The sequence below is a fragment of the Pipistrellus kuhlii genome, unplaced genomic scaffold, assembly GCF_014108245.1.
Source record: "Pipistrellus kuhlii isolate mPipKuh1 unplaced genomic scaffold, mPipKuh1.p scaffold_m20_p_1, whole genome shotgun sequence".
Taxonomy (NCBI): domain Eukaryota; kingdom Metazoa; phylum Chordata; class Mammalia; order Chiroptera; family Vespertilionidae; genus Pipistrellus; species Pipistrellus kuhlii.
The window spans coordinates 44,867,879-44,928,826 of record NW_023425404.1 but is presented as its reverse complement, the minus strand read 5'-3'; the positions used below and the strand labels follow the sequence as shown (position 1 = coordinate 44,928,826).

The 60,948-nt window shown below is 46.2% G+C and overlaps 1 protein-coding gene across 3 annotated transcripts; it reads right to left on the bottom strand.

The window, feature by feature from the left end:
• Positions 1 to 2,789: 2,789 nt before the first annotated feature.
• On the bottom strand, positions 2,790 to 44,130 carry TNFAIP8L3 (TNF alpha induced protein 8 like 3). Of its 3 annotated transcripts, XM_036442122.2 has the most exons (4): positions 43,957 to 44,130; positions 39,873 to 40,009; position 39,570; positions 2,790 to 4,512 (listed from the first exon to the last, which is right to left on the bottom strand). In XM_036442122.2, the coding sequence occupies exons 1-4, from the start codon at positions 44,006 to 44,008 to the stop codon at positions 3,950 to 3,952; spliced, it is 753 nt and encodes a 250-aa protein (XP_036298015.1). In that variant the 5' UTR covers positions 44,009 to 44,130; the 3' UTR covers positions 2,790 to 3,949. The 3 variants fall into 3 exon arrangements, with proteins under 3 accessions (XP_036298015.1, XP_036297990.1, XP_036298001.1); XM_036442097.2 differs by lacking the exon at position 39,570 and having other exon boundaries at positions 43,957 to 44,086; XM_036442108.2 differs by lacking the exons at position 39,570; positions 39,873 to 40,009; positions 43,957 to 44,130 and adding an exon at positions 5,295 to 5,319.
• Positions 44,131 to 60,948: the final 16,818 nt, after the last annotated feature.

The window sequence follows — 60,948 nt, the reverse complement described above, 5'->3', positions numbered from 1 at the left end:
TTGGAGAGCCGCACAGATGGAGAAGTCTTTTCATTTTCATTTGTTACTGAGCAGAGACCTGGAGTTGCTGAGGGTGTCAAGACTCACAGATGCAAACACGGAGGAAGAGTGACACAGACGTATGGCAGGCACAGCCGGCAGGGAATGTGTTCCTGCGGGGTTGATTCACGGAGGGCACCTAGTCAGGGTGGGGTGGGGACTTCGGCATGCATCCCTCGTGTCCTCCCTTGGGGACAGAGCCGCGTGCTCAGGGATGCTCAGAGACTCGGTGATGTTTTCAGATGACAGACAAGCTACTCTGCCGGCCCTCTCACCCTCCTGAAAGAATGAGTCCTTTCTCTGCCTCAGAATTACTCAGCCAGGCAATCCTGGTTTGTGTGGGGCTTAGTCAACTGAGTGATTTTGTACTGTTAATTGTTTTGAAATCAGTTTTATTTCAGCTGCCACTTACATGTAGACACGCTAACCTTGCTTTCGTGGGTTCTCATTATTGAAAAATTTGCACAGGATTCTGAGCAAAATGCACATCCACAGAGTCCTGTTTTTGAAAGCCTCTGCTAGCCTGTCACATTCCCCCCCACCCCAGCCAAAACAGCTTTTCAAGTGATATAGTTAAAACTCTGGGAATAAACCAATAATTAGATCCTTTCTTTGGTCACTGCATTATTATGTAAAGTATTTGAAATTTGTAACCATTTCATTTGGCTGAGGAAACTTGACAGTCACTTGAATTTATATGCCAATGGCATGTTGAAATGTATACATAAGATTGGGGTAGAGCAGTGGTCGGCAAACTCATTAGTCAACAGAGCGGCAGACCGAGGTTCGCGAGCTGCATGTGGCTGGCAGCAGCGGTTTGCCCACCGCTGGGTTAGTGGAATGGCGGGTCTCCTGCACCTGGCTAGCCCAGCTCCCTCGGACGCTGTTGATAAGCTTGAGATACACCCAGCTGGCCTGCAGTAGAGAGAGCTGCCTGGTGCTGCAGTGGGGGGGCCTGAGGCCCTAGATGTCTTGGTCTACACTCTGCTGTTGCCCCTGCTGAGACCTGCTGCTGGAAGTACTGCTCCTTCTCTGAGCAGAGCAAGGAGGACCCAGTTCCCGCAGAGACTCATGGGCTGTCAGAACCTGCTCGTCCCTCCTTTGCCGCCACTGCTGTGTGCCATGGCTGTGGAGCAGGGAGTACCTGCAATCAATCCTCTTTGGCTGGGGATCCTGTCTTCTGTCCTGCTGTCTCAGATGGACAGATGACAGCTCCATCCATTCTTTTTTGGGTCTCAGTCCTCTGGATAGGTCCACCTGCTTAGTGAAAAAAGAACCAGCCCTTAAACTAGCATGCAGCCCTTAATCGGATGAGTACACCAAGGCAGGCACTGAGGGCTCTGCCTGTGAAAATTCGTGTGGCTACTGCTGGGCTGCTTGCTGCCGACTGGGTGGGTGAGAAGTCTGCCTGTTAATTCCCACCAGCTTTGCCCCAATGACCAGCGACTCCAGCCAGATGTGCACAAAGTATCATTGTTAGTCCTTTTGTCTACGAGGAGGCACTAGGCCATGCCGGTCAAATATGGAGAACAGGGGCTGACTTAACTATTCCCTATTCCTCCCTGGACATCCTTCCGATGAAATAATTTTGAGTGCTGGTAGCTGAAGAGCTGAATGGTTTGCACTGATATTGATTGACATGGGAGCCAGTGGAAGCTAAAAGGACACTGTAGGTTTGTTTCACATGTTCCCACAAACCATCTTGATGTTCCTGCTAGAGAGAGACCATGGAGTAGGATGTACCATGGGGCTGAGCTAATGTGTTCTATAAGAGAAGCATAGTGGGACAGGAGATGATGTGGGAAGAGCACATCTTTTTTGTAAAAGAAAAAAAAACACCCAAAAACATTTTTATTGATTTTTAGAGAGACAGAAAGAGGAAGAGAGAAACATTGATTGGCTGCCTCTTGCAGGCCTTCTACTGGGGATTGAGCCCAACTCTGGGCATGTATCCTGACTGGGAATTGAACCAGCGACCTTTTGGTGCACAGGGTGACACTCAACCAACTGAGCCACACCAGCCAGGGCAAGAGTACGTCTCTTAATGTGGTGTCCTTTAGACAACAGTATAAGACAATACAGTGTCCTGATGTTTATTAAGACTCTGATGAGCTGGGACTGGTTTGGCTCAACGGATAGAGCGTCGGCTTGGGGACTAAAGGATCCCGGGTTCGATTCCGGTCAAGGGCATGTACCTTGGTTGCAGGCATATCCCCAGTGGGGGGTGTGCAAGAGGCAGCTGATCGATGACTCTCTCTCATTGATGTTTCTAGCTCTCTATCTCTCTCCCTTCCTCTCTGTACAAAAATCAATAAAATATATTAAAAAAAAAAAAAAAAAAGACTCTGATGAAAAGATGTCCGAAGCCAGTGTGAAAGCGAGGCTGTGAGACATTGCGAAGAGGCAGTCACCATGTCTGTGAGTTGGCTCCCCCTGGACCAGGGACACATACCCCACCTGGTTTCCCCTGGACTACTTCCCCACAGGGTCTATGTGCAGAGGCCTTACTCCTCATTTTCTTCCTTTAAATCCCATTAACCTTAACTCTGTATCTAACTCCAAGGGATTTTACTTTTTATCCTCACCTGAGAATGTTTCTTGATTTTAGACAGAGAGGAAGAGTAAAAGAGAGAGAAACATCGATGTGAAAGAGAAACATTGATCAGTTGCCTCCAGTACAGCCCCAACCGGGGATCCAACCTGCAACCTTTTGGTGCATGGGACGGCGTTCCAACCGACTGAGCAAGCCGGCCAGCGCAGGGATTTTATTTTTGAATCACAATTCCAAAACCTCTTGTTGGAAGGGTAGTTTCAATTTATTAACAAACTAGAGAAAACAGCACACAAGGACTATGAGAGGCCAAGAAAGATGGGTGGGGGTTCACTTTGCCTGACTCTCCTGTGCAGCCGAATAAACCCTCCTGGGCCTCACGGACTGTGCCCCTTTGAGGAGGAAAGGGGGTCCTGCAGGGAGCACAGTTCTCCACTTCTGTGTGACTGTGACGGGTGGGACTCTACCTGCCCACTGGAGGATCACAGACCCGCACATCTAAGATCCAGAAAACAGAGTTCTTTTCCCAATTTGCAATTATACTTTTTCACACCTTTAGATTCATTTTCAATTTGTTTGAAATAGCACATCTAGAGACGGATTGCAAACCCAGCCCACCAGAGACTATTGTTCTGTTCTTTGCTGCTTCATAGTCTAGATCCAAGTGGCTCCCTCTCACACTCTGAAGAGAAAAGAAGACCCTACATTAGCGTCTTCAAAGTTGTGAACATACATTGTTTCATTTGATCCTCACAGCAGTCCAGGCAGGCAGGATCCAGAGGATGGAGTTGTACTGGTAGAGCTGGGAACCAAACCATGTCCTCTGCCTTCCGGGCCAGGGCTCCTTCCACTCCACAGGTGAACTGAGCTCTCCTTGATGAGCAGGGCAGCCTTTCTGCTTAGCATAGAACAGTGGTCGGCAAACTGCAGCTCCAGCTGCATGCGGCCCTTTGGCCCCTTGAGGGTGGCTCTTCCACAGAATACCACGTGCGGGCGCGCACGTACAGTGCGATTGAAACTTTGTGGCCCATGCGCCGAAGTTGGTTTTCGGCTCTCAAGAGAAATTTCAATCGTTGTACTGCTGATATTTGGCTCTGTTGACTAATGAGTTTGCCGACCACTGGCATAGAAGACATGTCCTTTGGGCTCGCAAACAAAGGTGATTTAGAGTACAGACCTCGTCAGCAAGCTCAGGGGACAAACACACCTGAGCTCAATTCGGCATCCACATCAGAGGGATGAAAAGGACAGAACATGGGCGTCTTCGATGAGGGTTTCTTCCCATTTTCTTGACTCTCACCCAGACCACACTGGGGGCTGTACCCAGAATGCAGCAAAGTCCAGGAGGAGGGAAGATATTCAGAGGACTTTCTCGTCTAGCAATTTATTGATTCCTTCACACATTCTCTTGAGGCTGGGTCTACAGTTTCCATCTGGACTATAAAGGGTGGAGAGGAACTCCACATCAGCAAAGTGGTTGAAGACGTGGTTGATGCGCCCGTGGGTCCTGGGGGTCAGGTGTCGCTGCACCAGTTCGTGCACCAGGTCCTTGCACTCATGCAGGAGCTTGGAGAGCACGTTCCTGTCGAAGGTGTAGTCCACCTCATAGAAGCTGACGATGGTCATGGCCGTCTGGTTCAGCTTCTTCCTGAACTTCTCGACGATAGCCACCTCCTCCTGGTTGAACTGGTTGTTCCGGTAGAGGATCCCGATTTTGATGGCCACCTTGATCAAGTCTTTCATGATCTTGTGGGCTTCCTTCTTGTTGTGGGTGTGCTCCTTGGTGACTTTGTAGAGCTCATCAAAGATCTCACTGCTGGTGTCATCGATCAGCATGTTGGCCACGGTCTTGCTGGCTATTTTGCTCAGAATCTTCTTCTGGGCTTGAAGGGCAAAACTCTTTGAACTAAAAACATCGGGACCTACGATAAGAAAAGAAATGAAAGTTAGGGAAATATGAGAACCATTTATTATTTTCCTACAAGTGAAGCACACTAATTTGAACTTACGTTCTTAAAGCAAAAATTCATGCTTTTAGAGTCCACAATCCCTAACTAAACCTCATCCATGCCTGGGAGCCACATTGTCTGGTTCACATGACAAGCTTGTTTACTCTTTGAACCTTCTCAATTGTGCTCTTTCTCTGGAATGGGGGTGTGTGTGTGTGTGTGTCTCCTCGTGTTTAGACCAAATCCCACCTTTTTACACCCACTTCACGCATACAGCCTCCCAGACTCTGTTAGATCACAGAGGACTCCCTGTTGTGGTTGTTGCACTGGAAACCATTCAGTTTTGCAAATTATACAAGAGGAAATTATAGCTTAATGACAAGAATGTAGTTTTTTTTTAATCCTCACCCGAGGATATGTTTTTACTGATTTTAGAGAAAGAGGAAGGGAGAGAGAGAAACATCAATGTGAGAGAAAATCATCCATTGGTTGCCTCCCATAAGTGCCCCACCTGAGATTCGAACCTGAAACCTAGATATATGCTCCGACCGGGAATCAAACCCAAAACCTTTTGGTGGGGACGATGGTCCAACTGTGCCACCTGGGCAGGGCAGGAATGTAGTATTTTTTTGGCTGAATCTCAGAATTTATACTTCATAGAGTCTACGATGAATTTTTCCAGTTTGATATCTTAGAAATCAAGATGCATTTACAGTCACTGTTGCAGGTGGCGGTTGGGCCGTGGTTGTCATTACTTGTATGCATATCACCTTACACAACAGGAGCCAGAAATTTGGGAGAAAAGCCAAGAGTCCTTTTGTAAGAAATATTGCCTCGCCAATGCACAGAGAGCCGCACTGTGTGGGAAGTGAGACATCGACAACACCAAGTCAAAGGTACTTTAGCCGGTACTACTCTGACGGTGAAGAAGCTCAGAAAAACAAAGCCCACTTAGTTTCCACTTTGTGAATGAGAGAAATACATGTTAAAAATAATGCATCTAAGTAGGTCTAAAAAGGCATGAATAAAAATTTTAACTAAAAAAGCAATCACAATTTAATTGGCAGCACCTTTATCTTTCTTAAGAACAGCATCTTGCAATTCATGGTGCCTTAGATCTGATGAAATCCCCTGTGAAGCCACCAATTAGCTGGAGCTGACATTTGGAAGGAAGCCCCCTGGCCAGCCGTACTCATCATCACTATCTTCCCAAGGAGACTCAAGTTGCCAGAAGACAGAGACAAGAGTTTCTAGTTGCCATAGCACCTACACCCATGTGCCCGTGGGTCCTGGGGGTCAGTTCTGGTTACAGCGATGAGATGGTGTCTGTTAAGTACCAGAGAAATATTGCAGAAGAATAAGAAAGTAGTAAAATACGGTGTGAACTTATACTGGGAACACAAACCCCAACCATTTTCCTTTGAGAACCGAGGGCCCTCTAGGTCCCTACAGCTTTTGCCCAGTGCTCTGTGGCCACCCTGAAGTGACAGATGTGATAAGCAGTGGACAGCCAGCTTCTGCAGTCCTTGTCTGGCCCATCCTCATCTCATACTCCACCCCCTCTGCCCAGCCCGGACTCATTTCCTCAGTGATTAATCCCTGGACACTCAGGTCTTGCAGACACAGACTCAATAAACACTCAGACCCAATGTGGACATAGGCCCCGGTGCTTCCTCCACGACCAGCCGGGCCTCACTCCCTCAGCCCAGGGTCCTCCCAGGAAAGTGAATGCAGCTCGCAAGCTCTTCACGCTGCGGGTCTCAGGGGACTTCACCCAGAACGGAAGCGGTGGGTGCCACGGCCTCTCACAGCCCCAGGAGGCTCTCTCCATGAAGTTTGAGACACGGAAATTGCAAGCAACTTCACAGCCAAGTAGCCCTGACGTGGCCAAGATGTCCCTTCAGCCTTGGGAACTCTTCCGTCCCATGAGAAAGCTGACTTCCTGATTTGAGCCCTTTCAGAGTTTGAGACAAATAATAATTCCTGCCCTGTCTGATGATCCACCACAGTCACCAGACCTTTGTGTGAATAACCTTTGTTCCAAAAACATCAAATCGGTCCTCCTAAGACAAATATTTACAAGCATGTAGGCTGTGCAAAAGATGGTGCTGTGCTCGGAAGTCAATTCCACAGGAGAAGTTCGAAGACTTTGTTACTGAAATAAGTATATGCCTCCTCAGGTGATTATTCTGACAGGAACAATGAAGTGATATGAGGATAAATCCGTTCTGGAATATAAAAAAACAATCCTTTTTCTATAAGAACAGTTCCTAAAAACTGCCTGAGAATGAAGTGCTCTTAGAGGCTCTCAAAAATGTGGCAAATGTGCATTTACACAGAAGCACGAATCAACTGAATGTGTGTTCACCAGAGTGTAAGCTCTGTGGGAGCAGGGACTGGTGTCTAAGCGCTCCTGTCTGTCCGTCCGTCCAGAGCCCAGCGTCTTGGTGGCATGCGGCAGCCAGTGGCTGGACGAGGGGAGCGCTGGCTCTGTGCCAGGCACTGCCCGGTGTTAACCCTGTGAGCTGGGGGAAGCTGGCATTTCTACCAGGGCCTCCCTGCCAGCCTGATTCCCAGCCCCCTCTGCTCACCAGCAGCCTTCCCAGCCTTGTTCTCCAGAGCACTGCCCTGCACACGTTTTGCTCAGCCATTCCCATAAGAATTTGAAAAACTACGAACCTCCTTGCATTATTATTATTATTTTTAAAAATATATTTTATTGATTTTTTACAGAGAGGAAGGGAGAGAGATAGAGAGCTAGAAATGTCGATGAGAAACATCAACCAGCTGCCTCTTGGACACCCCCTACCGGGGAGGTGCCCGCAACCAAGGTACATACCCCTGACCGGAATCGAACCTGGGACCTTTCAGTCCGCAGACCGACGCTCTACCACTGAGCCAAACCGGTTTCGGCTGCATTATTATTTTAACTTGACAGCAAGTATTTTCACCTTATGGTTAAATAGTTATATTTCTAATAGATATAACTTGTATATTGTTAATATTGTCATCTAAAAATTAGCCTTTTATTTTATTTTTTAAAATGTTTTTATTGATTTCAGAGAGGAAGGGAAAGGGAGAGATAGAAACATTAATGACGAGAGAGAATCATTGAAAACCCCCCCCCCCCCAATCCCCAATGGAGATGGAGCCCGCAACCGGGCATGTGTCCTGACTGGGATAAACCTTGACCTCCTGATTCAGAGGTCGAAGCTCAACCAATGAGCCGCACCAGTCGGGCTAAAAATTAACCTCTGAAATAATTCCTTTAAATGTGTCGTTGTAACAAACATATCACAGTGATAAAACGCCTATTACTGTCCATTTAAAAATGCTGGTGAGTGCCATTTGAGGACCAACGTCCCTTTTATCCCTCAGTTTCTCTGCAATCATTGAGCATTTACTGTTTGTTCAACCCTGCATGACGTTGAAGCCCCAAATACTTAATTGGGTTCCACTCTGAATATGGTCCCGCAGGAGGGTGAGATACAGACAAATTAAGCAAAATAGAGAAACATGCGAAATAGCCCAAAGTGGCACGAGTGACAACAGCTCTGAGGGCTGTGAAGGGGGACTTCCATGTGGGTAGCTGAGGGTGGCTACACAGGAGGTGGTTTCTAAAGGCACAGAAACAGGCCAGCAATTTCCCCCAAATTACAAAGGCCCTCATCGGTTTGCAGCATCTCTCTCGCATAAACGTGTTTTTCACCTACAAAGGGGTCTTGAGTACAAGTTCCTTGGTGAGGGCCCAGGAGGATCCCAGGTATAGCGTCTCAGAAGCCCTAACGATCAGTAGTCACCATCCAAACCACAAGGAAAGCTTTAAGAAGAAAACCACAGACAGCAACTAGTAAGCAGATTCCCGCCGAAACCGGTTTGGCTCAGTGGATAGAGCGTCAGCCTGCGGACTGAGGGGTCCCAGGTTCAATTCCGGTCAAGGGCATGTACCATGATTGCAGGCACATCCCCAGTAGGGAGTGTGCAGGAGGCAGCTGATGGATGACTCTCTCTCATCGATGTTTCTAACTCTCTATCCCTCTCCTTCCTCTCTGTAAAAAAATCAATAAATAAAAAAATAAAAAAAAAAAAAGAAGCAGATCCCCACACTCTGCCCCAGACCACCAGGGTTAGCATCCTTAGGAGCAGGGCCAGTAACCCAGGCTCCCTGGGTGATTCTGACGCGATGCAGGGCCCGCCCATCATGACACGCCCCAGCGAAGATCCTTCGGAGCACGTCTTATTAGATCTTCCTGGAAGGAAGGTTCTGTGGTCATGTCAGTGACTGTAGATGACTCTATATTGTGACTGGCTTTTGGCGATTCGTCACACCAGGTAGCTTATGAAAGGCCTTGAGAAGTGCTGCAGTAAAGATGTCTGTGTAGTTTTATTTAGCCTACCACTTCTCTAACTTTCTGGGCCTTAGAAAATTATATATCCCGACAACAATATCCCGCGGCGTACATTATGGGAAATGTGGGGAAAGAACTGACAGAAATAACCTCAAGATAGCACTCTGGTCAACATTTACGACTCCCGGGGACCTGAGGGGAGGGGTGGGGAGGCGCTGCTGCTTCCAGCGTATAGGCCTGAGCCCATGATTTGAGGAGGGTGTGTGCCCTGGGGGAGAGCGGGGAGGGACAGTCCTGCTCAAAATACTTCTTGCACATGGAAATCTTAGGCTTGTTTCCTACCATCCACCCTTGTGTCTCAGCTTTCTGCAGGGGGACCCTGCTGGTGACCCGCCCTCAGGAGAAACACTGCAGGCCAATGTGGAGGAAAAGGGACCACATGCTGACCTGACCAGCTCAGGGAAGGCCTGGATGGCGGCCCTGCAAACTCAGAGACCTAGTAAGGTGACCAGACGTCCCAATTTTTGCCGAAACCGGTTTGGCTCAGTGGTAGAGCGTCGGTCTGAGGACTGAAAGGTCCTAGGTTCGATTCCGGTCAGGGCATATACGTTGGTTGCGGGCACATCCCCATTAGGGGGTGTGCAAGAGGCAGCTGGTCGGTGTTTCTCTCTCATCGATGTTTCTAGCTCTCTATCTCTCTCCCTTCCTCTCTGAAAAAAAAAAGAAAAAAAAAATCAATAAAAATATATTAAAAAAATTTAAAAAAGTCCCAATTTTTTTGGGGGGAAAATCGGGACTTTTTAAAAACGCTGTGGGACGCGGGACAAATTGTTAAAAGTCGGGACTGTCCCGCCAAAAGCTGGATGTCTGGTCACCTTAAGTCCTAAAGTCACCGCAAAGGATGGCCTGAAATGAAAACCGTTTTAATTAAAAAGCAGTTTATGGTGGGTAGTCAGGTCCTAGGCCGGAATCTTCCCTGGCAAAGGTTGATCTTTACCTTAACGGAGCCCATTGTCTTTTTGCATCTGCGGTGACACATCACTGAAATGTCAAAGTGATTTTCCCTTTTTCTGGACCCCTCAAAGCACAGGCACCACTCTGCAGAGACCACAAATCCCCTTGCTGTTATTGAATTAACTGCTGACTGTTAACTATGCTGCATCCACCTAAGTAAAATAAGTATGTGTCTATCATTTTATCCAACCCTACGTTTCTTCACTTTGCTTTCTCCCACCTCCTTCATCTGTCACCAGTGGAGTGCATGTAACCCAGTTACGTTTCCTCTTTATATATATATATTTATTTAATGTTTTCCTCATTTTTTTATTAAGGTATTATAAGTGTACATACCTTACCAATCCCCACCCCACGTTTCCTCTTAAATATATATATATATATATATATATATATATATATATATATATATATATATATATATATATAATTGATTTTTTACAGAGAGAGGAAGAGAGAGGGATAGAGAGAAACATCAATATATATATATATATATAATTGATTTTTTACAGAGAGAGGAAGAGAGAGGGATAGAGAGAAACATCAATGAGAGAAAATCACTGATCAGCTGCCTCCTGCACACCCCCTACTGGGGATATGCCCGCAACCAAGGTACATGCCCTTGACGGGAATTGAACCCAGGACCCCTCAGTCCACAGGCCGACGCTCTATCCACTGAGCCAAACCGGTTTCGGCCCACATTTCCTCTTTTGATGGTAATGTATAAAACAAGATGAAAATCTGCTGTTCTCTGGAGCATCATCTCAATACTTGGAGATTCTGCTTCCCGGCAATCGTCAACAGTTTGGCTCAAATAAACTCACAAAACTTCTTTGCAGGTCTGAATGTTTCTTAGGTTAACACTGAGAGGAAGAGAGTGAGCCTCCGGAGCCAAGGTCAGGAGCGCACTTGGGATATCTGGGGAGACGGGCCTACCTAGGGGCACAGGTTTGTCTGTGGGAAGACCACGAGATCTAGAATAAACCTGTCCTCTTATTCCTGGGTGTAAGGCTTATTCCCGTGTATAAGGCTTAAGAAGACTCTTCTAGCCAGGGGTGATTCTCTCACCCATATTTGAACAAAAGTTCCCATTCCCCAGCCATAAAAAGTAATGGATTGTTTAAGTACCTCAGAATCTCTGAGAATGGAGACTGAAAACTTGATTATGCAGCTATCGTAAATCTCATCTGACTGGCATGATGAGTCAAGATTGATGAAGCTACAAAATTCTTCCTTGACAAAAAATAAAAAAATAAAAAAAATCAGCCGGGACCGGTTTGGCTCAGTGGATAGAGAGTCAGCCTGTGGACTGAAAGGTCCCGGGTTCGATTTCGGTCAAGGGCATGTACCTTGGTTGCGGGCACATCCCCAGTGGGGGTGTGTGTGTGTGTGTGTGCAAGAGGCAGCTGGTCGATGTTTCTTTCTCATCGAAGTTTCTAACTCTCTGTCCCTCTCAATTCCTCTCTGTGTAAAATCAATAAAATATATTTAAAAAAAAAAAATCAGGGGCTTCCTTAAACCAAGACCGATGGAGGAGCTCAAGCGAGAGAATTATGAAGTCAGTGCTCTGAGAATAAGCACCAGAACTATGTAGGGAGAGCAGCATAATAATGGTCATGGACTAGTTTGGCGAAAGAAAGCAAAACATCATTTACGTGGACCCTTTGCTGCGTGGAAAAGTGCCGGGGCCATTCTGAGTTGATGTTCCTATAAATGATGCTCAGCCATCGTACAAGCGATGTGTGTTGTTACGTTTCTAGAAAACACCGAGCTCTCCCAGATGGTGAAATGCCAGGCTGGTAGCGATACACAGCGGGAAGCTGGGAGAGTGGGCAGAAAAGAGGCAGATGAGCTTCGTTTGCATGGTAAGAACAAGGTACTACGTTCTGGGGAGAATAAGTGGTGGTGAGGAGAGAGGACGTCTCTGAGCTGCCAGCCACAGCCCAGAAAAGACCTGAGCGTCACCCGGGACTGTGTCCTGGTCGAGAGGGCCTGGGGGGCAGACTCACCTCTTCTCTCCATACTCACAGGACGAGGTAACTTCCTACCTACAGTCAAGGTGGGGGAAACTTGTCCATGACTATGGTTGCCTGTGTCAAAATTGTAAAACTGGAAATTGTGTGAAGCAGCCAGTATGGACTCCCCTAGTATCACTTCATTTCTAACAATAGCTTAAGATGATGGTGAGGCAGAGCCAGCTAGAAGCATTTAGTAGAAATTAGGAGCGGAGATAGTACCCACAGGAAATCAATCTGTGGCGCTTAACAAGCACCGTCCATCAAAGCATGAGACCCAGGGTACAGGGTACAAAGCGGGGAGTTCCCAGGGCATGGGGAGGGGAGGGGAGGGGAAAGACCGGGCAGAGAGGGCTCTGTGGCGGTCCACGTTGCTGGCACTCACTCACTCTCACGTCAGTGTTGGAAGAAAAGTCCAGGAAAGCCTTCTTGAGATGGAGCAGCCTCACAAATGACTTCGAATTTGAACTTTCACGATGCCCACCCATCCTTCTGCTTAGCTGCACCTGCTCTCAGAGAAGCTGATTAGACCAGTCACGCCCCCCAGGGTCCATCCTTCACTAATGACAAGGGGCCTGGAGCCATGGAGAGACCGATCCCCTCCCCCCTCCCTCCCTGCTCTTTGTTGTTCCCAGGATGAAGGAGGAGGAAGAGGGGTTGACCGTGGGGTGAGGTGGTCTGCGGGATGGCATCTCCATGGCGATGATACAGCACCTTCCGGAGAAGACACCGCTCTGCTTTAGTTCTGGGCTGCCCCTTTGCAGCTTTGGGAACAACACTGCTGAGGAACGACTAAGTAGCGCTCTGAAATACAAACCTGACGCAGCTATGGTTCCCAGAAAAGCTAACTGAGTTGTTGCATCTCCAGTGGAGTCAAACTGGAAAACATTTTCCTCTTCTTGTGTCAAAGTGTGGCTCGTATACTGCTGGGATATTAAAGAAAAAACACAGCTCTGGTAGTGGTACAATGAGATGAAATCATCAAGGAACCTGTGAGTTAGGGACGCGCCGAAACTTTGACCTCCTCCACTCCCCCCCCCCCCCCCCCGCCACCCCCAAATGATCAAGGCTGAGAAGCTCATAAAAAATGCCCTTTCATACTTGAGTGAGATGGGCTTTTTACGGCATTAAGGAAGATATTTTGGAATACTTTAAAAGGCATCACAGTGCAATTTAGATGGCGTGGGAGGGTTAGGAAATGGATTTTTCTGAGTGGAGGATTAATCCAGCACGTTCTTGAGGCCTTCTTAGGTTTGGCCCCTACCCTACCTTCCTGAGGTCCCCAAGTCTCCACCACTTGCAGTAAGAAGTGACTGGTCCTGTGGACGGGCTCGCCATGACTCGGAGGGCAGCAGCCCGTACCAGGCACCATTAGAGGGTGTGCACCATGAAAACATTATTCTGTTTTCTTGTTCTCTAATGGAGTAAATTAAGCTTTTCTAATATTTAACACACAGGCTGGCCCCAGGACCTGGACAGGCAATTAGACACACAGGAGCAGAGTAGAAACAATAAGCCAGGTAGGGAAGGTCACCAGGGTGGGAAGCCCCAGGTGCCTATGGGTAAAACTGGGAGGGCAAGTATTGTTGGGTGGGACCCCACCCCAAGGTGACCTTCTTCCCGGGGCATGTCCCAAGTCCTGTGGCAGACCCCCTTAGAGGAGGAACAAGGACCACGCCCCTAAGCATTAAGGCCTCAAGATAACGAGGTTCTGACCCCCATCAAATAATCTTAGGAACAAAGCCTCAGGTCTAATGACCACAGAGACAGAGTTCTGGTCCAACTAGAGATAATATCCAGGCCTCAGTTGTGTTTCAGCTCCAGGCTCAGAAAAGTAACAAAACCAGGCAAAACTGACACCATGGCTAGCTACCTCAGGACCAGCTGCAATGATGAATGACCCCCTATCTGAATGCCCATTAATCAGTAGAGACCATGACCCTGAAAGGACACACCTGGAAGAGCTGATGAATATTCTATTGAGATCATCCCCTGAGACCGCCCCTAAAATCCTCACCTTCGGAAACAGATGAAACCCCTTAAAGCAAAGGACCCAGCAAGTGCGTTGCTCATGCTCTCTGGTGAGCAAGCTCGAGCCTTTCACCATCCCTTCCTTCCATTCCTTCCCTCCCTCCCTCTCTTCCTCCCTCCCTCCCTCTCTTCCTCCCTCCCTCTAGCACAGCAATGCCTTTCCTCCCCCTTTCTTCCCTCAGGTATGCACCTTTGCTTCCTTTCTCCTAAGCTCCTAAGCTCCAAGGCCCTTCTTTTGCCTCAGTAACTCATTTCCTGAGTCACTTCTATCCCTGTGGCTTTCTAAATGAACTTCTGCTTGTATTTGAGTTCCTTGGCTCTGAATTCTTTTCTTAGCCGAACTCAAAAACCGAGATATCACACCTGGTGCCTTTCCCGCTGGTATGTGTTATCCTAAGGGAACCCTCACCCGGGCATCGGGTAGTTAGCGTATCCCTCTCTTGTTTGTTCCCTTTCCGCAATTTTGAATTATTTCGGCATATGTGTATGTGTGCTTGGTTAAACAGACTCACTGATTATTTATATAGTTCTAACTAATCTGTCACAAAAAGTACCAATGACTTGTAAAGATTCCTGCAAGGAACACAACTGAGGACTGAAGATGTTATGCTGATCGTGGCAACACAAGTGAACAGCAAGAACATGGCAGAGCAGACGTTTATCCTCAGCCCATGCACCTTTCTGCACCCCTCATAAGGTAAAAGTAATGATCTCATCAGATCTGACAAGAAATGGGCCATGAAAGTTTCAAAAGTTCGAATAAGGTGATTTGAAATATGGATTTCAAACACTTTCACTTGCCTTGAGACGTTCCCAGAGGCAGTAAGCAGCCATGGCAATTAGCAAGACAGAGAGAGGAACGGGGATTCTGACGCTGGCCTGTCCTGGGGCCGAAGGGCAGGCAATGAGCTCAGCAGACGGTTGGGGAAGAGCGATGAATCAAGGACGAGGGTGGTGCTCCTTCCAGCTTGTGAGACGAATGGCGTGGGGGTCATTAAGGCACCCCCAAAGGCAACGGGCATCTGGGAACGTGACTTCTCCAGTCCTGAGCGTGCTGCGTTTGAGGGGTTGGGGGGGGGGGGCGGTCATGTGGGCCACATAAGGCTGTGTGTGTAGTGGGCACCTCCAACTAAACTTGTCCTGGCTTCCCATCCAAACCCTGTCTCTTCCCATAAAAGGGTTTCCCATCCAAACCCTGTCTCTTCCCATAAAAGCAAGACATGGTGAAAAGACCCTTCTTCCCTAAATAATTAGCCAATTAGGAATCCTGAGGGATAATGCAAATATCTATCTTGGTGGTGTAAGCTACTCTCTGATCACAGCTTGTTGGGCATCATTGTACAATAGATCACTGTGCCAGAGCTACACTTTATCCTTCCTAGGCAGGTTCTTCCCTGAGTGGTCCACCACCAAACCATCCCTTTTCCCTCAACAAGAGAATGAATTATCCTATATAATAAAGAGATAATATGCAAATTGACTCTCACACTGTAACGCCATCACAAGATGGCTGCACCCACAGCGGAGGTGGGGTTCCCATAACGAGTGATCAGCAGGGACCTGAGGCTGCATGGCACCAAGCTGGGGTGGGGGGCCTGAGGCTGCGCACCCCCTGCCTGGTGGGGCTTGAGAGGGGACTTCAGGCCGCACCCCCCACCCTGGTGCCAGGCCAGGGGACCTCAGGCTGTGTCCCCTGCCTATCGGGGCTTCATGGAGGTGGGGCTGGTCAGTCTGGGTCTCGTGCGATTTCGAGGTGCGCACAGGTGGGTGGGGACTTGATTTGGGGTCCTGCATCACAACCCAGACTCTGATAGGAATATTTTCATATACATTTTACTAATTTTCTTTCATCTCTGAGATGTCTATATAGAGAAAAGGCAAAAGCAATATTAAAGCATTTCCTTAATTCCTTTAAAAAATATTTTATTGATTTGTCACAGAAAGGAAGAGAAAGGGATAGAGAGTTAGAAACATTGATGAGAGAGAAACATCAATCAGCTGTCTCCTGCACCCACCCCCACTGGGGATGTGCCCGCAACCAAGGTAAATGCCCTTGACTGGAATCGAACCTGTGACCTTTTAGTCCACAGGCCAACGCTCCATCCACTGAGCCAAATTGGTTTTGGCTAATTCCCTTTAATGTGCACGAATTTTGTGCACCAGGCCACTAGTTTAAAAATAAGGGTTGGAAGTGAAAGGCAGGCTTGGGTACAGTGGGTTGGCAGTTGGCAGATGGAGGAAGCAAGGACTGAGTTGCCAGAGACAACTAAATGCAGAGAGGGGGTGTTGCATTTGCCAGTCTCTACTTCCTCTGCCATGTGGCCAGTCATCCCTCCTCCAGCTTGGGCTTGGGGTCCCTGAAATCTTGCCTTTGGCTCAGGCCTGGGAGCAGGCACAGAGATTCATTCACCCAGTGGTCTGTAGAGAGGATTAAATGTTTTGGGGAGACCATGCATGATGAAGTTTCTTGGATGTATTGGATATTTGAGGGTGCTGAGCAAGGATATACAAAAGCAATGGTAGTCAAACGGCGCTCCTTATAGGAAAGCAGGTTCAGATTATTACAATACCTCAAATTATTTAATTACACGTTAAAGCAACTTTGACCATCTTCAAGATGAAGATCATTTTGTTGTTTTTAAAAAAAATAAATTCCTGGGCCTTGAAGTAACATTGTTTCAGCTGAAATGGGAGATATCTGTAATACTATCTACAATAAAATATATGTTTAGAAAACTGAAACAAAACTAAAAAAAAAAAAGGCAGGGGCAGGTGTAAACCCTACTAGCTCCTTATTTCATCTTGTCTTAGTTTCCCACCCATCTATCAGCATAGAGGAATCTGTAACCAATTAATAATAACCATGTCAGAGATAATGTTTTGAGCATAGATTCTGTGCCCGAGACTGTACACCATGGATTGGATCCTCACAGGAGTTCTGCAAGAGAGGGACTGTGAGTTCTGTTTTATAGAGGAGGAACCTGAGGCACAGCAGGTTTAAGTAATTCGCTCAAAGCTAAGAGGATAGTAAGTAGCAGCGCTGTAGTTCAGACAAAGCCTGCAATCTTTGCTTTCATGCATCTGCTTTCAGAAAATTGTCCTTGGCTCCCTAATGACTGTGATTTCACACTTATTTGAGACCTTAGATAGACCTCAATTAAATCCCCATCTAACAAGGAGATTTAGATTTCATCCTTTTTTTTTTTTTAATAAATACAAAAAGCCAGTCTTACTATACAATGGAATAATACCACATATTCATCAAGATTCATAAAGTTTCATTTTTAAAGGGAATTTTATATATTTCAACAGAGGTACACATTGATTTTGTTTTTCATATTGATTATACAGATGGCTCTGAAAAATGAATGAGTGATAATTTTACTTATGAGAGCTAACTGTGAAGTCACTGGGGGGTGAATCATCTCCAACACAACAGGTTAATTTTGGAGATCTAAGAGATATTTTTGTCTCACTGCAGTAGAAGAGCAACCATCATTAAAAACGTCTAATTACATGATTTCTTTAAACACACTTAATGCCCAGCCAGTGTTGCATAGTGGTTGAGCATTAACTTATAAAATAGGAGGTCATGTTTCTATTCCTGGTCAGGGCACATGCCCGGGTTTCAGACTCTATCCCCAGTGTGGGGCATGCAGGAGGTAGCTGTTGAATGATTCTCTCATCACTGATGCTTCTATCTCTCCCTCTCCCTTCTTCTCTGAAATTAAAAAAATTATATATATAGGCTAATGTGCAAAGTGTCCCCTTGGGAGTTTGACCAGGAGTTTGATCACTGGCTATGACATGCACTAAGGAAGGCTCTGGCTGGCAGCCAGAAAGCCCCATTGGCCCTGATTGCTGGCCAGGCCTAGAGACCCTATCTGTGCACAAATTTTGTGCACTGGGCTGCTAGTATAAATATATAAACTCTCTCTCTCTCTCTCTCTCTCTCTCTCTCTCTCTCTCTCATTCACTAGAGGCCTGGTGCATGAATTCATGCACCAGTGGGGTCCCTTGGCCTGGCCTGTGGGATCCGGCTGAAACTGGCTCTCCCACATTCCCTGAGGGGTCCCAGATTGCGAGAGGGCACAGACCAGGCCAAAGGACCCCACTGATGCACGATCAGGGCTGGGGAGGGACATGGGTGATTGGCTATCTGGGGAGGGGCCATGGGAGGGACCCAGGGTGTGTCTGATCTGTCTCACTCAGTCCCAATCGGCCAGACCCCAACTGCAAGCTAACCTATCTGTCTGAATGTCTGCCCCCTATTGGTCAGTGCACAACATAGCGACTGGTAGATCAGTTGACTTCCCCCTGGTGGTCAGTGCACATCACAGTGAGCAATTGAGCAGCCTTAGCATATCATTAGCATATTATGCTTTGATTGGTTTAACAGGTGACTGGATACTTAGCATTTTAGGCCTTTATTATATAGGATATATATCTTAAACAACACTTATTCATTCCTCCCCTACTCTTTTTGTATCTAACAAATAACCAGTGTCTTTCCATCCAGTTGGAACAAATCTTAACATTTTGTCCTCAGAGACAGAGTGAGGTAAGTCACATTCAGGCATAACAGTAACAGAGTCCACGTATGTGTGAACAGTAACTCATCATATCCCTGCCGCAGCTCCATGAGAAGGCACTACACAGCATCCCCATCAGCAGCATTTAAGTCCAAGGAAACCACAGCCAAGAGAGATTACGTAGCGTGTTTAAAGCTGCCATTTCAGAGCGGCAGAGCTAGGTCAGACCAAGGCAGACTGCCCCAGGGCCCTGTGCTCCAACCTCCCCCTCCCCCCCCCCCAAGGCCATTCATGAGGTGACAAACACCAGTCGTTTTAAATGGTTTTTGAGTTATTGCTCACTTTAAAATGGAGATGGAGCCGGTGTTTTTCCTCAGATGCATTTCAAATGTACAGATAAAACAGAAAATAACGTAACAAACTCCTCTTGGGTGGCCACCACCCTTTTAGAATAAATCTTAGATTTTGTCCCCAAAGACAGAGTGAGGTAAAGCCCTCTTTGTTTTAAACTCCCTCTCTTCCCCTTCTATCTCCCCAGGCTGAATTGAATTTCAGAAGTTAATTTTGTCTTTGTCTTTATCTATATTTTTATACTTCTGCCCATGAGTATGCATCATCCACATTCTATTGCTCAGTGTTCTTAAATTTTGGATAAGGTGTCATACTACAGAATCGTTTGCAACTCTTCATTCAACATCATGCTTTCTAATTTACCTAACTTTAGTCATTTAGTTGTTTATACGAACATGCTATATAACCAACCATGTTTCCTGCTGATGGACATTTAAACTCCTCCCTCTTTCTGCAAGAAAAAAGCCCACAGACGTGTCTCTTTGTGCACATACACAACAGTGTACCTAGAATGCAACTGCCAGGCTCTGTACCCGAGAGGCTGCCAATTGATTTCCAGCAGGACTGCACTAATTTTCACTCCCAGCAGCAGCGTATGACTTCCCACAGTCCCACTTCCTCATCAACACTTCAAATAGTCCACCTCTCAATATTCTGCCAATCTGATAAGTACAGAATGGTATCTTGTTTTAATATAAACTTCTTTGATTCCTAGTAAGATTCAATGTATTTTCTGTGTATATTGAACATTCAGGCCTTTTATCTGTGAGCTGTTCATTCATATAATTTACTCATTTTTATTCCCTCCCAATTTGATTGTATGTCTTTTCCCAGCTAATTTGTCAGAGCTTTTAATACCTTATGGATGCTAATCCTCTGCTGATCACACTATTGCCTCTCAGGCTGTAAAATTATCTTTTAACTTATGTGCTATCTTCAGTCATACAGAAATTAAAAAGTTTAACATAGTCATATTTATCAATATTTTCCTTTATAGTTTGTGATAATTTTGCAGTTTTTTAAAAATATATTTTTATTGACTTCAGAGAAGAAGGGAGAGAAAGAGAGATAGAAACATCAATGATAAGAGAGAATCATTGATTGGCTGCCTCCTGCATGCCCCCTACTGGGGACCGAGCCTGCAACCTGGGCATGCACCCTTGCCTGGAATTGAACTTGAGACCCTTCAGCCTGAAGGCTGACTCTCTATCCATTGAGCCAAACCAGGTAGGGCTGCATTGTGTTTTTAAAAAAACTATTCCTGCCATTAGGTGATAAGTGAGTCTTACAGATTTCTCCCAAATTTTAAGGTTTTGCTGTTCACATTTAAGTCTTTAATCCACCTGGAATTTATTTGTGCATATTGCATGAGGTACCTTTTTCTTCTCACAATTTACTCAATTTATTGAATAGTTCAACCTTCTGCTGCTGATCTTTTAGGCCATCTTTTGTTTATCAGGTTTAAACAAATCAAGAGTCTGAGTTTTTTACTCTGTTCCATTGAGCAATATCCACTTCAGTACCAATATCACATTGTCTTGGTTGCTATAAAATTACTATACTCATAATAAATCTTGATAAGCCATAGGGAAGTTCTCATTTTGTTCTTCTTAGAAATTACCTTGACTATTTTTGCCTTTTTCATATGAATTTTAGGATCAATCATTTGACCAAATGCCATGAATACCCTGTATTTAATATGGGGTAAACTGGAATCTTTATATTAAGTCTCCCATTCAACATGATGTATCTCTTCATTTTGTTGGGTCTTCTGTGTCCTTCAATAATGTTTTATAGTTATTTCAATAAAGTTATTGCATATCTTTCATTAGATTTACTTCTAGGTACCATATAGCTTTGGTTGCTACTATAAGAGTAATTTTTTTCTATTATAGTTTCTAAATGGTTATTAAGGATATATAGGAACCCAACCAATTCCTATATATTTATCTCCAATTGAGAGATTCTGCTGAGTTCTGTTATTAATTCTAATAGATTTTATGTAGCACATCTTGTGTGTGTTTTTTTTATGTGAACAACTACATTGCCTGTACAAAATAATTGTGTTTTTTTTCTTCCTCCTATTTCTTTTTCTTACCTTATTGAACTGGTGGTAACCTCTAGTACAATGCTGAATAGTAAGGATGTTATTTGGGTCACTGTCTTGTTCCTGACTTTAACAAAATTGTCTCTAAAAAAATGACACCTGCTGTGGATTTTTGATGGATATCACCAATCCAATTAAGGAATCTTTCTTCTGTTCCTGTTTTGCTAAAGCTTTGTTTCAAAGTAGGACTATATATCTAATTTTATCAAACACTTTCTTTGTACCTACTGAGATGATTATATGATTTATCCCTTTTAATAAGTGAATTTAACCAATTATCAAAAGACCCTTTGATCAAAGTTATTTTTGCTTTCCAAAGATAAGCCGTACTTGGTCATGATGCATATGGATTTAATATACTGAAAGATTCTATTAGCAAATATTGTATTTAGCATATTGTAAATATGATAAAAGATGAGATGGGTCTATAACTTTTTCCTAGTATAGTCCTTGTCTGATTTTGATGTCAGAGTAAACTATCCTCAGGCAATGGATCAAGTGGCTCTCTTTTTCTGTTCTCCGAGACTGTGTAAGGTGAAGGTTAACTTTTCTGAAGGTTTAGTAAAACTTGTCCACTAAGCCACTCGTGAGCAGTGTGTAATCTAAGAGTGGAGAATCAATTTTAGTAATGTTTATTCCTGTGGGAGAGCAATAATCCCCAAAACGACAAAAAGTTTCAATTTTTGATTTAACTATTTTAAGCTCTCTGGCTTTTTTTCTTTCTCTAGAGCAGTGGTCAGCAAACTGCGGCTCAAGAGCCACATGTAGCTCTCGAGCCGTGGTTTGCCGCTCTATTGACTAATGAGTTTGCCGACCACTGAGATAGGGACTTAATCACAAGGAACAACAACAGCCTGTAATTACTGGAATCGAGAGTCTAGGTCAGTGGTCGGCAAACTCATTAGTCAACAGAGCGGCAAACGGCGGCTCTAGAGCATCCACAAAGAAGGCAGTCTGAATGGGAGAGCATTCTCAGGAATAAAGTGGTAAACACCATCACTGGCATAATTTTCAATGCTATCTTGTTTTGTTTTGAGAAGAGAGACTGAGGAGCTATTTCTCAAAATATTTTTTTTCTCAATCATTTACCTACAAAAAATGCTACATGAGCACTGAGAAAGTCAGAAAAGACAGATGAGCTAAAGGAAGAAAACGAGTCCCCCCAATCCCACCATGCGTCATGGTTAGCATGTCTGTATTTTTCCAAACATTCTCCCAGGCACATATGATTTAATATTCACAAACACTCTTTCACTGATGCTCAGAGGCCTGGTGTATGCTCACAGTTTGGGCTGTGTCTGCCATGTACAGGTTGTTCAATAAATGTGTGTTAAATGAATGAATGAATGATTCAGCATGTCCTTCCTCATTCTTTATGGCCCAGATTCTATCTATTCAGAGTGTTCCCTGGAATGAGGTGTGTATTCATGAGCACAGGCTGAACTGAAGGCACGCAAATGCTGTCTGAATTCAGCCCAAGGTCCAGCCGTTGTCTTTCACACAGAGCCTGGCCCCGTGGGGCTGCCGTCTGCACTCCTATAAGCATCAGCGCCACACCCTCAGCGCTCACATCCTGCAGGAAGCCTCCTTCCCTGACAGCAGCCCCCACCCTCCTGCCACCCCCAGAGCCCCCTCATTCACGCTCACCAGCTATTTTAATACTCAGGAGCTGTTGGGGATCCAGATAGCACAGGCCACGTCTGTCTCTCTGGTGATCCTCTCTCTCTGCTGTTAGTGCTCAAACTGTTCACCACAGCAGGCGCCCAAAAATCCAGGCTTAGGCCATCAGGCTGCTAACAAGGAGAGCAGTGGGATGCTGAATTCAGAACTGGGGGAGGACGCCAACTTGGTAATATGTGAAATCAGCAAATACATCGACGCAATAGAAAAGTCAGTCTTTGGAAGTCTTCGTTTTTGGAGTGCAGGTGTAAAACCCAAAGTGTTAAAAAGCAGGCAACAAAGTGGAAGACTCTCATCTTTATTGGAAAATAAAATATGGCCTGAGACAGTGTGTATTTCAGCTTATAAATGGAGGCTTTCGGAAAGTGCTGGCGTTAGATAAATGATAGTAATGCATTAACCTTCAGCTTAAAAAAAGAAAAGAAAAAGATAAACGGCTAGCTGTCTTAGAGGGGTCAGAACACCGAGGGAGAAGAAACCAGAAGGTACTTCTGGACGGGAGACGATTTGGCAGACAGCACCGCGACTCGCTCAATGTTCTACTCAACTTCTTTTAGTGAAATATCAATTTTGTGCAATGACATTTTTGGATTTCAGTCAATTTGAAAGTGGAGCAGCAGGAAAGGGACACATAATAGATCACTTTTAATACCCCTTATGCATATTCTGTGATCATCATTTTATTGTTCATGAGTTTGAGATCTGAGACATGAATCAAGTCTCATTTTGGATATCTATGGTGCCAGGGTCAGTATCTAGCCCAGCCTGCAGATGGGAGGTGAGTACCTCAAGCTCTGAGGTTGAGCTCCTATGCTCTGGGGGGACCCTACGCTGACAGAACCACCCTGAGCCCTGGAATCCCAGTCACATCCCTCACCAACTATTCTGCAACATTCAAACGGCTGCAGCGACCTGCCTTCCTGGAAGTTACTCAGAAATGCATCTTTCTCTGAGCCTTCCTTTTTAAATTTCACTTTCCCTGTACTTGCCTCAAAGGCAGTAAATAACTATATAAAACCCTAATACGCAAATAGACCAAACAGTGGAACAACCGAACGACCAGTAGCTATGACCACCAGGGGGTACACGTGGAACATGGTGGGCTTTGGCAGCAGGTGGCAGAGTGTGGTACATGGTGGGCATCAGACTGCAGTGGGATGGTGGAGCTGGTGAGCAGAGGTGGGGTGCCGGTTGCTGTCATTGTGGTGAGCCTCTGGTGGTTACTGAAAATTCTTTGCTCCTATGTGCTGTAGTCCTGCCTGGTGCTTGCACCCGCTGCCAGTTCCCAGAGCTGGCTCCGAATGCTTGGTACCATCAGCGGGTGCGAGTGGTGGCTGCTGGCCCTGATCATCCCTGCGGACTTTCCCACCTCCCCCTGCTCCTGAGGGGTGATCAGGGCAGCACCCACTGCTCGCACCCACTGACGGCGCCGGCCCCACTTGTGCTCATTGCTGGTGCCGACCCCAATGGCTCCGCACCATCAGCAGGTGTGAGTGGGGCTGGCACTGTCAGTGTGTAGGAGCGATGGTGGTGGGAGTGAGGCTGCTTGTAGACGGGGGGCCAGGAGCCATGGCGGGAGGGGCAGGGCAGGAGAGCAGAGATGGGGTACGGAGGACGTGCCCACTACAGCCTTGAGCCCACAGTACTTTAAAAAAAAATTTTTTTTTTATTTTTTTACAGAGAGGAAGAGAGAGGGATAGAGAGTTAGAAACATCGATGAGAGAGAATCATCGATCAGCTACCTCTTGCACACCCCCTACTGGGGATGTGCCCGCAACCGAGGTACATGCCCCTGACTGGAATCGAACCTGGGACCTTTCAGTCCACAGGCTGATGCTCTATCCACTGAGCCAAACCGGTTTCAGCGAGCCCACAGTACTTTTAAAGGTGCACAAACTCATGCACCGGGCCCCTAGTCCTATATAATAAATGGGTAATATGCAAATTGACTGATTGCTATTGACGGGCACTGACCACCAAAGGGCAGACGCTCAATGCAGGAGCTGCCCCCTGGTGGTCAGTGTATTCCCACAGCCAGAAGCCGGGCTCACGGCTCACAGCTCACAGGGCTTGCTTCATAGCTGGCGAGTGCAGTGGCAGTGGCGAGAGCCTCTCTCGCCTCTGTGGCACCACTAAGGATCAGTTGGACATCCCCGGAGGGCTCCGGCTCCTGGACTGCAAAAGGGTGCAGGCTGGGCTGAGGGACCCCCCCCCCCCCCCCCCAAAGTACATGAATCTTGTGCACTGGGCCTCTAGTCTCCAAATAAAATTACATTTTGTGATAATATGAGATAGTGCCACCAAAAAGTTTCAGATCAAGTCACTGGATATGGTCACTCCAAGATGCGGACAGTGGCTGCCCTGTGGAGTCAGGATGCCAGCGCTGGGGCCACGGAGTCCCTCCCCAAATACAGGGCAGACCCCACACAGAAAGAACGGGAGATGTCTCAAGCCATCTGGGGCGCAGCAAGGCATGGAGGTGAGAGCCTGGTCCCACAGTGCATTCCGCGTGTGTCTTGGGCTCAAGTTTTCACCTTCCTGGTTTCTAGGTCTGTGTAACGAGGGAACTGAGCTAGATGATTCTAACCTCTTTCATCGCCTTGGTATAATAGTAACTTCTTCAGAGTCAGAAATTGAGATTTTAAATCCATGAAGAAAACAACCCTGGCACATATGAGACGTGAGCCAACGGCTTAATTGTGTTCCCTCCTGTCTCTGGCTCCTCTCCATCCTCGTAGCTGGCTCCCGGCTCTGCCACTGTGGTGCTCCCTCAGAAGAACGGCTCCTGCCTTTCTTTCCCCCTCAAGCTCATGGGGCACGGGCCTCAGAGCCTCCAGCTTTCCCTTTCTGTGGCTTCTCTCTAAAATGCTTCTCCCTCCCCCAATTTCATGGGGCCCCGACTGCTCTGTGAGACGCCAGCCTGTGCTTGCTACAGAGCAGGGGTCAGCAGGCTCCCTAAGGCCTCCCGGGCTGGTCTCGAGGCCCACAGACCACCTAGCAGACTGCCAGCTCCCGCAGGCTGTCCTGTGCTGCCACACCTGGCGTGTGGAGTCATGTCCAAAATCCCAGAGCCTCACACCCCTCTCTCCCCACCTCTCTGCCCCAAAGAGAAAGTGCCTCACCTTTCTCAGCCTCTGTGCACCTTCTCCTCAGATCCAAGTGCCCCTCCTCCCTTACTTGACCCCCCATATGGCCTATTCCAGCACCTCCCATGGGGCTGTACTTGTTTGTTCCCTGCAAGCTCCTGCTGAGCAGGGGAGGCCTGGACTGCTCTCTCTACTGTGGTATCCCTGGCACATAGTAGGAACTCAGTAATACATTTAAACCTCAGAAAACCAACAGTGAATGGTCAGCCCAGGAAGTGACGTCATAACCCTAGGGTGGGGTTGCTGAGAGGAGAGGCCTGAGGGAGAATGGCCAGGGTAGGGGGTAGGGAGCCAGAGGAGCTGTGGTCTCCTTCCCTGGCTTCACCCCAAACTCAATGGCAACTGCTCTCACCAACTTTATCCAGTGGCCTCTAGTTGTCCCTGAGGAGTGTTTGGACACACGGAAGGACATTTTTGTTGTCACAGGATGTGAGTGGAGGGTTCTAGAGGCTACTAGTGGGTGGGGCCAGATATACTAACTATTCTGCAACATACAAACAACTCTGTAAGCCAGTGGCACCCTGACACACCCCTCAGCCCTAGTCTTACCTGACCTCTGTAGCCGGGGACCTCAGTCGGTCTCTGCTTTCCTGACGACCCCACCCCTTGGTCCTTCTCAGCCTCTCCAGGCTCCTTTGCCTCTGTCCATGCCTTAAGTGTGGCGTTCCCCTGAGTTCACTCAGGGCTCTCTTCTCTCCTGCCACATACACTCCCCGAGTGAGATGTCACCCCTGTCCAGATGTTGATCACTTCCTGCTGTGTCCCCAGCCCAGGAGTCTCCCCTGAGGCCCACCCCCACATATATTACTTCTTACCAGACTCCTCTACTAGAGTTCCACAGACCCACCTCTCTCCACACATTCAAAACGTGACTCATCTCCTTTCTCCAAACCTTTGCAGCCCTCCTCCTTGTATTATAAGTGGCTTGGCTGCCTGCCAAGTGACCAGACAAGAACCTGGGGGCCATCCTTGCCTTCTTTTTCACCATCACCTCCCACATCTAATGGTGCATCACATTGTCGACTGAGCTTCCTTGGTATCTTCAAATGCATCTGCCTTTCTCTGCCTCACTGGCACCACTTTAGGACAGACTCTCCTCATTTCTCACCCGAATGATGGTCTCCTCACTCCTCTCTCTACTCCAGCTTCCATTCTGTATTCCGTTGGGCTGAGTGAGAGCTGGCTTTGATGGTGCTACTCCTTGGTGAGAACTGGCTTTTCTACATTTACCTTTCTATATTTAAATTACCTACTGATACTGTTAGCTCCTGATTTTATTTGCTTTTAACTTCCTATGACGAAAGGTGAGGATTTCAATCTCTTCTCCATGTGTTTCTACCTTCCCATTTGGTTCTATTTTACATCATACTTCCTGTCATTTAGATACCATTCATAGCTGAGTCACGGATGCTCCATCACTTCTATGACTGCACTTCCTTTCATTTTCATCTTGTTTTCCCAGAGTTAAACACTGCCTTATTTTGGTTAGTTTTCTCTGTCATGAATCCACTCCCAAACTTCCTAGCAGAATGTAAAGTTCTTCTCAATAGTTTCAAAGTCACCAACCAATGGCCCACTTCACCTTTCTTTCCGGGAGACTCCTCTGGGAGGCCCACTCTGCCCTGGCCTGCGTCTGGGTGTGCTTCCCGCTAAGCCTGCTCCGGGCTGTCCTCCCAGCTCTCCCTGCAAACTTGTCCCTCCGCTCCTGTGTCCACCTCTCATGGCTTCCTCTTTCTTCATTATTCTTCTTTCAGTGGGCCATTTTGTCTAGCACAGATGCCAGCAAACCACCTTGAAGGGCTAGCAGGGGTCTTCAAACTTCTCTCATTATGAGAATCACCTGGTGGAGTTGTTAAAACACAGATTCCCTGATCCCAACTATAAGAAGTGCTATCAGGAATCTGTGTTTTAACACCTCCACCAGGTGATTCTCATAATGAGAGAAGTTTGAAGACCCCTGGGCTAGAGAATAAAGGGCCAAAGCAAAACAGATCAAGGTTTTTATGTAACTTCTAGAGGCCTGATGCATGAAATTCATGCAAGAGTAGGCCTTCCCCCGGCTGCAGGCACCAGCTTTCCTCTGGCACTTGGGACCCGGGGTTCCCTCGAAGCCCCTGGCTTCATCCAGAAGGACGTCTGGTCTAATTAGCATATTACACTTTAATTATTAGAGAAATTTAAAATGTAACCATTAAAAAAAGTATGCTTTAGTTTGTGGGTTATAAAATATACGTAGCAGGCTGGACTTGGCCTGGGGTAGCCTCAGCTGGCCGACTCCTGACCTCACAGCTGCCTGCCTAAGGACTGGAACATGTTGAGTCCTAACATGTCTCTCTTCCTCCCGCACACTTGACTGATGCTTAGACTGGACTCAGAACTCGGTCAGAAATCACTCACCTGGAGAATTCGAAGGCACTGTGCCACTTGTTTAGCTCTTGGTGGTGTTATTTAGAAAACTAGTACCGTGTTTCCCCGAAAATAAGACATCCTCCGAAAATAAGACCTAGCGCATGGAAAGATAAGACATCCCCTGAAAATAAGACCTAGCACAACGTTGGGAGAAAAAATTAATATAAGACACTGTCTGTTTTCGGGGAAACAGGGTAACATTCATAAAGGCCTGGTTTTCTCTCTGGAAGCTTTTAAGATCTTTGCTTCATGACTAGTCTCCAATCATGGCCACAGGTCTCAGAGTTCCCACTGCCTTAGTCTCTCTATTGCTCAGAAGGGCTAGTGGGTGGGTGGGGGGCCAGAGGCAGAATAAATGGAGAGGAGCACCCAGTCTGAGGGGCTGTAAGGAAAGGGAGCATCAAGGATGAGGCAGAGATCTGGGGCCAGGGAGACAGGGCAAAAGTGGAGAAGTCAGGACTTGCTTATGAGGTGAGAGGTCAGTAGGCCGCTTGCTTTGGAGCCTGTATTTCTAAGTTTTGGCCTCTTTAAGGTTAAGAACAGCTACCTTCCAGGTGGAGAGGCCCAAGAAGGCTAGCACAGCCATGAGTGGCAGACCCGCTGCAGGTCAGTGACTCTCAAGAGAATGATCCTGTCCGCCAGCCCTCTGCCCCTCTGACTTCTCTGCCACCTGACCCGACTGCCAGATCACCTGACCAGCTGTGCTTAATCCTTGTCTGCTCTCCCTCCTGCCTATATGACAGTCTCAGCCCCTAATTACCAGCAGCCTTCACCCGTCTTCAGACTTTGCTTAGACTTCAGCTCCTCTCATTGGGTTATGACCATTTGACAGAGCTATTTTTATGTGGAGAAGTTTATTTTTTAATAAAAATGAAACAAAAGCCTAAGGATGGCTGGAACCTGACTTCTTCATCCACCCATGAGCCCTCAGCCCATCACTGACCTCCCTCCTGAATTAAGTTATTAGTTCTAATAGTTGTGTGTGTGTGTAGTCTCTCTCTCTCTCTCTCTCTCTCTCTCTCTCTCTCTCTCTCTCTCTCTCTCTCTCATATATTACATATATTACACACACACACAACTATTAGAACTAATAACATATATATAAATTCTGTACTGACTTTGTTGAGAGTTTTTAATCATAAAGTGACTGAATTTTATCAAATGCTTTTTCTGCATCTATTGAGATGATTATATGGTTTTTAGCCTTTATTTTGTATCATGTTGATTGACTTATGAATGTTGAAACATCCTTGGTAATTATACAAGGATGGATCCCACTTGATGATGATGTAGAATCCTTTTACTGTATTGCTGAATCCAGTTTGCTAATATTTTGTTGCAAATTTCTGCATAAATGTCCATTAAGGATATATGCCTTCAATTTTCTTTTTCTGTAATGTCTTTGTCTGGTTGTGGTATCAGAGTAATGCTGGCTTCATAGGATGAGTTTGGGAGCATACTTTCCTCTTGAATTTTTTGTAATAGTATAAGAAGCATAAGTATTAATTCTTTAAATGGTACAATTCATCTATGAAGCAGTCTGGTTCTGGACTTTTATTTGTTGGAAGTTTTTGTACTACTGAATCTACTTCGTTGCTGGTAATAGATCTGGTTAGATTTCGTATTCCTTCCTGCTCAGTCTTGCAAGGTTGTATAATTCTAGAAATTTATCCATTTCTTCTAGATTGTCAAATTTGTTGGCATATAATTGTAGTATTCTGCAATGATTCTTTGTATTTCTGTGATGTTGGTTGTAACTTCTTTCATTTATAATTTTATTTAGGTTCTTTCTCCTTGTTTCTTGGTAAGTTTGGTTGAAGACTTGTCAATTTTATTTATTTTTTATTTATCTTGTTTCATTCTTGCTTCCTTCAAGATTGTCTCCTTCTCTTTAAATTTTGTCATTTTAATTATAATAAATCTTGGTGTGGATCTCTTTGGGTTTGTCTTGTTTGGAACTCTATCCTTCTGTTTCCTTTCCCAGGTTAGGGAAGTTTTCAGCTATACTTTTTAAAAAATTTTTATTGTTTAAAGTATTACATATGAATTCTTCCCTCTCTCCATTGTCCTCCCCCCCACTCGTTCCCAAACCCCCAGCACATGCCCTCATCACTCGACTGACTTTGTCCATGGGTTATGCTTGTATGCATGCATACAAGTCCTTTGGTTGTTCTCTCACCTACTCCCTCCCTCCCCTCTCTCTTTCCCTGAGGTTGGATGGTCTGTTCAATGCTTCTGTGTCTCTGTATCTATTTTTGTTCATCAGTTTATGCTGTTCATTATATCCCATAAATTAGTGAGATCATGTGATATTTATCTTTCTCCAACTGGCTTATTTCGCTTAGCACAATGCTTTCCAGGTCCTTCCATGCTGTTGCAAATGGGTAAGATTCTTTCTTTTTTATGGCAGCATAGTATTCCATTGTGTAGATGTACCATAATTTTCGAATCCAGTCATCTGCTGATGGGCACTTAGGCTGTTTCCAAATCTTAGCTATTATAAATTGTGCTGCTATGAACATAGTGGTGCGTATATTCTTTCTGACTGGTGTTTCTGGTTTTTTGGAATAAATTCCTAGAAGTGGGATCATGGTGTAGAATGGAAGATCCATTTTTTATTTTTTATTTATTTATTTTTCAAAATATATTTTATTAATTTTTTACAGAGAGGAAAGGAGAGAGATAGAGAGCTAGAAACATCGATGAGAGAGAAACATCGACTAGCTGCCCGCAACCAATGTACATGCCCTTGATCGGAATCAAACCTGGGACCTTTCAGTCTGCAGACCGATGCTCTACCGCTGAGCCAAACCAGTTTCGGCCCATTTTTTATTTTTTTAGGAAACTCCACAGTGGCTGCACCAGTCTGCATTCCCACCAGCAGTACATGAGGGCTCCTTTTTCTCCGCATCCTCATCAGCACTTGTTTGTTGATTTATTGATGATAGCCATTCTGACAGATGTGAGATGGTACTGCATTGTCACACAACTTAAGAAAAGGAAGATAAACATTCCAATAAAAACAATTGGCAGCCCTAGCTGGTTTGGTTCAGTAGATAGAGCGTTGGCCTGTGACTGAATGGTCCCAGGTTTGATTCCAGCCAAGGGCACATACCTGGATTTCAGGCTTGATCCCCAGTAGGGGGCATACAGGAGGCAACTGATCAGTGATTCCGTCTCGTCATTGATGTTTCTATCTCCCTCTCCCTTCCTCTCTAAAATAAATAAAAATATATATTTTTAAAAATGGGCAAAAGTCTTAAATAGATCTTTTACAAAAGAGGACATAAAGAAGGCCAATAGACTTATGAAAACATGCCCAAAGTCACTATTCACCCAAGAGATGCAAATCAGCCATTATTTCTTTCAATAAAGTTCCTGTTCCTTTTTCTCTTTCTTCTCTGCCTGGGATCCCTGTAATGCAAATGTTTGAGTACTTGATGTTATTTCCAGAGGTTCCTTAAACTATGCTGGTTTCTTTTATTTGTTCTTCTTCTTCTTCTTCTTCTTCTTCTTCTTCTTCTTCTTCTTTTTTTAATCCTTTTTTTCTTTGTGCTATTCTGATTGGTTGATTTCTACTAGTCTGTCTTTCAAGTCTCTGATCCATTCTACTGAGTTTCCAATTTGCTGTTGGTTCTTTCTAATGTGTTTTTCATTTCAGTTATTGCATTCTTCAGGTCTGCTTGGTTCTTTATTACACTTTCCAACTCTTTGTTGAAGGCCTCCCCAAGTTCCTTTGCTCCACCCTCAAGTTTGGTCATCATCCTTATGACCATTTCTTTAAATAGTCATAATGGAGTTACCTCCATTTCCCTTGTTTGTCCCCACCCCCCAATATTTTTCTTGTTCCTTCATTTGAGAGATATTCTTCTGTCTTCATTTTGTTTGTCTTTCAATGTTTGTTTATATGAATTAGGCAAAAATAGCTATTGCTAGCTATTTTGGCCGTTTGTAGAAGTGGCCTCTGTGTAAGCTGTGTGTGCTGGATGGTTTGGCAGGCTGATAGAAGCCAAATGGGTGCCTCAGGCCTCAGGGGCACTGGCCTACTGAGCCAGAGTGGCTCTGGGTAGAGAGACCAAGTACATACAGCAATACCTTATTGATCCTGCTTGCTCCCTTTGTTTGGGGCCAAAATGGACTCTGGAATGAGTCTGGAAACCCAATGCAGTGACCTTGCTGATAGGCCAAAGCACCTGGCTAGAGACCCTGCCCACTATATGAGGCAGAGGGAGACATAAACAAAGGTCCTGACCAGCCCCTCCAACCCCAAAGAGTTCCCGCAGTTCTTTTTTTTTTTTTTTTTTTTTTAAATATATTTTATTGATTTTTTACAGAGAGGAAGGAAGAGAGCTAGAGAGCTAGAAATGTCGATGGGAGAGAAACATCGACCAGCCGTCTCCTGCACACCCCCCACCGGGGATGTGCCCGCAACCAATGTACATGCCCTTGACTAGAATCGAACCCGGGACCCCTCAGTCCACAGACGGACGCTCTACCACTGAGCCAAACCGGTTTCGGCATTCCCACAGTTCTTAAAGAGCTCCTGTGGCTCCTCAGCTTCTTTATTCGGTCTCCCCCTTGTTTGTTAGACAGAGAGTGGTTGGGTGTAGAGGTAATCAGAGTGTAGGCAATATGTGCCAGGTGGTTTGGGAAGCTGCTTAGAGCTGGACAGGTGCTTCCCACCCGAGGCTCTGGACACTGAGGCCAGGCTTAGCAGTGAAGTGCCATTGTTCCTGCTTGCTCCAGAGGGAAAAGGCTCCAGCCAACATAGCTGGGGGCAGTGGTGACTTGCAGGTAGGCCAAAGCACTCGGATAGAAGTGGAGGGAACATACACAAAGGCGGATCTTGGGCTCCTGAGCTCCCACAGCTCTCTGAGGGCTCCGGGGGCCTCCCAGCTTTCCCCATTGGGTCTCTTCGCTTATTTGTGGTCAGAAGCTGTTCATTCAGCCCTCAGGTGTCTCCAAGGAGTAATTGCTCTCTATCTCTATTTGGTTTGCTCAGAGGGAAGCTCGGGAAGGGAGAGTTCCTGTTTTCCATGCCTCTGCCACCTTAGACCTCCTCTCACTGAACATTGAGATAGTTTAGGCTGGATGTTTATGTTTGTTTCTGTCCCCTTTAATGGGGTGGGGGGAGAGGAGTTTTAAATAGTAAAAATCCACCGCTTACTTTCTGCTTTTGTATTTCTTCCTGGCTCAGCCTTGGGAGGTGATATACTATGGACACTTATCCATTTCTTATAGATTTGGTAATTTAATATTTCTGAATCTGTTTCTTCATCTGTAAGCTGGGAGGAAGAATACCTGCTTTATCCATGTCCTGTTTGTGCTGTGAGATCATGTGTATAGGGTGTTTCATTGTTCTTATGACTTCACAGCGGTGTAACTTGGTGGCTGTTGAGGCCACCTGAAGAGCTGGGAAAAGGTGAAGGGAAGACAATGATCTGGGTAAGGAGCTGCTGAGCTGAGGCGTTCCCTAGACAGTAAGGAGGGGCCCAGAGGCCTCTGAAATGCAGGATTCTTGCTCTGGAGAGAGACTGGGCTAGGCCACAGCTTTGGGAATCCTTAGTTTTATGCTCTAAGACTGGATGATCTCTTCCAAATAAAGGTGTATTGTCAGACAAGAACAAACCGAGAGCGTGGTCTTAGGGAAAATAATGAAGGATGCCGCAGGAGCAATGGAGGACAGGTATAGGGAAACCAGGATTCTATACAGAGAGGCCAACAGGAAAAAAAAATTCAAGAAAATTCAGGTTTAATCCCCATTGGATACAACTCTGGGCTCTTTAAAAGCGGACTCTGTATTAACTTAGTCCTGCCTGCCTTGTTTGGCTAAGACTGAATCGCTAAGTTATGCAGTTAAATTCCAAGAGTAGAGAGGCTGAGAGATGAACAGATTACTTTACAAAAAGGAAAAATCCATCTAAAAGATAAAATCTAAAAGAATAAACCTATTCCTGATGCTTGGTAGCTATTAAACTAAAAGTAAGTTAACCTTTGCAATTAATAGTCACTGGGCATCTGTAAAACCTACCACATATCTCTTGGGTATTAAAGAAAAAAAGAGTAAAAATCTTCCGGGTGCTCCATGTAGGACAATTCTGACTGAGAGACAGGTGTGGGCGGGGCAAAGGGAAGGGCCTGGCATGGGCCTGTGGTGGCCTGACCTCTGGGCAGATGTGCCCGGGAGGGAGAAGCCTCAGGAGAGGAATAAGAGTGAAGGGGCAGCAAGAACCTGGTGGAAAGTGTTGGAAGGAAACAGGATATCAATGTGTTTGATATCCTGACACCCAGAATAACTCAGCTCCTTTTAAAAAAATTTTACATATGCTTTGGAAGAAGAATAGAGGAGCCAGAGGATCTGGCTTCCAGGTCTGGTTCTGACACTGTCTTACAGTATAGCCAGATGTTTTTAGTGTCCCCAAGTAAACATTTCAGAAAGGGGGGCTCCAATCCTGTATAACAAAAGCCTAATATGCAAATTGACCCAACGGCAGAAAGACCAGTCGCTATGACACGCACTGACCACCAGGGGGCAGGTGCTCAACATAGGAGCTGCCCCCAACTGGCAGGTCTCAGGCTGGCCAAGGCAGGTGCCAGGTGGGATCCCTTGATCGCCCCACAGATTGGTCCGGATCGCTGGCCAGGCCTAGGGATCCTAACTGTGCATGAATTTTGTGCACCCGGCCTCTAGTTCTCTTATAAAGCCCTCTTCTTTCCAAAATAAAGCTCTCTTGCATCTTTTCAAAACTGCCTTAGAACTACACTCATTCCTTTGGAAAAGCACATCTATTCTTAGGGCTCTATTGGATTGTCGTCTTTGTATTGTTTTCATATATTCTACCAAGAGCATGCATTCTTTTGGTCAGAAAATAATGTTACTAAACAGCAGTAATTAAGAGATAGCACTGAAAACCCAAACCCAAGTTGTATGGCTCTGAATCTCAAGATCCTGTCACTGCGCTTCAGTCCCATATTTGAGGTTTTTTTTTTCTCCCTCTTGAATCCAACTGGTTACCATGCCCTGGGGATGTTATATCTGAAAAGATTCTAAATGCTGGAGTGGGGAAAAGTGGCTTAGGACCCAGCTAAGATGCACTCTGCCAAAGAGAATGTTGGTTTGTCTTTAGCACCTTTCTTGACTGCTTTTCAACCCTTCTCTCCCCTCAGCGTTTGTCACATTCACCATCCACCAGGTCCCTCTCACTCTAGAGATAAGAGTGGCTGCAGGGTCCTTCCAGGACTTTCTTTCCATGGCAACAGCTTTATACTGCTCTCCCCTTCTTCCCTCCCAAGTTACCCCTCACCAGCCCCTGTTCCAGAGCCAGTGCCAAACATCCTTGCCCATGTGTTACTGGGTTAATGCAGGTAATGTCTGCAGCTTAAAATAGGGTCCTAACCAAAAAGAAGGAACCAAATGAAAGAACCTAATGGTCAGGTTCTGAGTCTCAAGGGAGCTGGTAGGAGAAGCAAAGAAGCCTGGTGGCATCCATTGACCCAACTACATAGTCTACCTGGTACAAGATCACCATTTTTGGAGTTAGACTGGTTTCATATCCACCCACAAGCTGCACATCCCTGAGCAAGTCACTCAGTCTCTCTGTGCCTTAGTTTTTCTGGTCTATAAAATGGGGCCCTGAAAGCCAGTATAAGTGTTAAATATAAATAGTTAACTCAGTCTCAACTACACTCTGCATGCTTAATTAATATAAAAGAATAAGTACAAATCCAAAACATCACTATTATTTTACACTCAGTACTAGCCCGCTGGGACTGAACTCTGGCTGACGAAGACTATCCTTACAGCTTTTCATCTTCTTTGATATTAACCATGTCTTGCACCCTAGTTTCTCTTACTCTGTAACCCCAACCCCCCCCCCCCCTCGTGAATTTCTCACTGTTATCCCAAGGAAACCAAGGAACCAGACTCCATTGTGGTCAGAAAGAAGCCTGCCCTGCAGATGGCCCCATCACCCCTCTCCCCTATTTTACACGGAAAGATCAGTTTATCTTCTTGGCATAGTCACAGGCCCCAGATCAGGAATGGGGGGCGTGCGTGCTCACCAGCACAGTCCTTCACAGAATTCCCTCCTGCACGTAAAATCAGATGCCTCTACTATAAAAAAACAAAACAAAACAAAACAAAAAAAAAAAACTGGGAGCCACCATAAAGCTATGCATAACCAGAATGCTTCATTTCAATGGTTTCACAGAAAGAAAGCGTATTTGACTTCTGAGTAGAGAACCTGGAAGTGGTGGCTGCTCCTGCGGCTTTTCAACAGTTGAAGCCAATGCTTGGACATTGCCAAAGCGTGTCTTTTTTTTCCTGGAGAACTGAGTTACAAAATACTGGTTTCTATTAGGGTGTGTCTAGCACTTTCTGTGCCGCCAAGCCTGCCATTTTTATACACTGCACACTAAATTTTCCATGGACAGCCTCAAATTTATTCCCAGGCAGTAATGTTTAGGAAACCCAATATGAACGGGAAGATTGTTCTAAGGCAGCCTCAGAATTTGTGCCATGCAGTAGCCTAAAAGGAGTATTTTTGATGTATAAAAAAAAAATGTGTATTTTTGGCATGCCTTAATATTTGTGGGGCAAAGGGTAGTCACTCTTTTGATGTTTTCTTGGATAGGGTTGCTAGGGGAAACTTAAAAGAAAAAAATTCTTCTCTCTTTTTTATTTCTATACTTGTACAAAATATAGCCCAAACACCCACCTACACAGGCATTTTACATAAAGCGTTGGAAGCCAAATGACTGAAAAATACAACAAAATTATGTATATAGTGTCTGTTTTTTTTCTCTAGAGATTTACATGTGAATTTAAGCGGGAGCCAAAGGTAACTTTGGAGGAAAATAACCAGTTAGAGAAAGTGCTAATGGGAAGTGTGACTATAATTTGGTTTTATTGACAAATGAAAAAGCAGGTGCCATATTTTTAAAGAGAAATATAACAGGAAATAGAGCTTTATGTTTACATACTCATAAACATTCTCTCACCACCTCTAGAAACTTACATGTTGGCTACAACCACCAGCACAGCACCCGGTTTTATGTTTTGAGGAAGACAGCCTTCTTCTTCCAGGTGGCCTCTCAGGGGGACCCCACCCTCAAGGCCCATCCTTCCATGAAGCCTTTCCACCAGAACCACAGACACCATGCCCCATGCTCCAAATCATACTCTAGTTATTGCTGATGCCGCCGGCCTTGCAGAGCCCAAACACTCCACAAGCTGCTGGGAATGCTGCCTTAAAACGGCCCTCAGCAGAAGTATGATAAAAGCCTAATATGCAAATTGTTCAAACATGTGCTGACCACCAAGGGGCAGTGTGGAACATGGCAGGCATCTGAGATGCTGTTCTGGCAGCAGGTGGCAGTGCAGTATTGCCAGCCCTGATGGGCCCCCAACCGGAGCGGGACCTCGGTGGGATGGTGGAGCAGGTGAGGGGGCAGTGCCAGGCCACGGTGGGGTGCCAGGTGGGGCTTCAGGGCTGGCTGCGAGCTTGGGGGAGAGAGCTGGGGCCTGATCCCTGCTGACCACCCTGAGGGACCCCACCCATGCACGAATTCGTGCACCAGGCCTCTAGTTATATATAAAGGCCTGGCCCGTCACCCCAACTCAGAACAATTCGAAGAGCTATTCCAGCTCCAGAGCATGGTGCTTTGTTAGGTCTGCATTACAATCAAGTGTCCCTCTATTTCTCTTTTCTTCCCAGGTATTGATCCCAAGAACAGTCTCAGATAAACCTACTGCATCTTAACCTGCATCTCAGAGCCTGCTTCCTGGGGCACCAACCTACAACGTCTACTTATCCACCTGTACATCTACCTACCCATCCAGCTAGCACTGTGTTTAGGGCACCTGAATAGGGTTGGTGAGAGGTGAAAAAGACCCAGACCTTGGCTTTAGATTAGTTCAAAGCAAGAGATGAGACGTATACAGAAATAACCGTGAAGCACACAGTAGAAAGTGGCTGGTGTCAAGCAAGAACATAAACAGAGATGAGGCTGAGGTGTAATCGCAGGCAAAGAGATCAGGAGTCGTCATGCACTGGCTTAGCTTGTGGTAATCAGCATATGTGTCCTCTCCTCCCGCCTGATCTCAAGTCCTGTGGACAGGATGGGCTGTGTCCTTATCTCTCTTGGCTCCCCGTTACTTTCCAACACAGTGTCCTAGACAGTGCGAGGAGTCTTAAAGCAATGAAGCAAAACCAAACATGGAAGGAAGCGTTGGCAGTTCCGCTTCCTTGGACAGGTTTCTGGCTGTTTATCTGGCCTCTTAGTGCAGAGTTCTCAGGAGGCTCGTCAGGATCCATTTATTTATTATGTCCATAAAAATCTCGGGAGCATGAAAGCACAAGACAAAGTCCTGATTCTCAAAGTAGCAACAGCCCACTGTGTGAACAAGGCAGAGGCCCCTGAGTATGTCCACAAACGGGAATGAAACATGGGACTGGGACTAACAGCCAAGCGGTACGTCATCCCCAGGAGGTCCCTGCCCTCAGCTGGTCCGTCCATTAATCGTCCTCTCTCAGTGACAAAGGTTACTGTACAGCCTCCTCCAGGAACCTAACAATGAGAATCAACGAACTCCAGAACCTCACCAAGAATGAATGCACTGGCATGATTTACTGTCTACAGGTGGAAAGTATCTTTAAGGCAGACGTCACGAAGTTCCTGATGGAAGGAGCGGCTGGGAGTGCATCTCCTGCATTTCCCCGCCCTCACCCCTGTCAACACGGCAGTCTCCTTTCACTGCTTTTGTACAACCTGTCGCCAACTTCAGTTTGTTCCTCTGAAATGGCATTTGCATCCTGACTCTCTGCCTCGCCTTAGCGCTCAGCACGGCCACCCCCTCTGATATTGTGCCCACACCCTGGGAGCTGAGGCTCAAACCCGGGTCAGTCAAATGTGGCTTCTGCAAACCCAGCTCCCCGGTGGTCGCATCTCTGCTCAATAGTAAGCCCAGAGGGAGTCTCTCTTCACCATCAGGACCAAGTTACTAAGACCCTCTTATAAGCGGCCCTTCCTCCACTCCTCTAACTTTATCCCCAGTACTCCCTCGCATATTGCCTCCATTCCACTCTCCTCCCTGTTTGTGTGTGCCTTTGCTTCGGTGGGGTCTGACTTTGGAAACACCTTCCCTCCTTCTGGCCACCAATCGGTCCTACGCACTCCTTGCTACTTTGCTCACACGGACCAAGCTTGGGACCTAGGGGATGAAATGTTAGGAGCCTGCTGTTTTCCACTTCCTTTATTGTCTTCCAGTTCTACTCCACATCTGCACTCCACAGCACGGAAATGCTTGTCTGCAGTACCTACCCGGCAGCAAGGATGCCTCGTCAGCTTGGTTGCCCTGGACCAGCTAGCTGTCTGCCTTCAGCTGGGTAGACTACCCTGGTCTTACAAGCCAGAAAGGGAAAAAGCTGACATAGCTAATGTTGACTCGCTTGTTGCATCTTTGGACAGACTCTCAATCACTGCGGAGTTAACAGACCCAGCTCTAGGATTTCAAGGGACAGACTGCCAAGTTGGGTCTCTGGAATGAATCCAGTGTTCCATAAACTCTGCTTCTCTCCTAATCATAGAAAGAACCATAAAACGAGAGAAGGGCAGAGGCGCTGCAGACAGCAGAACGACACAGAGCATCATCCTGTGCTTCCTGAAAAACGGAAAATGCAGATTGAGACAGATCTCACCCCCCTTGGCCCTCCTATACATAGTGGCGCTAGAGGAGAGATCTGCTGGCGCTGAGGAGATCTTTGGAAAAGTCTCTTGAAAGGGGTTGAGAGTAAGTGGTCCTTGGAGACGTCCTCACTCCTCTGCCAATTCGTGATGGTGAGATGGGCAAAAATGGAAGAGAGATCAGTGAGTACCTCCCGTGCCGCCTGCTACCTTGAAGGGAAAATGTGTGTGTGTGTATGTGTGTGTGTGTATGTATGTATGTATGTTTGTGTGTGTATGTATGTATGTGTATGTGTATGTGTATATGTGTGTGTGTATGTGTGTGTGTGTGTGTGTGTGTGTGTGTGTATGGGTAGGAGGGGGGTAAGGAAGATGCACCCTCTTCTTCTATTTGAAGTGGCATGGAAGTGGCTAATCTCCAGGTTCCCAGGTGTATTGTGCAAGGGGTTCTCTGCTTTTTACAACTTTTCCTAGAGCTGGAGGAAAGGGTGGTGAAAGCAGATTTAAAATCTCCATCTTTGTGCCTTGTGCTGGAAGATGATGAGGGTGAAAAGAGATAAATTAAAAATAATCTACCCCCCCCCCAAATAATCTACCCAAAACAAACAAGCAAACGCATACACACACACACACACACACACACACACACGCCCCACCTTGGAGAGAGAAAAAAAAAATCTCAGACAGTTGCATTAATGTGATAATAATGACAACAATATTAATTGGCTTACAAATGCTTATGGGTTACATTTTACAAACCATGGGGGCGCATTCTTTAGCAGTGTTCTTATGCCACATAATCCAAGCAGGTGGTAATCAAAATAGCAGCTACCATGTATTGAATGACTATCAGGAATACTTTTCTTTTTTTTTTTTAAATATATATTTTATTGATTTTTTACAGAGAGGAAGGGAGAGAGCTAGAGAGCTAGAAACGTCGATGAGAGAGAAACATCGACCAGCTGCCTCTTGCACACCCCCTACTGGGGATGTGCCCGCAGCCAACGTACATGCCCCTGACCGGAATCGAACCTGGGACCTTTCAGTCCGCAGACCGACGCTCTACCACTGAGCCAAACCGGTTTCAGCCAGGAATACTTTTCATGTGTTATTTATCCTCACAGCCCCTTGTGGTACTATGGCTAATCTCCATTTTACAGAGGGGGAAACTGGTGTTTGGAGAGGCTAAGTAACTTGCCTATCAGGTAGAGATTGAAATCTAGGTCTTCCTGATTCCACAATCCAGGCTCTTGACCTTAATAAGGCCCATTTAGGGCAGGGCTTTTTCACAAGCTCAGGAAGGGCAGGGCATGGAGGAGGAAGGAGCCTTTATATGGCAACTCCCTATGAAATAGGTATGTGCGTGCATACACATACACACACACACACACACACACACAGATATCTAAGAGGTCCACTTGTTTTCCTGTCCTTCTGAATTAAAACCCATCCAGCTTGCACAGATACAGGTCCACACTCCTTAGAGGGACAGAGGTCAGTCCCTATGGCGAACATACCCATCATTTAACCTGTATCTGAAGCTGCAACAGAGTTTCTGTTTGACAAGATGCAGCCACTGCAAGGTGGTGAATTAACATCAAGCTTTGAAGCTTTGTCTCAATGAATACTTTAAGACTGAAAATAACTAGTGAGTGAGACAGAATGCCGTGTAGCAGAATGGCTCATGGCATTCAGAATGGCTTGTGAGATTCAAGCACATGGAGAAAGAAGGGATGACTGTAGAAAACAGTGAGGCACAAACAAATGGTGACAGCTCACAAGAGCTGGCTGCCCTACTCTTCATCTGGCCGCCTGACTTCCGTGGCAATGTCTGCTGTCAGCTGTGCAGAGGCCTTCTGACAGGGATGTGAGCACATTCAGGTACTCAGCGCTGGGCAGGCTGGAAGGAGTCACAGCTTAAGAATCTTAAGAATACCTTTTGCCGCTGAAACTGGTGTGGCTCAGTGGATAGAGCGTCGGTCTGCGGACTGAAGGGTCCCAGGTTCGATTCCGGTCAGGGGCATGTACATTAGTTGCGGGCACATCCCCGGTAGGGGGCGTGCAGGAGTCAGCTGGTCGATGTTTCTCTCTCGTTGGTGTTTCTAGCTCTCTATCTCTCTCCCTTCCTCTCTGTGAAAAATCAATAAAATATTAAAAAAAAAAAGAATACCTTTTGCCCCTTTTACCTAAGTACTCACTTTTCTAGACTGTCTCCCTCCTCCCCACCTTCTCCTCCTCTCCCCATCACCCCAAAGGGCATCTCAGGGTGGGCCTGGAGAGCTTGTCAGTTCCTGGGATTTTGAGAAAGTAAAGTGTCAGTGTCACTGCCCTCCCCCACCCCCATTCACTTTTAAATTTTTTTATTTTTATTTTTCACAGAGAGGAAAAGAGAGGGATAGAGAGTTAGAAACATCGACGAGAGAGAATCATCCACCAGCTGCCTCTTGCATACCCCCCACTGGGTATGTGCCCGCAACCAAGGTACATGCCCTTGACCGGAATCGAACCTCAGTCCGCAGGCCGAGGCTCTATCCACTGAGCCAAACCAGTTTCGGCCCCCTCATTCACTTTTGAAGATATACTTAGATACACACAAAACAACCACTGCAACTTTTACATGATGTGAGAAGACCCACAAATCACTTGTGAAATGAAACCTTAATGTTTCACAGTCACAGAAACATACAGGCGGGCAAAGGGCTCATGTGTATTCACTATACCTACACAAGCAGGTAGCCCTGGCGTGCGCACAGGAATCCTCACACAGGGGCATCTCGGTGATGCCACCTTTCCTTGCTGCAGCCTCTTCCCACCGACCTGAAGGTGCTGGCCACAGCCGTCCTGTGAGAGGCTGAGGGGTGTGACCCAGTGGAAAAGGACTCCGTCCTTGGCTACTCCCTGGCTGTGAGACGTGGGCAAGCTATGGCGGTCACCTGGCCAGGGGCTGTGAGGATGAAGGGGAATGATACACGTAGGGTCCTCGGCACAGCGCCTGGCGCTGTCCTGCCTGGTTCCAGAGCCTGCCTTTCCTACACCCACTCCTGGGCTCATGGTGCCCTCTTGTCACTTGGTCCCCCCATCCTTAGGACACTGGTCTGACATTGGGAAGAGTGGGGACTAGTCCGGGGGCCTCGGGTCTATACCAGGTGGGTCCCAGCACTCAGGTCGCAGGTCTGCTGGCGAGAGCTGGCCTTCAGGGTCACACGGGGGGAGGGGGGAGCGCAAAAAGGGCACGTGGCTCGGATGTTCTTGTCTCCGGTGCCTGGATGCCAGGGCGGCGGGCAGAGCCAGCCAGAGGAGATGGGCAGAGCCCAGCAGTAAGTCCACCCAAGGCTGTGGGTGGTTTCCTCCTGTTGCTCAGTATCAGGGAGAGGCGGGGGAGGACATTCATTTTTTCCTAAGCATCCACCCACTGCTTCAATAACTATCGATTGTGAAAAGCCGGCGGCGGCGCCTCTTCCAGGCGAGGCCCGGCCCCGGCGCGCCCCCGCGGGACCCCCTGCGCGCGTGCAGGACAGGCGGGGGAGGGGGGGGGGCGCGAATGCTTCTGCACCGGCCGGTCTAGCGAAACCGTCTAGCGAAACGGCAGCTGCTAGCTGTAGTTTGACCCTTGCACGTCCACCCGCGGGGTATTTCTTTCCCGAGTCCCCAGTCATCTTCTCGTCCCGGGTCACCTGCTCCGCAGCGGCCGCGTCGCCCCCGACTCGGGGACGGGGCCAAGAGCTCGGAAAGTTATTTCAGAGGCAGATATGTTGCAATCCTCCCCGTAGCAAACTACAGACAGGTCTTGGATTCCCCAAACCTTCCCCCACCCCATCCAGCTCCGGAGACCCCAGCCCGCAGCGGGAGACCTGCCGCGCCGGGAGCTACACACAGACGCACCCCCTTAGCCTCCGGCGCGCCCGGGTGCAAAAGGGGAGAAGCCCCAGCAAACTCGCAGCGCGGAGCAGCGGCCAGTCCCCGCCTGGAAGGGACCCAGCGGCTGGGGATTGGCCTCCCGCCTGGCAGCTCCGAGAAACACTCGCGATTTCCTGCCCCGGCCTCTCCCCTCCCGGCCCCTGCCCCGCGGCAGGGCTGCGGCGACCCCTCAGTCAGTACCTGCGGCGGCGGTGGGCTCGCCCTCACTCTGCTCGCCGGAATCCGAGTCCATGCTGCGGGCTGGGCGGCCACAGCCTCCTGCCCGTCTGCGGGGCGCGGGGAGTCGGCGAGCGTCCCGGCCCGGGCTGTCCGGCGCGGGCGGTGCGGTCACCCGGAGACGCAGCCCGGGAGGCGCGGGCTGGGCTGTGCGTGGCGGCCGTGGCCAGGAGGCGGCTCCGCAGAGATGCCCGCCGCCCGCTCCCCGCCGGCCGGTGCCTGCGCGAGGGGAGCGCGGGGCGGAGGGTGGGGCGCGCGGGGCGGAGGGTGGGGCGCGCCGGGAGGGAGCGGGGAGGGGGAGAGGGAGGCGCGAGTGGTTGGGAGCGGGAGCCGCCGGCGCCTCGCAGGGTCCCGCCGGGGGTTAAAAACCCGGGGGCGGTGCCCCGCCTCCTGCCCGCGCCCGGAGCCCCGGAGTCCGGACTCCGGGAGCGCCGTGCAGGGGCGCGGTGGGCGAGGCTGATCCCTTTTTCTTGGGTGTGGCCAAGTTTGGAGGATCCTTAGGTGAAAAGGTGCCAAATAGGAAAATGTGAAGTTCCGAGTGAGAGGGTGTCGGGACGCGCGGGTTCGGTGTGACTCCGCTGCTTACAAGCCCTGGGGCAGAGTGACTCAACTTAGATCTTCTTCCTCACTTGGGAAAGGGGAAAGAGGAGTTAACCTTTTGTCCAGAATGTTTTGGGGGAGTTAATAGGATAATGCAAGGGAGGGTTCGAGGGAAGTAAGACAACGCCCGGCAGGTAAAGCTGACCCCAGGCGTGGGCGGGCCCGGTGGCCAGCCGGAGGGGCGCTGGTTCCTATCAAGGCATGACCCACCCTGCCAGGCTCGATGGGCCAGAACGGATTTTAAAACATTTTCTTCGTCTTTATCACAGAGTGTGCTGAACTTCCTCAACACTCTCTTTCCAGTTTCTTAAAAAAACAACAACCAAAAACATTTGTAAATTTATTCAGTAATTAAAAGACTAAACTAAGCGGAAAAATACACGGAGCCGTAGGGCCTCAGGAGGTTGTTGTTAATTCTTGACTATCCACACAATCTCTTTGTCTCCCTGAATGACCAGCTCCAGCACCTGTGTAACCTCAGGCCAGCTTCTCTTCATACGAAGTGTATTTGACTGCGCAAAATGAAATCAGGAAGAGCAGTCTACTAAAAAGCACCATTTATTGAGTGCTTCCTAAGCGCACTCCTACAAGGATCCACTGAAAAGTTTAGGTGAAGCCGTTTGAAAACGCTTTGTTGGAAGTCAAAAATTGTTTCAAGTTGACAAGTTTATAGAATTCGATCTATACTGCATCTCCATTGTATAGATGTGGGAACGAGGCCTCCTGTTCCATTAGACAGCTTTCCTGTGGTCTCAGGTCCAGTAAGTGGGTGAGCAGGGACTTGAAGTCGGCTATGCCACACCCAGGACAGCTCCTTAGGGTTCAGTGTCACAAGTGGGTTTGGCCTCTCTGTAACCTAGGGGCTGCTTCCTTTAGTCAGATATGGGCTTCCCAGACTGTAAATACAGCCCTCCCTTGTGTTCTCAGAAAATGTTTTCTGGGTGAGCAATCACACGGATTTGGATAAAAGTTACATGGATTTTGATGGAGATGCGGGAAGAGCCTAAATGTGGGGTCTTTGACAAATGGCACAACCTTTCTCAGATTCCTCCTGTGTTGGCATCTCCTTCAGAGGGTGGTTGTAAGGCAGTAACTGAAATAATGACTGTGGAAGAAGCTATTACCCAACGCCTGGCACACAGTTGATGTCTGGTAAATAGAAAGAACATTCATTCTTAGATCTAATCGATCCCGTTTAGAAAACCAAATATTTGAAATCACATTCTTAAGGAACAAGAACAAAATCATAGCAGCATTTGGATAAAAGTTGATACTCAAAAACCAAATAGCTGGGATGGTTTCAAAAGTTTGCCATCAGAGCTTTGCAGTCTTAAGGCAAAACAACGATAGCATCAGAGAACAGAGCATGTTGGATGAGAAAGGTATCCAGCTTCCTCTAAATACCACCAAAACACCTCTGCATCCCAGCAATAAAGGAAACAGGGAAGCTCACTGCTGAGCTTGATCAATAATAAGCAAAGCACCAGGAGCCCATGCTTATGACACGCATGCCCATAAGTCATCAGATCCCCACTAAGTAGCTAGTACTTTTCAGCCCAGAGATAAAGTGGAGGTTGGGGGGCTGCTGGTCAAGGTGATTCTGAAAAGTTTATGAGGTGAGTCTTCAATAAGTAGCAATTATCCATTTACCTGTTCCTATAGTCAGGCATAGTGCATTTCTGCAAAGCAGGCAGACGTAGAGTGAAAAATTGAATGTGGAATTAAACAATGGAAAGGAGAGATCCAAACTAAATAAGGCCCCCATTCCAATTTCCGATGATATGCAATCTGTTGTCATGGGATAGCAAGACAAAAGGAAACGACTGTTGGCATGCATGTGTGTTTAATGAGGAACATTAGTGGAACATACCTTATCTGTCCTCTCCCAGCATGGAAAAATCTGTATAAGAGAAGGAAGTGCTTAAAATAGTATCCCGCGACCATCACCTCCATGAACACAGTGAAATCTGGGGTGGTGAATCTCCTTTACAAACCAGCCCTAATGTATTTCTTTACCAGAGGAAAGAGAGGAAAAGCTCTTAGAAAAAGAGGAAAGGGTTTCCGTAGTTCCTCTGTATATTTTTAGAAGAATGGCATCACTTTGCAGACTTGAATCTAGAATCTGAGGGTTATAAACCACTTTCCTCAGTGTTTCCACTACATCTTTGCAGCCTGGCTGCTCTTCAGACACGAGTTTCTAGCTCTTATTGGTCATGTCTTAGCTTCAGCCAAACGAAAACTGTTGGCTTTTTAAGGAACTTGCCTCTCTGGTGGGAAAAGCATATCTATTTGTAAGGTGTCAAGAAACAGATAATAAAATAGATCAAGTTTTGCGAGCACAATCATACTTCTTTAATCTGAGCCAGGGCTATGACTCATCTGCCCGTCTCCTCTTGTGGGATGGAAAGGGAGCTGTCTGCAGACCTTCGGCAGGCGGCTGGGAGGAGCGAGGGAGGTTCCTCTCACCAGCTAGGGCTGCTGCTCTGCTTTAAAAACCCACATGGCTCCGGAACTGCGTGTCTCTGTGCTGAAGTGGCCCTTGGCACTTTGGGATGAGAGGCTGGCCAAGACAACTCCATTTTTAATAACTTGTGTTTCAAGGTGGATGCTGGCACCAAGGAAGCTTCTGCCCAGAGCCAAGGCCGCCTCCGTGGAGCTCTAGGCAAGCTGGGCAGTGAGGTGTGAGCTGGCTTCTTACTGTCTGACGGAACAAGGTGCCAGAAGGCAGCCTTTAAAGTGTGGGCTTTTCCTATTTCTTTCTGGCTAGCAAAAATAAATTTTATTGCCCCTGCCCCGATTTCACACACTGTAGAAAAACTAGAAAACACATAAAAACAATGAAAAATAAAAATTTAAAATCCATTCATAATTCCACCGGCTACAATAACATACATATTTTTTTTTAAAACAAAACAAAACAAAAAATCTCTCTTTTTGTGGTGTATAGCATTCTATTTTTGTAACTTGCTTTTTCCTTTTAACAATATGTTGTGAACATTATTCCATCCACTCTCTGACAACATGATTTTTAATATCTTCACAGTATTCTATTGTACACATGTATGGGTATACCATAATGTATTTAAACACTCCTCTTTTGTTGGGCATATAGGCTGTTTCTAATTTTCTGTTAATAGAAGACAGCATCAGTGAACATCATCATGTCTAAATCTGTGCACACATCTGCAATCACTGTCTATGAACCTTCACCAACTACATTTGGTCTTCGGAGAGAGAAACAAGACAGAAAATTGCACTAAGGTAGCTAACAAAGAAATCATTGTAAATATCCCGAGACTTTAAGGTTATAAAGAATTTTTATGGACATGATCTCCTCTCAGCAGAGAGTGGGTTGTTTTAGTTTATTCTTGCATTTATCGAGCACTGATTGAGCCTACAGGGGGTTCCTCTAAGATGAGTGGAAAATTTCCTTCCACATTTTTATTGTGGGCACTGTATATGCGGCACAGCCCATCCAAGTCCAGACACCTTGTGGGAGGCTGGCAAATTGGGCATCAAGCTGTTCTCACAGGTTCTTCGCTTCTGCCCTCCTTAACTGCCTCCTTAGCTGCCTGAGAAGCTAATGCAGTTATAGTGACTCTACAGCACTGATTCAGAGGGAGAGGGAAATTGAGATGGAGGAAGGGAAAGAGGGAGAGAGAAGAACACTCTATGGCTCCAGTCTCTGTTGTGCTCTGGCTCAGCTTCCTTTGGGGTTGTTTGGAAGCCTCTTAAACAGCAGTACCAGGATTACAGGTTCAGCCCTGCTGGGAGACTCCCTGCTTGCTTATAGTGCCTGGTCGCACTGTGGCATTCACTCTGAGGCTGAGACTGCTATAATGGAGCTGGTTTTACAAGGACCCACATGGCTCCTATGTGGGCACCCTAAGGGACTGTTTTAGCTATGCCCATCTTCCCAGATCCGTACACAACTCTGTTACATGGCAAGGGTCAACATTATTCCTATTGGGGAGAAGAGGGAGTCAAGGTCGATGAGGCTTAAGCAACCGCTACATCCCCTAAAGTTTTTAGGAAGATAAGAGAGTATCCAGAGGAGAAACCAAGATGGCGGCATAGGTAAACACCTGAATTTGCTGCCTTGCACAACCACTTCAAAACTACAACTAAAAGACAAAACGGGTATCATCCAGAACCATGGGGAGGCTGGCTTAGTGGAAATTATACAACTAGAAGGAAAGAGAAAGGCACACTGAGACTTGGAGGAGGTGCGGAGATGCAGAAGTGAAGTGCAGAGGTACGGAGATGCTCATGGAAAGGGCTGGCAAACTGAGTACACTGTTGTCTTTTTCAGTTGGGAGGGAGATACAAGCTCACAACTGCTTTGAACTCTAGTTCTGGGCGAGACTCTGGGGACCCAGACTCATACGGAGAGAAACTGGACTGTCTGGCATTGGGTGGCACTTGAGGGTGGTTTTCTCTCAGAGATGCTTGCAGCGATCATTGTTCCTGCACAGTACCATGGGACACAGAGACACGGGACCTCTTCCAGGAAGGGCTGACAGTCAGCCATTGCTGTTTGCTCCAACCTGAGACCCTGCCCCACCCAATTTACAACCCCACCGAAGCTGTGTGCAGAAGCTTTTGCATATGAGTGGCCTGGCCCTCTGCAATCTGAAACCTAACATACTGCAGCTGGGTTAGAGAGAGCCCCAGACCCGCCAAAAGAAGGCCCAAGACTCGATAACAGCTTTCATTGCTTCACAGCTGGGCCTCATTTGGGCACCCCCAAACCCCAAACGAAGAGAAGGAATCTGCAGATTTCTTTGTAGCTCCTGCTGGGTGGCTTCTCTCCTTGCAGATCCAAGAGCCAGTGTACCCAGTGGTCCGAGAGAGACCATCTAGACTAGGGGTGTCGAACTCAATCAGAGAAGGGGCCAAAATCTAAAATCCAGCCTAAATCGCGGGCCGAATGGTTTACTGAACAGTCATAAACTGTCATTGTGATGGAAACGCAGCGGAGTGCAGTGATGACAGCGTGGTGTGGGCCACATTGCAAGGCCTGGTGGGACGGATTTGGCCCGCGGGCCTTGTGTTTGACACATGTGATCTAGACTATAACTCTTTCCATAAGAGACACACTCAGGGGCGCCAAAGCCCCACTGAAGAAAGTCCTGCCCATAAGGGTGTCTCCAGCACAGAAATACGTTCATCATAGACTAAGGTGACCAGATTGTCCCACTTTTGGCAGGACAGTCCAGATTTTTAACAATTTTTTCTGCATCCTGTGGCATTTTTAAAGAGTCCCAATTTTTGGAAAGATTGGAAAGATTGGGAAGAGGTGGGAACCATGTGGAGGGGAGCAATGTGGGGGTGGGGGGATGGGGAGAGGGGAACAACTGTAATAATCTGAACAATAACGGTTTGTTAGAAAAAAGAGGTTATTTAGGTTATTGGGGTGATATTGGTTAATAAAACTATATAGGTTTTAGTTGTACAGTTATATGATACATTGTTGGTATATGGCACCAATTTTCAACCCGTGTACCACAAGAATTTTTAAAACATGAAACACATGACTGTTTAGTCAGGGCACTGACCTCTTTTCCCTTAAACTGTTAAATAAAAAAATGACACAGCAAAAATAAATAAATAATTAAAAAAAAGAAAAAAGAAAAGAGACTATCCAAAGACTGGATAGGGACAATATAGCTACACCTTTTAAAAGGAAGAAAGGATTGGATTTCAGGAATAACATCAGTAGCATTTTTGTCACTCTCAAGCAAAAAGTCTGTAGCAAACAGGTTTATAAACATGAAAAAAAGAAAATGGTAATCACCAGCCGCCAACATGGCTTTATTATCATGTCCCATTAAAATGACCGGGTAGCTTTCTTTAAATAGAATCAATAGGTGTATAAATCAAGATAACTTTATTCAACTTCAATGCAGCAGGTATTAGTGGAGCACCCTCTGTGTTTCAGGTACAACGTGAAGGGAAATGATTGTACATAGAGTACTTGATGAAGTTTTATGTAATTCTCTTGTTATTAGGTGGGTTTGGAACTGACTGAACAACCCTACCCAGGGAGCCTGGATTCATGATTCTTAGTAAACGTGGAGGGAAGTCTCCAATGGAGTGACATGGAGACATGGAGCTCCATTGTTGGCTCTGGTCTATTTTTTTTTTTTTTTAAACCAGTGTGTGTGTGTGTGTGTGTGTGTGTGTGTATGACATACACATTTAAAACCCCAGTGATTTAGAGGACAGATTTGGTTGTACTTATCACATGTGTAGATTACCCTGCTAGGACAGGTTAGGAAAGACTGGGAATTACTTGGAGATATATCAGGAAGATGTAATTATATCAGGAAGATATAATTTCAAGGTCCTGGTTGTCCGTAAGCTCAACACGAGTTAACAGTGGGATAACAGTGCATTGCCCCAAGAAGAGCAGGACTAATCCTGTATTTGGGCTGATATTATGGACATCTGAGGTCTCATGAACATCTGGTGACACATTTTATTTTATTTTATTTTATTTTATTTTATTTTATTATTTTTTTATAAAGGTATTTCTTTTTTCTTAAATATATTTTATTGATTTTGTACAGAGAGGAAGAGAGAGAGAGAGTTAGAAACATCAATGAGAGAGAGTCATCAATCAGCTGCCTCTTGCACACCCCCTACTGGGGATATGCCCGCAACCAAGGTACATGCCCTTGACCGGAATCGAACCTGGGACCTTCAGTCCCCAAGCAGACACTCTATCCATTGAGCCAAACCGGTCTCGGCTGGTGACACATTTTAAAAAAATATGTATTTTTATTGACTTCAGAGGGGAAGGGAGAGGGAGAAAGAGGTAGAAACATCAGTGATGTGATAGAAATATCATTGATCAGCTGCCTCCTGCATGCCCCCCATTGGAGACCGAGCCTGCAACCTGGGGAATGTGCCTTTGACTGGAATCGAACCCGGGACACTTCAGTCCACAGGCTGATGCTCTATCCACTAAGTCAAACCAGCTAGGGCTGGTGACACATTTTAAGGAGCCGTTTCAGGTTGCTCCAGGAAGAGAGGAACCAGAATAATGAGGGAGATTTGGAAAGCATTTTTTATGAGGAAGTTTGAGTGTCAGTCTGGTTAAGAAAGAAAACAAGGCATGACAGAATGTGTGAAGACCTAGACTCTAGGCTGATGGACGACTAATGGGTAATTGTTATAAGAAAGTAGAATTTGGACCTAGTGCCAGTCCAGGCCTGCTTGTCCATCCCTTTCCCTTTCTCTGCTCCGTATGGAAGAGGCCTGACCCCTGCAGGCTGCATTTGCCAGGCTCCTGGAAGCTGGTCTCTAGCTGGATCCAGCCAGTGTGAGGCACTGACAGAAGATTGGAAAACAGGGGAAAGAAGAGTCAGAATATTCTCAATCCTCTGTCCCTCAGATCTTAACGTCCCCCCCCCCCCCAATGGCTGCATCTCCTCTAAGGCTCCAGCTCCCACCAGATGGACCCACTGTGGTTCCAGCATCCATCTGGTGACCACAGCCTCTGTGTTCGTCACAGTACCTCTTCCCTTTCATCCCTCCAGCCTGGAGTGGCATTGGCCTTTTGCTGTTGCTAATAGGTAGACACACTGTCTTCTGTTTGGCTTCTCAGCTCTCTCATCATTTAGTTAATGTGGAGGGAAGTCTTCAATGGAGTGACATAGAGCTCTGTCCTTAGCTCTGGTCTATTTTTTTTTTTCTTTTCCCTACAGCCAGTTCTCTTTATTACACTTTTGAAAAAAATATAACTTCTGCTTTCCTAGGTGGACCCATTAGTACAGACACATAGAAAGAGGAAGGAGTATGAGACACATAGAAAGAGGAAGGAATATGTTAATGAGTACAGGTGGATGACCATATTGTGGGAGGCCAGAGTCCAGGGTCTGTAGGATTCCTTTGGAAGTTGGGGCACATGCTCCAATCCTCATTGTGGCAGAGTTGGGACAAAAATTCAAGGTTCCTGACCCCTATGTTAATACTCTTTTCTCCTGCATATATCTTTATTAACCATCCTCCTGTGATCTGTCTTAAACACTCTTCTTATCTATGAAAGGGAAAAGTGAGTCTCCTATATGATTTTTCTCATTTAATTCTCTTGGAATTATGTGACAACCCAGTTCAATAATGTCACTTGCTAATTATTTTATAGAACAAATACTGCTTGCCAAGTGTTGAGTTGAAGCTTTTTCCCTCTCTTCAAAGCATCTGCTACTTAGAAAAACTAAATACATGTTCCTGTCTGGAACTTTGATTTACCTAAGTCTCTGATTTCATAGCATCTATGTTGAATTGAGGGCTGTAGAAGAGAAGAGGGCTGTTCAGGGCTACCTAAGTCTGACTCCATCACTTTAGATAGAAAGAAACAATCCAGAAAGATGGAACAACTTGCCAAAAGTTAGGGGCAAAAGTGAGACTAGAATCTAGGTCTCCAGTTCTGGTTCAGGACAGTCATCATACAGCCCAGCTTCTTCATGGACCCTTTACTCTGTTTCTGCCTTCTACTCCCAATATCTTTCCTCAATATAGATATCCCTCCCCACTCCTTTTTCCCCTCCTGCACACCAATGTTCCAGTAACTCATTTCACCTCGAATGGAATTATCAAAAGCAGGACTTAACCAATCTCTCTTTTCAATTTCTTCATCTCATCAATGACTTTCTTCTACTCCCTTCTCTTCCATCCATCCCTCACTCCTCTTCTCATCTGGATTCTCAAACTTTCCATTCCTCTCTTCTCTCTAGCCAACATTTTCTTTCCCACCCAGAACTCGATTGGAATTGTTCTTTAATTGATCCCTCTCTTCTGTGTTCCAAGCTCATCTGTCTAGTTGAAGCCATCAACACTTTCAGGGAGGAATCTTTCATGCACTGGATCTGATTTCTAGTTGCCAAAAGCTTTTGATCATTCTCTGATAAAAGCCATAAATTAATGTCATCCCTGTGCCAATCTCTATTATTTCCCATATTTCTCCACTGTGAATGTAAGCATATAACACCTCAAACAGTATATATATAGATGGGAAATCCTCTATAGAATATAACATTTATTTTAGTTTAAACCATTAACACATGTTGTCCCATGGGAGTTTCCAGTGCTTGAACAACTTTCTCCTTTGGCTGTCAGTATCAATCTTAGCTGGTTTTTAGATCTTTCCAAATTTGTTATCTAGACATGTAAGTGGTTATATTTATTTAAGCTCTTCCGGGTAACATCATTACAATACAATATTTCAGTCACAGTGACCTTGTTCAAATGAACAAATCCTCCCCCCAAATAGACACATTGACACCACATTTCCAGTTGGCTTAATTATATTCCTCTATCCTTCCAAATCATGTGTTATTTTCTTCCAATGTGGATTTTGTCAAATCACATAGTTGTCAAGAATCCATGAACTCAGTTCACCCTTCACATACTCATTCTTCAATTTCTCTTGATGAAGTTGATAGGTCTAAGGACTGGGTACTGGATTTCTGCTTCAGAAATAAGTATAGGGGACACCTTTTTCTTTCCTTAGCACAATGACAATGCTAAAAACAGAAATAGCGAGTGACCCACAGGAAAGAGGTCAGCCTTGGACATTGTAATGCTGTTCTCCCCTAGATACAAAGTGGAGGGTGGGGTCAGAGCAACCCACACTCAGTTCCAAACAATCACATCTTCCAAAGTCTCCACTGTGTCCCAGGGCGCCAATAGCCTCCCAGTTCCTCAGGCTCATAGTTTTCAAATTAGTTCCCTAATTTCTGTCTTATTCCTACTTTGAAATCTTATCAGTCTTATCAAATCTTACTGCTATTTCTTTCACATGTCTCTTGATTTTACCCCTTTCTATATCTGCAGTCTCCCTCCACCCAGCTCTTCACTTATATCTTGATTGCTGCAATAGCACTTTTTCCATCTTGCCCACATCCCACTACTCCCAAGCCAGAGCTCAAGGCCTCTCTCTGCATCTGAGAACTTGTGTCTTTACCATCTGTTCTGCTCCCCATGCATGGGAGAGCCCTGAATATGTATCAAAACAAAGAACTAGCTGGAGGCTAGGCAGTGATGGGTTTGTCCCATATCCACCACATTTCAATCTCTCTTTGCTGCCTGCCTGGCTCCACAGTTAATTTATCTGGCTCTCTGTTTGTGGCAGCCCCATCCCTGGTGTGTAGGCACCTTGCCCCTCTTCCCCCCTACCCCTCCACCCAGCCTCCCTATTTCCTGCCTGCTGGCCGGTGTGCTTTACTGTGAAACTCCAGGTTTGGACTCTCTGGCTTGGCCTCAGCCCCTTCTCCCAGAATTATCCTCATGGGAACTTTTGGCCAGTGTGCCATGGTGTCCCTGGAACCCACACCCTGTCCCTGGCATTGCCTCTGGACTACTGAGTGTTGGGTAATTTCTGCTGTGGTGGATTGAAGACACCTGGATTTTTGTCCCTGGTTGTTTATAAACTTGATATGTGACTTCAATTAAGTCAGTGCTGCCTGTCCCAGGCCTTTTCAGATGCCAGTTTTGAGGACCTATAATTTGCCATCTCTCATGCCTTGAACATGCCCCTCCCACCCCCACTTCATTGCTAACATACTGACCAAATCCCCTTCCCCCCATGAGACAAGAGAGGGGATGAGTCCTGTAACCTGGTGTCCAGCTTACCCGGGTCCCTGTGAATCTGCTGACCCACAGTGTTCCCTTTGGCTGTGCCTCAGTGCGTAAACCAGCGTGGTTGGGCTTTGCTTCGGTTTCCCCATTTGCTCTCATGTGTCCTCCTTGGGACAGTAGCCCCATTCCCAAATGGACTCTTTCTGAGTTCTGGCATCTCCTATTACTCGAGGCAACATGGACAGTCAGTTTTCATCTCCAGATCATTTGCCTAAGACAACCTGCCATTTGTAGATTCTTGTTTTGTTTTAAAAATTAATTTCACTGGGTATTTTTGAGTGGCCCAAAACAATTTTTTTTTGTTTAAAAGAACTAGATATCTTACAACATCTTTTAAAAGAATATAACCCCAAACCAGGAGAAGTCAGAAATTAAAGGTCCCCGAACCATCAAAAAAGGTATCTTGGACTCAGAGGAGAGTCCCCTAGGCTCCTACCCATAATCTAGCTTTCTTTCTTTACCCTCAAATTCTGTAAGGTGTGAGTACAAGAGGGAGGGATGGAGCAGGCACTCCAGGCACCAGAGCCAGAGTGCAGGAGCTTCTGTCCTTGCCACATCCCCTGGGCATTCACTTTCCCCTATATCCTGTTGGCTTCCTATAGCAAAAACTGCACACTTCTGGAAGTACCAGGGAGCCAAGGGGAGCAGCTCTCAAAGAATGATGGAGAGGCCCTGGCTGGTGTGGCTCAGTTGGTTGAGCATAGTCCCATGCATCAAGAGGTGGATCCCAGTTAGGATACATGCCCATATTTTGGGCTCAATCACCAGTAGAGGGTGTGCAGGAGGTAGCAAATCAATGGTTGTTTTTTTTTTTGTTTTTTTTTTCCCCTCTCTCTCTTACTCATCCTCCCTCTCTAAAATTAATAAAAATATATTTTTAAAAAATGATCTCACACATATAGAAGAAATAATGAACAACATAAACAGACCCAAAGAAAGAGAACCAGCGATCAGACTCACAAACCTCAGAGGGAAAGTAAGGGAGGATGGAGGTAAGGGGAAAAGAGCAACCAAAGGACTTGTGTGCATACATATGGGTCTAGCCAGTGGCCATGGACAACGGGGGTTGGGGGGGGGATATCTAGGGAGGGGTTTGGGATGGGAATGGGGGAATAAGGACAATTATGTGAGACCATAATCAATAAAAATAAATAAAAAGAATGATTTGGGGTTATATTCTAGGTTCCTGTTCCTCATGTGGGACAGCTCTGCAGAGTCTTGAGCTGTCTGAGCCCCAGCTGCCTCCAGGGTAAACTTGCACCTGTAAGGATGCACCTGTGCAGGCTGCCTTCCCTTTCCTGTCACACTTGCAGCCCCCTACATTTGCTGGAATCACCTCCCAAACAAGCAATGTGCCCTCGAATACTTATCTCAGAGTCTGTGGCTGGGAACCAATCCTGAACCATGGCACAAGAACAAAAAGCTGAGAAATGATGGAAAAAGAAGACAGAAGAACTTTGAAAATGCAGAGACAGAAATAAAAGTATTTGGGGCCCCGGGGTTTTAGCAAGGACCAGTGGAACTCAAGGGTCTGTGACCTGATCACTGAGGGCTATCACCATGATCTGGGTATAATGGATATTCTTTTGGAGGCCTGGGGAATAAATACCACATTTAAAAAATATATATATTTTATTGATTTTCTTTTACAGAGAGGAAGAGAGAGGGAAAGAGAGTTAGAAACATCGATGAGAGAGAAACATCGATCAGCTGCCTCTTGCACACCCCCTACTGGGGATGTGCCCGCAACCAAGGTACATGCCCTTGACCGGAATCGAACCTGGGACCTTTCAGGCTGCAGGCCAACGCTCTATCCACTGAGCCAAACCGGTTTTGGCAAATACCACATTTTAGAAAGTTTTTTTTTTTTTTTTTTTTTTTTTTACCTGAAAGAGTGAAAATAGGTTGTGATGCTTAAGGGAATAATTCATTAGCTATCTAGAAACTTGAGTTTCCTGCCCAACCCTTTCCTTAATAGCTAGGACTTATTGGGTTTTCAATTGAACTAAAATCATTGACTTCAAGCTTCAAAGCCCCTGGCTCCACCAGCTTGGCTTGTTTAAATTTGTATTCTTTGTGTTTTTCATAGTTTTTGATTCCATCTTTTCCCATCCCCAGTTTGCATAATGGAGCTCTTTTGAAAAACAAAGAAACAAACAAAAAAAAAGAGCCTGCCTTCTCATGGGGACCCCCTGTTCCCCTTGACCACCTCCGTGGCCCTTCTTGTGCACCATTATCTCATTCTCTGGGGACAGGATCGGCTCTGCATTCAGTATTCCGAAGGCCAGCGCACTGAGATTTGTACTTCTGTTTTGTTTCCAATCCAAATTGATTATTTTTTCAGTTTTCATCCAGATGTTTGATATCATGTAAACACAGCTTGAAAGTGTTCCTGAACTGCTTACAGATGTACACCCATGAAATCCTTTCCAAATTATATATAATGATGATCTGGGTCTATTTATATCCGTGTCATAGTCTCTGGCTTGAGTTTTAGCTACAAGTTTAAGTTAGAAAGAAAGTGAAAAACTCACATGAGTTTTGTGTTTTTCATGTATGGGTGATTTGTCTATTTGATTAAAGACTCCAGATATTTAGAAATAGGAATTAACGTCATTTTCCACTGAATGCTGGCTTGTCTATAACTGTGGCATTATGGAATGAATGTTGCATTTGCAACAAATGCAAACTCATCTGTTGAAGCCCTACTCCTCAGTGCAAAGGTGTTTGAAGATTGGGCCTTTGGGAGGTTATTAGGGTCAAATGAGGTCATGAGGATGAAGCTCTTATGATGGGATTAGTGGCCAAATAAGAAGAGACGCTAGAGAGTGAGTACACCGCGAGAAGCTGGCCGTCTGAAGCCCAAGGGGAGAGGCCTCAGCAGAACCTGACCATGTCTGCACCTTGAACTTAGATTTCTAAACCTCCCTAATTATGAAACACTAGAGGGCTGGTGCACAAAATTTGTGCACAGGTAGGGTCTATATGCCTGGCTGGTGGTCAGGGCTGATCTGTGAGGTGATCAGTGGGTCAATCAGGGGAGGGGCGGCGCGCTGGCATCCACCTTGGCTGGCCTGAAGCCTGCGGCCTGGGGGCAGCTCCTGCATTGAGCGTCTGCCCCCAGTGGTCAGTGCGCATCATAGAGACTGGTCATTCCAATGGGCTGTTTGGCTGTTTGGTCAATTTGCATATTAGGCTTTTTATTATATAGGATTTGTTTTAATTTCTGTCATTTAAGCCATCCCATTCTATGGCAGCCTGAGCATAATAATACACACAGGGACCCAGATCTGTTGATCCATTAAACTTATGTTTACTATAACTCTAAAACCTGCTGCACACCTATTTAGACCAAGCCAAGACCTCCTCATCTGATGTTTGGCACCAGAAAGACACCCTTTAACCTTTTAGGCCCACTTAGTTCTTATCAAAATCTTGGTTGCAGGATATGGTATTTATGTGTGATTGCATAAAGAATGTCATAGCAGATTGCATTTTTTAAAGATGGCAGCAACAACATCTCCCGTCCACATGCTTTTCTGCAGTGTGACTTCGACAGACTTCCTATCAAGAAAGCGGGTCTGTGTCCTACCCCCATAATCTGACTTGCTTGTAACCAACCAAATGCAGTGAAAGGGAGTTAGTATAATTCTGAGGTGTGGCCAGAAACGAATGTACAGTTTCTGGCTGGTTCTACAGGAGCACTCACCTTTGGAGCCCTGAGGTGCCACAGGAGAATTCTTACTACCCTCAGGCCTTTCTGCAGGGAGCAAGCCATTGCCAAACAGAGAGGCCATGCGTGAGCACTCCTGTTCCAGCCAACAGCCAGATAAACCACCAGACGTGTGTGCAGATGCCTTTATATTTCAGCTTTGGAGTGGGCTGTAGGTGAACCCCAAACACCTCCAAGTTCTTAGCCCACAAAATTGGAAGCAAAATAAAATGGTAGTTGTAAGTTACTAAGCCTGGGTGTAATTTGTTATGCCTCCATAATAACTGGCCTGGATGTATATTCCATTGATTCCTCTGTGACTAAAATCCCACCCCTATGATCATGCCAGACCAACAGAAACCCTCATTGCTTTGATATTTCTTGAGCAGCTCTCATGTGCGGTTTTGCACCAATCAGAGGCAGCTGAGGATGGGGCAGAGGTCACTGAGAGCTTACTGCAGGGAAACCTGTATTTCCTGGAAGCAGCTGGTATCTTGCATTTTGTATCTTACTGTTGCTCAGCTTTCCCTCTTTTGCTTTGGCTTCTGGGAAGCTCCGGACCAACTTAGTGACTAACTTGTAACAACTAATTTTATCTTTTTGTATCCTGTTGTATTTATTTTTGTAGACTTCCTCAAAATAAGTTTGCAATAGGCAGGATAGAAATGAATTAATGGGAGGATGAGTGTCTCTCTAATCATTCTAGTACATATTTGAGAATATCTTTAGACGAAGCTATTTCTAGCATACAGATTTATTATATTATAACTAAATACCAAATGTATTATACATTCTCTAAAACTGAAATAGAAGAAACTAAAAGGGGTAGTCTAAACCAGCAATTAAAAGAAACAATAATCCACTACAAAGACCATAATGTTATTTAGTAAGCAGCACAATGAGGTACTTAGATAAGGAAAGCAATATTTATAGAGCACTCCCAGCCGTTCTCTAGATCCACTATGTACACAATTTCATGTAATCATATTTATTCTGATAAAACAAACTGATGGGCAAAAGTTGTTTTATTTTGCAAATAAAGAAACCGAGGCTCAGAAATGGAGAGGTTAATACATTTGCCCAGGATCACACAGCTGAGTGGGAGAGCTGAGATTCAAACCCCATTCCCCTACCAGTTATGGTGGGTGTCAGTGACACCTTTGAGGCCCACATAAGTTAGAACTCCTCCCTTGGCACCGGTCAAGTCCTGTTCAAGTGAACACTGTGCAGCTGCAACTCCGTCATGGGCATGGGGTCTTATTGTACCAGGCAGGGAAGCAGCAGGCAGGGAAGGCTGAGCTGCAGGCCAGGGGACAGCGACACGCCTGCAGGAGAGCCTCTCACACAACCACCGCTGGCTGAGCTCACACTTTCGGAATGGGATGTTTTGTTTCCTATTTCTCCTCCCATCTTATCAGCATCATTCCCATCCCTCTCTGGAAAATATCCCGCTTCTTCAAGGAAGCTCCCGGAAAACCTCTCAGCTGGTGGCCAGGCTGTGGGTGAGGTTTCTGTCTCACTCACCGGGGTGACAGCCTGCTCCCTTCCGGACACTGTCACACAGGGAGGCGTTTGCCATTTCTCCCACACACGGACAGGAACTGCGGGAATGTGTTCTTGGTTCCAAAATAAGGCCTCTCTCTGGGCTCAGCCATGAGCAGATGGGTGAGCATCGTGACCGTGGCTTCTGGGTGGGGGTTGGACTTCCTGGGCCTTGGTGTTGTGACGTGTTCACAGTAACCATACCCTGCTTGCTGCGTTCTCGGCCAGGCGGTGATCTCAAGCACCAGGGAGAGGAAATTCCGACATGTGGGCAAGAACTCCACCCCAGCTCAGGCCACTTTTGTCCGGGCAGTGCCACCGACACTATGACTTTAATTCTCAAGTTTCTCTAATGACTTGTCTGCATAAATGGTCTTTTGGTTGCTATTGGAGTTGGCCTCAGAAGTAGATGTGAAGTGACTCAAGGGGTGTGATTTGGCTGAGCCAAACAGCTTGAC

Bases quoted from the DNA above. Each gene is read 5' to 3' on its own strand.
- TNFAIP8L3 (XM_036442122.2), bottom strand. From the start codon at position 44,008: ATGGACTCGGATTCCGGCGAGCAGAGTGAGGGCGAGCCCACCGCCGCC. The intron at 40,010-43,956 runs GTACTGACTGAG...CCCATCTCACCA, and splicing joins CGAGCCCACCGCCGCCGCAG to TCACGAATTGGCAGAGGAGT.